Source organism: Cricetulus griseus, chromosome 5 (genome assembly GCF_003668045.3).
Source record: "Cricetulus griseus strain 17A/GY chromosome 5, alternate assembly CriGri-PICRH-1.0, whole genome shotgun sequence".
NCBI classification, from domain to species: domain Eukaryota; kingdom Metazoa; phylum Chordata; class Mammalia; order Rodentia; family Cricetidae; genus Cricetulus; species Cricetulus griseus.
In genome coordinates this window covers 63,172,912-63,245,000 of record NC_048598.1, presented here as the reverse complement: position 1 = coordinate 63,245,000, position 72,089 = coordinate 63,172,912, and the positions used below count along the sequence as shown (strand labels likewise).

At 41.5% G+C, this 72,089-nt stretch overlaps 1 protein-coding gene across 3 annotated transcripts; it reads left to right on the top strand.

Annotated features, from left to right (window-relative positions):
* Positions 1 to 28,843: 28,843 nt before the first annotated feature.
* Positions 28,844 to 63,136, top strand: Slc35f5 (solute carrier family 35 member F5). 3 transcript variants are annotated; one of them, XM_035445256.1, is made up of 16 exons: positions 28,845 to 29,017; positions 30,139 to 30,229; positions 30,358 to 30,499; positions 35,272 to 35,415; positions 36,779 to 36,841; positions 39,263 to 39,344; positions 40,576 to 40,766; positions 42,883 to 42,964; positions 44,202 to 44,289; positions 46,617 to 46,681; positions 49,617 to 49,721; positions 50,421 to 50,580; positions 52,760 to 52,850; positions 56,796 to 56,950; positions 57,977 to 58,073; positions 61,699 to 63,136. In XM_035445256.1, the coding sequence occupies exons 3-15, from the start codon at positions 30,365 to 30,367 to the stop codon at positions 58,050 to 58,052; spliced, it is 1,437 nt and encodes a 478-aa protein (XP_035301147.1). In that variant the 5' UTR covers positions 28,845 to 29,017; positions 30,139 to 30,229; positions 30,358 to 30,364; the 3' UTR covers positions 58,053 to 58,073; positions 61,699 to 63,136. The 3 variants fall into 3 exon arrangements, 2 of the variants coding, with proteins under 2 accessions (XP_035301147.1, XP_027273577.1); XM_027417776.2 differs by having other exon boundaries at positions 28,845 to 29,115; XR_003485754.2 differs by lacking the exon at positions 61,699 to 63,136 and having other exon boundaries at positions 28,844 to 29,115; positions 56,824 to 56,950.
* Positions 63,137 to 72,089: the final 8,953 nt, after the last annotated feature.

Here is a 72,089-nt window from a genome sequence, read left to right as displayed (position 1 = left end):
TATGTATGAGCCCACAAGTGCAGATGACTGTGGAGACCAGCAGAGGGAGTCAGATCCCTTGATTCTGAAAGTACAGGCAGTTGTAAGCCACCAAATATGGGTTCTGGGAACTGAACTCAGGTGCTCTTCAAGAGCAATAAGCCCACATAACCCTTGTAACCACTGAACATCTCTCCAACTCCAATATGCATAATTTTATAATGATTTATATTTAGTGCACATACACACCCAGGCTAGAAGATGGCTTCAGTGTCCACTATCACTCTTAGCCTCTTCTTCTGAAGCAGACCATTGTCTTAGATAGGCTGAAAGCCAGTAAGCCCCAACAGCCTTCTGTCTTTGCCTCCCTTGAATCTAGAGTTACAGAAATTGGCATAGATACCTGGCATGTTGTGTGGGTGCTGGGATCCAAATCCTTATCCACATGATTTTGCAGCAACTACTCTTAACTGCTGAGCCATCTCTCTAGCTCCATTGTATCACCTTTAACTATCCCATACCATCATCACATGGATGAAACAGTGTTTTTATGAGTTTTAAGACAGTTATGTCTTTTCTTTATATAACTAGATGGTTTCATGTTTTATTAATGCAAGAGAATTCTACAATGAACACACTTGTGGTTTCTCTGTGTGTACATGTGTGGCCAGGTGAATGTGGAGGCCAGAGAACAGCCCTCAAGTTCCATCTGCCTTACTATTATTATTTTTAGAAAGAATCTCTTAGTGACCTGGAATACCTCAAGTAGTTTAGGCTGGATGACCAGTTAATCTCAGGAATCCATCTCTCTGCCTCACCGGTGCTGGGAATACAAGAATACAGCTGTGTGCCATAGATCCTGGGTTTTCTCCTTCTTTCTATACTCCTTTGTTTTTCTCTTTCTCATGGGTTCTGTTGAGCAAACTCAGTACCTTATGCTTTCAAGGCAAGTGATTTCCCGACTGAGCCAGCCCAGTCCACTTGTGTCTTTACTATATATTTACACATAGAACTGAAACCACTGGCTATTTAGGGAGGTGGACATTACTAAGGCGTGTCAGCTTTCTGCTGCTGTGTCAAAATATCTAAGGCAAACAAAACTCAGAGCAGGAAAGGTTTATTTTGGCTCACAGTTTCAAAGTTTTCACTCCATGGTGGGCTGCCCTTGGCTTAAGACCATGAACTTGGCCATGAATGTTGACAAGACTTGAACCTTTAAGAAAGGCAATGTGGTCATTGTAGTGGCTCAGTGGCATCCTGGCTGTGGATTCACCAATATCCTGAGTGTAGAACCTGTGCTGTGTTGGCCCCTGGAGCCCTTCTCATCCTATCCATTAAGCCAGCAACACTTGTAATGTTCACTCTGGGCCACAGTGTGGTGCTGGTGGGCTGGGACCTCAGTAGGGTCAGGCTGTGTATCCCCAGGCCCTACCTTAGTCAAGAGTGACAGAGAAATCACAAGAGGGAGGTATCATCTGTGTGTACTTTGTTCATGTAGAAAGTGCTGACCACAGAGCTCTCAGCCCCAGCTAGGAACTGAGAGGCAGCTAGCAGCAGCAGGGATTTAGGGCATGGGGGTCCATGATTAGGGCATGGGGCCAAGGTTCCAGTGTAGATAACCTCTGGCCCTGGCTCTGACTTGCTTTCTCAACAACCTCAACCTCCCTGATTCTTCTTGTACACTGTGCTCTTCTGTTCCTGAGCTCTACTCAGCTGTCTGGGCAAACACTCCACTCGCCACCTCCCATTCTTCTGGCTACTGAAGCCAGCTCCAAGATTGTCATTACAGAGCCCACCCATGTATCAATCAGGTGTTTTAAACAGGCAAAGTAACACAACTTCACAGAGTGAAACATAAAACAATGCATCTTTTTCCCCTATTTTTATTTGAATTAGAAACAAGATTGTTTTACATGTCAATTCCAGTTCCTTCTCCCTCTCCTCCTCCCCTAACACTCCCCCTCTCTCCCAACTAAAATCCTACCTATCACGTATCCTTTCTGCTCCCCAGGGAGGGCGAGGCCTTCCATAGGGGTCTTCAGAGTCTGTCATATCCTTTGGGATACGGCCTAGCCTCCCCCCCCCCCCATGTGTCTTGGCTCAGGGAGTATCCCTCGATGAATGCGACACATCTTTACAGCATTAAACAAATGTTCCACAGCATAAACAAATGTAACACATCTTAAAATAATATTCCACCGCAATAATGCAACTGCCATACCCAAGGCTTGGGGAATCATGCAGACAATGTGGTGGAAAGACTATGTGGTCCATAGAAAGAGGGAGTTTGTTGTGGAATGTCTGAAGCTATAGCCATGAAGTCTCAGGAACATGAAGCCTAAACATGAGCTAAACAAGAACAACAGCAATCAGACATGCTAACATGGACAGGGAAAAGCCCCCAGGACCTCAAACACATACAAAAAAACCTTCAGCTTGATTTTCTGCACAACCCAGGATCACCTTCCCAGGAGTAACACCGCATACTGGGCATGTCAAGAGTGACGGAGAAATCACAAGAGGGAGGTATCATCTGTGTGTACTTTGTTCATGTAGAAAGTGCTGACCACAGAGCTCTCAGCCCCAGCTAGGAACTGAGAGGCAGCTAGCAACAGCAGGGATTTAGGGCATGGGGGTCCAAGATTAGGGCATGGGGCCAAGGTTACAGTGTAGATAAGTTGTGGTCTGGGCACTTCCATACCAACCATTAATCAAGAACATGCCCCACCAACTTGCTTAAATTTTTTATTTAAATTAGAAACAAGATTGTTTTACATGTCAATTCCCATTCCCTCCCCTCCTCCCCTGCCCCCCACTAACACCCTACCTATCCAATACCATTTCTGCTCCCCAGGGAGAGTGAGGTCTTCCATGGGGGGTCTTCAGAGTCTGTCATGTCCTTTGGGATAGGGCCTAGGCCCACCCCTGTGTGTCTAGGCTGAGGGAGTATCCCTCTATCTCACAAGCCTTTAATCCCAGCATTAGGGAAGTATATAAGACAGGAGCAAGGTCTCAGAACAGGGCACTGATTCTCTAGCCACGTTGAGAATAGGAATGCCCTAGCCCTTTTAGAGGCTGGTAGCTTGGTTGCTTTGCTTCCCTGATCTTCAGCTTGAACTCCAACATCAGTCTCTGGGTCTTTTATTTATTTGTGTTTACCCCCTCCCTCTTTCCCTCCTTCCCTTTCTCATCCCCTCCTTCCCTCCCTCCATCTCTTGTTCTCAGATATCCCAAGCTAACCTCAGATATCTTATGTAGCTGATCTTGAACTCATGATCCTCCTGCCTCCACCTCCTGAGTGCTTGGATTACAAGCTTTTGTACCATCTCACTCTTACAGTTACTGTGATGCTGAGGGTAGAAAAAGTAAAAAGGGCTTTGTTTCTTGCCTGTCAGGCAAGCTCTCTATCAACTCAGATGCTCCCCCAGTCCACTAATGCTGACTTCTTAATTTTAACCATTAATTGATACCACGTGATGCCAGCAACAGGGGATATTGGGAAAGGAAGTACAAGAAATTCCCTATTCTATCTTTGTAACTATCCCATAAATCTAAAACTATCCCCAAATGAAAGGAGCCAGAGTCCAGGGTGACCCCTGGAACAAGCCACTCATTCTGGTGACTGTTTTCATCCCATCAGTTACACTCAAGACCTCACTTGAATGCACTTCCCTTCAGGGTCTCATCATTCCTAACAAAACCACCTGGAACACTCACTATGCTTTTTGATGAGTTCAAACTATGTATGAACTGCAGTGTTAATTTTTTACCTCTCTAGCTAAGGAGCTAGGGATGGTACTCAGTCAGTAGAGTGCTTGCTCAGCCTGAATGCAGCCCTGGGACCATCCCTGCCGCTGCATAAACTGAGCATAGTGGTGCATGCCTGTAATCCCAGTGTTTGAGAGTAGGAGGTGGGGGAATCATAATTTCTAGGTCATCTCAGCTACCTAGTGACTTTGGTGCTAGGCCCAGCTATGGGAGACCCAGTCTCACAAACAAACCAACCAAAACTTCCCTAGGACCACATTTCAACAGGTGCCCTGGGAACTGCTGTAACAATGTTAGTGTGTATTCTGAGACTGTTGCTTACAATATCTTCACTCTTCTAAAGGAATAACTCAATAGAATTATTAGAATAAATTTGTCAAAACTTATTACACTGCCACTACAATTATACATGTATGCCCTGTTTATAAAGTTTTGTGTGTGTATGTGTATGAGAGAGAGAGAGAGAGAGAGAGAGAGAGAGAGAGAGAGAGAGAGAGAACATGCATTCCACAAATGCATATGGTAGTTGGAGGTCATCTTTGTGGAATCACTTTTCTCTTCCCACTTACACAGGTTCTGGGGTTCGGAACTCTCCCAGACTGTAAGCCCAGCTCTGAAGACAGAAGTAGGAATAACTAGAGATGTAAGCTATCCCTATTTCCAATAACTGGGCCCCCCAAACTCAGCACCCCTTCCAGGCTCCTGAGAGTGGAATTACAGCTGTAAAATCTTATTGCTCTGGGTGATCTTTGGACAGGTGATGAGGTTAGAGATGCACCTTTGTGTGTGGAGTCTGTAGTCAAGGCCACTACACAGGAATTGTTATCCACCTCTGTAAAACAGAGGCAGGAGGAGGTTGCTGCAGATCCTGCAGGCACACTCAGAAATCATCATTGGGCATTTGGCTTTTGCCCAGGCTCATTAGAATTTCCCAGCATACTTTTGCCTTATTGACCATCACAGTAGGTATCTTGGGAGACAAGGGGAAAGAAAGCTAGTTTTTCATCATTCTGCTTTCCCCTGTAGTTTTCTTTCTAGATACAATGTATCTTTTTCTGGCTTGTAAAAGAAACACTGACAATGTAAATTCTTCTGAGGGTACATTTTGAAATATATGCACCTTTCCATGTATCAAACTTCTTACAGTGGCTTCCTTCTCACGTTGAGTGGGGTTTGAATAAACAGAACAGATACATTCCATCCTAGTTTGATGTAGTAAATTTAAAACTCTAAGGGGTGAAAAGTGTTATTAAAGTCTGCCTTTGTGCACACACATTGAGGTAAGACAAATTATCCCATATCACAATTTATTTGGGCTGAAGATTTAGCTCAGTTTGTAGAGTGCTTACTTAGTATGACTAAAAGTCTGGGTTTGATCCCAGCACCACATAAAACAGGCATAGAGTGTACATACCTGTAATTCCAGCATTTGGGAGATGGAGGAAGGTAGATCACAAGTTCAAGGTCATCCCCAGATACTTACTGAGATGGAGGGCAGCTTGGGCTACATGAGACTCTGCCAAAATAAATAAATAAACTAATTAATTAATTAAATATTTTCCCCTTTTTAGGAAAGCTTGCTATTATTGGCTTCAAAATGAAAACAGAATGTAACAATATGGGTGGACTGTTGTGAGGTATTTGTTTGTTTTGCAAACCTCTTTCTTATTTGGAGTTTTAAAATATAGTAAATAAAATCACAAAGGTAACTGTGGCTCCAGAACATTTAAGAAATTCCTTGGTCTGTGATGTCATTTCCATCCTTAAGTCCTTCCACTCATGGAGTTGGACACACCCAGAGGAGGTGAGATACCAAGTCTTCTTAATGCTTTCTACTCTTGGGGTGTGCTTAGATACCTGAAGTGGAAGGGATGGTCTGGATGGATGGGAACTTTCATACTCTACCCACATACGTCATCTGCTTAGAGAGGTGAAATGCCACCCAACACTTCCTATTACCCCAACCCTGAAGTCCTGCTCCATTATGTACTGTCTTTGGAAGATCTTCAATTTACTGTCCATTAGTAATTCATTCTCTTGTTACCATCCCCTCCCCCAGACTAAAACAAATTTCATGAAAACAGGACTCTTTCACAGAAAATAACCTGAAAAATAGTAAGAATTCAATGGTTATTTTTAATTTGCTTCCCCTCCTTCCCTTCCCCTCTTGTTTCTTCTCCCCCTCTTCCCTATTTCTCTCAGTTGTCCCAGCTAGTCTCCAGCAGGCTATGTAGCCCAGGATAATACTTCAGATCCTCCTCACTCTGTCTCCTGAGTGCTGAGTGTACAAGTATATGCTGCCACATCCAGCTTGTGCAGTGCTAGAGATGGAACCCAGGTAAAATGCTAGAGTATGTATTTTACCCACTAAGCCTTGTCCCCAGCTCCACTGAGTGGGTTTTTGATGAATGCATTAAGAATGAATAACTGAGTCCTTACTAAAGTAGTGTACAGAAGAATCTAAGGGAAGAAGTGGAGAGGAATAAGAAAGGGGGCTGTTGGGTGAGAGATCGGGAGGCCACTGCTTTCAGCTTCACCCTGGGTTGATGAAATGGATAACTTTGGGCAAGTTATTGCTTACCTAAAATGCTATCTAGGTTCTATGCTGTGGTTAAAGGGCTTGAACAGTGTGGTTTGTCCTCCTTTCCAGTTAGTTTGGATTCCAAGTTCTTACAAACTCAGTTGATGGAATACTAAGACATGGCATCTAAACTACAATGAGTGATGCCACGGTTTCTTTGAATGGAAACAGTCCATCTCCACAGAAGTAAGCAGCACATACAAGGCTGAGGGAGTAAGCAACCTGCAAATCTCAGGATGTTCCTTAAACCTACAAGATTCTCAAGGTTCTTTCCCTGGGTTATAAAGCCATTTTAGAATTGCTAGGAAGATGACTCTTGCACTTGTGGAGCTACCTGTAGCAAGTTGGACTATAGGTTCAGAGATGCAGCTTTTATGAATCATCACCCATGCTGGGGTTGGATGTGGCTGCCTTTGAGTCATCCAACCTCTGGGAGTAACCCTTCACCTATACTCCTGTAAGTAACCCCAACAAACTCACTGCTTTGCTAGACTTGTGTGATCTGCTGTGGTCACACACCACGGGTTATACCTTAGCATATATTTTAACCTAAAATATAAAATATATTATATTAATAACTATTCCAATTTTGGTTTATGTTCTAAGAGAGACACTACTTGGCAAATGACTGTGTGTGTGTGTGTGTGTGTGTGTGTGTGTGTGTGTGTGTGTGTGTGTGCTGAATATTTCCTGGGGACTTTCTTAAGTATTCTTATGCCTATATGCATAGTTTGAATAACCTCACATTATTCATTTACTATAATTAACAGGCTGCTTTTCTAAGGGAGGGTTGTTGTTGTTGGAATGGTATGAGCTGACAAGATTCACCATGAAAATTAAAGATGCCAAGTCTGTGACTCAGATTGCATACCATATCTGAAATCAGAATTACATTAGCTGAGCAGCCAGGGGAGAGAAACAGGCCCTATTGGGTACCTGCATGTAAACTTCATTATCACCTAAAGATATTAGAGACGAAGGGCAAGTTGAATCCTGCTTGCAGACAGGCTCAAGAGTGTTTATTTTGTTATTAGTTACTTTTCTTATTGCCAAACCAAACTTGCAGATAAAAGCATATTGAGGAAGGAGTTTGTTTTATTTAGGCTCACTTCAAGGGTACAGTCCACTGTGACAGGGAAGGCCTGATTGCAGTAGCGTGAGGCAGCTGGTCTCACTGCATCAACTATCAGGGAGCAGAGAGAGATAAATGCTGGTATTCGGCCCACTTTCTCACTTTATTCAATCCACGACCTCAGCCCATGGATGGTCTTGCCTATAGTTACGGTGGGTTTTCCCACTTGAGTTAACCAAATCTAGAAACTCCCTCACAGACACATCTGGAGGCTTATCTCCATGTGATTCTAGATTTGTCAACTTGACAATTTGTACTAACCATCATGATTTTGCCCTTAACTTGAAAGTTTAGGTAAATGAGACACTTGGAATTTGGAACTCCAGTTTTATATGGCCAGTAAGTGTGTTTCTAGGATGGGAAATAGAAATCAGGCTTGGCTAGTTCATTTAACCCATGGAATAATCATTCATTTCAGGGAAGACACAACACTTCAGATCAATGTTTTTCCAAATTTATTTGTAAGTTTGAAAACTATAAAATGTCAGATGTATGATTTTCATGTTAATTCATTCCACACGTGCATACATGCATGGGTACATGTGGACACACATATTCACACACAACTGGAATCAATGTCTTAGCATAATGTCTATTCCAACTCTGGTTAAGCAATCAGATATTTGTTCATTCCATGTCATAATTTGTTAGCTGTGAGTCACTCTTCTGGCTTCATGATTGTCTCTAATGGTGTGAAGGCAAAGCAAAACAACCACTTGTACAGTCTCAGGAGATTCCACAGGATATTATAGTTCCAATGGAGAGAGCACACTGGCCACAGAATTCTCTTCTTTTCAATTTATTTTTTATTTTTATTTATATGTATGTATTCGTGCATGTCACGTGTGTACAGATGTCCATGGAGGTGAGTATAGGGTGCCAGACCTCCTGAAGCTGGAGTTACGAACAACAGTGGTGGAGTTCTTTCCTAGTATGAACAAGGCCCTGGGTTCAATTCCTAGCCCTTAGATAAAAAGAAAAAATAGACATACATTTTGTGTTCTTTGGTAGACAGAAGCTTCTGAGCTAAGGCATCTAAACCACAAACAAGAGAAAAACCAGAGTTGATTAATGATAGAAATGTAAAAGTTTTGTTCTTTGAAGAACTTCTTAAGGAAAAGAGTAAGGAATCCCTCTACCAGATGAGGGATATATATCTATAATACATAAAGAGCTCATGATTTAATAAAAGATGAAAAATAAAAAGTGGGTCAAAAAATCTAAACAGAAACCTCAAAATCCTTCGGTGTTTGGAGACAGAAAGAAAGAAGAATGAAGGAGGGAGGGGGTAGGGGGAAAGGAGGGAGGGAAAAGGAGGAAGGAGGACGAAAAAGGAAGGAAGGAGATTGGTTCTCTTTTTTGGAGACTTTCGAGAAGTTTGGAAGAACAACTTGGGCGAATTCCCAAGTTTCCTATGGTAATTCACTGTCACAGCATCTCTGATTCTTGGCGTAGGAGGGGACCTGGATTTGGGTCCTTCGATGAGGAAAGGAAATAGGGCCCCAGAAGCATACGGTTTTCTCAAGACCACAGATCCAATTTGAAAAGAGCTACTATTAGAAGAGGTCAGGTCTTTAAGGACTTAGGAGGGATGGTATTAAGAAGAGAAAATACAGAGGACGCTAAGACAAAGAAGCAGGAATTAGGGGAACACCAAAACACAACGCATGTTTGCCACGATGGTGACCTTTGTCTCTGGACACATGCACAGCTCCTTAGTGTTGTGAAATGGTGTTTGGAATGGGGACAGCTCCTGCAGGCATGAGGTCTGACAGCACAGCAGCTGGCCTGCTCACTTTAAAACTGCTCCTTCAAAAGACTCTATTCTCTTAGTGCCCCCTGCAGTTCTCCTCAGACACAAGCAAACGTGGCAATGGGTTCTTCCCTTCTCTTCATCTCCTCAGCAGACTGCTTCTTCCCTACATTTCTCCAGTACCACCAAGAACCTGTGTCTTTGTTTTGTATTCTGGGGGAAAGCCTGTTTTACACAAACATCATCTTTCTGTGTCAGTTACATATGTATTACTATCACTATGTAACAGTACATGTAATACTATTTTACATACTTTATATGTATATATACATACAAACTGTATATTATGTGACGGAAATACATACTCAACAAGAAACATTTGAAGATACTCCCAAAATTCAAAAAGACCTTTAATCATACTATCTAGATAGAAATGCTGACAAACTTTTTGGGGGGGGGCTTGTTTTGTTATTTATATTTTGATTTATTTATTTCTCTTTTTTTGCCAATTTTTGGTGTACTTACATCCCACCCTTTTTCTTTTAGAGGATGGCGGATATTAGATACCTATATACACACATAGATTCATATTTTTTTAAAAGATTCCCCACTCAAATATTCACAAACATAGCACAGGTTTTGTTTTGCTTAAGGAAGCTTTCCTATTCAACACCATATTGTAAGTTTTGAAGTATAGAGCATCTATCTGCCAATGAAGACACTAAACGCCTCTGTGGGATTAGTCATGCACAGAGCATAACCTCGTTGACCATTATCTCTATGACTATCTGCTGCACAGCTGAGACTAGTGCAAGTAAAATTGTCAGTTAGGAAGGATCTTTATAAATATGCCCTTTGTTTTGTTTTGGGCTGGGTCTCTCTATTTAGCCCATACTGTCCTGGCACTTGCTGGGTAGACTAGGCTGGTCTCAAACCTACAGAAATCTACCTGCCTCTACTTCCAAACTGCAGGGATTAAAGGCGTATGCCATCATGCTCTGCTACACACAACTTTTAATTTTAAGATTGTATTTATGGTTTTTTTTTTTTTTGGTTTTGGTTTTTTGAGACAGGGTTTCTCTGTGGCTTTGGAGGCTGTCCTGGAACTAGCTCTTGTAGACCAGGCTGGTCTCGAACTCACAGAGATCCACCTGCCTCAACCTCCCGAGTGCTGGGATTAAAGGCGTTGGCCACCAACGCCCAGCTTGTATTTATGTTTTTATGGGGATGTTAGATGTGTGGAGGTCAGAGGACAACTTGTGGGAGTCAGTTCTCTGCTGTCACTATGCAGGTCTTGGGGATTCAGCTCAGGTTGTCTGTCAGCCTTGGTGACAAGTGTCTTTACCGGCTGAGCTAACTCAATGGCCTGGGCCTTAGATTTAGTAGGTGTGTTTTCTTGTGCCCTCTGCTGAAAGACAACCACTGCCTAACAATGATATATTCAATGTCAACCTGTAGAATTTTTGAATGGCTTTATATATGTTTTTCTCCTTTTGTATAAAGTAAGAGTTAAGTTGGCTGCCAAGAATATCATCAAATGGTCTTAGAAATGTCTTCTCAGGAGATCAAGTACAATTTTTTTCATAGAACTTCTGACAGCATACTTTTTCAATGTTTGTATGGTTTGTTTGGAATTATATTTCATGTTTCATGATATTGAGAGATGTCTCTAGCTTCTCTGGCTTGTCATTGATAGCTTCCCTACATAAATTCAATCTCCTCTAGTTGTTCGGCCTCTTGAAAGCCTCTAATTCCATATGTTTTTCTGGTTCATTACCTAGACTGAGTTGGAACACACCACTCCAATCTGTTACCACCCTCAAGGCCAAGTTGACTCTGATATGCTTGGCATGACACCGTGACTTCATGATGCTCCTTCACAGAGGGGTGTGTGTGTGTGTGTGTGTGTGTGTGTGTGTGTGTGTGTGTGTGTGTGTGCATGACTCTGTATCTGTGTGCCTATGTGTGTTGTGCCTGTGCATGTGCGTGTGAGTGTGTGTGTGCTCGCGCTGTCTAAGCATATATGTGCATATATACATAGAGGCCGGAAGACAGCACAGCTGTTATTCCTCAGAACTGCCATTCACATTCTTTTTGAAGATGGGGTCTTTCACTGAACCCAGAGGTGGCTGATTGGGATATCCCTGACTGGCTCCCTACTGCTGGGATTCCAGACATGCTACCACCACTCTTGGCTTTTTTTTTTTTTTTCTCTGTGAGTTGTGGTGACTGAATACAGGCCTTTACCCTAACATGGCAAGCACTTTACCTACTGAGACCTCTTCCCTGCCCCTTTATTAGTTTTAATTTCCCTTTCCCCTCAACCAATATTTGTTGCTCTTATACTAGAGGACAGATATAATTACAAACATCAGAGATATACAATGTTCTCAGTGAGGCCTTGCTTGAGTGTGGGGATAATGGCAGCCAACAAATCAACAAATACTTAGTATGTCAAGTTGTTATTAAATGACAATATAAGAAAGTAAAACAAGGAGATGGGGACTGAGCATGACATAATGAGAGAAAGGAAGCTCTTGAGGTATCTAGGCATAGACAGCCATCTAAAATAGTATTAGGAAAGGTACCTAGAGTAAGTGTGGGATCATGAAGGAATTGTGAGAAAAGTTTTTACAGCCGAGGCATGGTAAGGCCTGTGATATTGTTTTAGGTGAACTGGCCTAAAACTTAGTGTTTAAATGATGGTCATACATGTTTATTATTGCATTATTTTTGTGGGCTGATAATTTGAAAGTGACTTGACATGGTGGCACTGGCTCAGGGACTCTTAAGCGCTAATAGCAATTTTGGCCCTGTAGTCTGCTTATTGCTTTGAGATGGTATCCTTATGGTACAGAAGCTGGCTGGCTTCCCCCAGACAAGAAGAAAGGCACACATGTGTCTTCATGGCACTTTCAGGACACCATTACTTCTGCAATACCCAACTGTTAGGTACCACAAGGCAGTGATCACATCTTAGAGACAGGACACCAAGAAGGAGAATGCTGACAAGTTCAAGAACCACGGAGGAGGGAATAGAAAGATGGCTCAGTGGTTAAGAGTACATACTGCTCTTCCAGAGGACCTGAGTTTGATTCCTAGCTCTGTTACCCAGAGGACCTATATGAGTCTCCATCACCAACATTGGGTGACTCACAATACCTGTAACTCCAGGTCTAGGGGATCTGATACCCTTTTTTTTTTGGATGTTGGGGTCACTTGTATTCATATGTACACATACACACACAAACACACACACACACACACACACACACACACACACACACACACACACACACACACACAATTTAGATTAAAATAACTATTTTAAAAAGAAGAATCATGAAGGAGCCTGATTGACTACAGTGGAGTTAGTTAGGAGATGCATAAGAAGACATAGGATCTTGGGGCTCAGCAGGTAAGGTGGTCACTTTTCCAGAAGACCTATGTTTGATTCCAGTACTCACATGGCGACTCACAACCATCTGTAACTCTAGTTCCAGGGGATATGATGCCCTCCTCTGACTTCCAAGGGCATTGCATGCTTCTGGTGCACAGATATACATGCAGGCAAAACACCTATACACAAAAACAAAACAAAAGAACTCTCCTTAGGCCAAAGGTGGAGAGAAGTTACCCTAAGGTGGCAGGATAATTCATTGAAGGACTGATGTGATGCATCCATGAAACATTTTCCTTCTTTCCTTATTCTCAGTTGTCTATACTAGTCTGTGCCTCAGAGTGTTGTGACAAGGACAAAGGCAGAGGCAGCATGAGATCAGGGCATCCCCCGGGGCAGTGGCACCCATGGAACTAAGAATTGTCTCGGATTGCACATTAAATCCATGGGTGTCTAATTTGTGGCCTGTGAATTGTAAGTGCACATGTGCATTTATTTTGCAGGACATTTTGACAACGAGTTGTTGTCTACATAGGTCCACACTTGAGAACCACATGGTTGAGTTGTAGACCCTCCCCCGCCCCCACACAACCTCTCACATTAAGTTTATGAATTTATGTTGGGCTAGATCCACAGCCATCATCTAACATGAGTGGCCAGCAGGCTGTGGCTTGGAAACTCCTGTTTTAAGTTCAGGAAGGACTTCACTGTTCATTTGTTTGTAAACAGGGTGTAACTGCCCTGGCTGTCCTGGAATTTGTTCTGTAGACCAGGCTGGCCTCAAATTCACAGAGATCCACCTGCCTCTGTCTCCCAAGCTCTGGGATTAAAGGCATGAGCTACTATGTCCCCACAGGATTTCACCATTTTAAAGAGCTTTTTTTTGGGGGGGGGCAGGATGGGAAAGTGCTTCTGTGGGAAACTGAATATTTATTTATTCAGCATAGAGGATGCTGGTTTTTTGTTTGTTTTCTGAGACAGGGTTTCTCTGTATTGCTTTGGAGACTGGAGGGATGCTGTTATATGCAACAAGATCTACCCCTCCCTCACAACTAGCCCTGATTATTTTTCTGAAAATCTAGATATCATTTCTATAGGTTCTGGAGGCTATTGAAGGTTGATACTTGCTTCACTCAAGATCATAGTCCTGAAGGCAGCTCTCATTTGAATGTGAGAGGTAGGAGACAAAGAGGAAGGGAAGCCCAGTAACTTGGGGACAACTCAACAGGTCCAAGTGTCTCCAGAGACCAGCTGAACCCTGGGACATTGCTGTGGTTTGTCCATTTATACAGCTTTTCTTGTGTGTGTCTCCTCTAGACACTAGGAATTTATGTTACAGTTTATAAGGGCTTCATGTTTTTTAATCTTTTTATTCTTTCAAATTGAAAAATTATATTAAGCCCATCTATCTTTGAAGAGTTTTGGTGTATGCTCCTAATCCAAGAACTGGGAAGGTGGAGCCAGGTGGATCTCTGGGCTCACTTGGCCAGCCAGCTAAATCTTCCAGCCCCAGGTCCCAATGCACATGCACCCCTATACACAAAATAAATTTTCAAAAGTGATAGCATATGGTAGTTGGAAATGGAGATGTAGTTCAGTTGGTAGAGAGCTTGCCTACCATGTACAAATGTTTTTGTTTTAACCACACCACCACATGAACCCAGTGCAGTTGTGGCTGCTTATAATCCCAGCACCAGGAAGAAGGAAGCAGGTAGATCAGAAGTTCAAGATCATCCTTGGCTATACAGTGAATTTGAGGTCAACTGGGGTTAAATAAGGCTGTGTTGCACAGAACAAAAATTTTAAAAAAATTCACAGCATCTGGTTATCTAAATAGAAACAGTGGAAAATACTAGAAACTGGTGGCCATTCTCCCTGCCCCCATATACCATTAGTGCTAATAATACCTTATCTTAGAGCTAGACTGTCTTCAATGCTATCCCAGGGAATACTGTATATAATTCATGGTCCTAAGAGCCCTGTGTCACAGGTAGGGCAGAAGTAACTATCTTTGTTCTGTGGAGGATGAAACTAAAACACAGAAGAGCATCTTCCTCCAGGTCTCTCATGTATAATCTCTCTCCAGTTTAGTTTCATATAGGAGCATTGTAGGATGGAAAGTGTTCCCTTCAGGGCCTCACTCACTCTGGAATGGGTGGAAAGTGGATATAAACACTGCCCAATGTCAAAACCAACAGCCTTCTCATCAAGCTGCTCTTCTCCGAATCACTGTGAGCTTGTCAGCAAGGGCTGGAATCAGCCCACCTATTTGGAATTCTGCCACTGCAGTGTAGCCACAAGCATTGGCTTCAGGTGCCATTGCACAGGTTACTGTATAGATTTAGGAACTTCCAAAAGGCACAGTTCCAGCTTGGGGGTTATGCAACCACTTATAAAGCTACTAAAGGAAGTGTTATCCACCTGGCCTTCATGTTTATTTATGAAAAGGGTAACAAGAATCAGGTTATTTACAATCGCAGATTGTTCAATAATAGACTGTGAACATGAACATAAGTGGCTGTACAGAATATGATAATCAGTGTAATTGTCAACTTGGACAGAGTCTGTAATTGCCTAGGAAACAGGCCTCTGGGCACACTGTGAAGGATTATGTAGAATTAAGATTAGCCTCTGAGAATGCCTGTCAGGGATTATATTGATCACACTAATTAATGCTGGAAATTCCATCCTAATTATGGGTAGGATCATTCCCTGGACTGGGATTCCAGACAGTATAGGAAGGAGAAAGTGGCCTGAGCAGCAGCATGCATTCACTGCCATCCACTGATGCAAAGTGGCTAGCTGCCTCAAACTCTTGCTATCTTGACTTCCCTGCTGTGATGACTGGCTTAGAAGCTGAGTCAAAATAAACCCTTCCTGTTGTCAGGATATTTTACCACAGCAACAGAAAAGAAGGTGGAACACATCATGTAGTTGGAGTAACTGAGAGAAGCTGAGACACAGTGTGCAGCTGGGATAGTGTAAAAATCATGGATTTTCATTTTGGTGTCATGCAATTGTTTTTTTCTATGTGCTTACTCATTTTTATTTTGTCTGGACTAGAGACATTGTAAGCAGTGAGTCCACTGGGAAGGAAAACAACCAGTCCTGGTGTTTTGCCTTCAGGGAAAGCCTTGCTTTTAAGGCAAGTTAATGTTTACCTGAAGAATAGGTGACAACTTCCAGAAAGGACTTGGCATGTAAGTGTAACAATGAGTCTTTCCAGCAAGCCGCCCAAGCCCTGCTGCTGCCCAAGCCCTGCTGCCATGTGGGTGCCTTCTGCCAGGCTGCCCAAGTTTTACCCGCTACCATGTTAAGGTCCCAAGCAAATTTTCTTTTGGGTTCATTGCAAGGGTGAGGGGCAGATATTGGGGGATTGGGAGATGAGAGGAATTGGGGTGTGTGATGGCTATTCTTGGTTGTCAACCTGACTATATTCAGAATGAACTATAATCCAGAAATAGAGGGCACACCCGTGATCCAGATTTTGAGGCCAGAAGACAACATTCCTTTGAACTGGATCTTCAGGCTGGAAGACACAACACCTTAAATCCCCACCTCGAGGCTGGAAGGCACACCTTTAATCTGGGCCACACCTTCTGCTGAAATCCTGTATAAGGACAGTGGAAGAAGGGTTTGTTCTTTTTTCCCTGCTTGCCTTTGCCTTGTCATTCAGAAGACCAGCTGGGACACCCAGCCTCGTGGGACCAAGCAGCTACTAGATTCTTGGACTTCCCTTCACAACTAGCCATTGTTGGACTGCAGCCTGTAAGTCATTCCAATAAACTCGCATATGTATGACACAGAAGCAGGGAGAGAGTGATGGAGACAGAGATTCATTCTATAAGATCTGCGACTCAAGAGAACCCTGACTAATACAGGGTGCATGATGTGAAATGCCCAAAGAATCAATAAAGAAATTATGTGGAAAAAAAAAGAAAAAAAAAGACATGGACTCAAACAAGGTGGAAGTTGAAAAACTAATACCTGAGGCTCTCCTGTATCCTCCATATTCCACTGTTCTGTGGGAACCTCCAGCTCAGACCTGCACAACCTAGAAAGCCCCATTCCTGTCTCCTCTTCAAGTCCCTCCCACTCAGAGAATTTCCAAAGAAAGGGAAGGCACCAAAAAGCCCAGTTCCGGCATTCTTGTCGGCTATGGCAGCTTCTTCCTTGAAGTTGCCAGCTACCCAAATCCCCTCCTAAAGTGTTCAGCTTTTGACAATACTTGGACACAAACCCAGCCTGTGGCAGACACATCATCACCCCCTGCCTACAACCTATATAATCTTCCTACATTAGGGCATGGGGGCTTCTCTGGGACTGGAGAACCTACCCAGGAGTTGCTCAAATCAACCCATTGTTATACTTGTCCAATTTGGCTTCTCTGGCTTACTGCATCAGTAGAAAAACGTATTATTGGGTGACAGAAAATTTATTACCCAGAATATACACACATACAATATAACACACATATACACATATACACAAAATACGGAAAGTAATAGCCACCGTGGTAGATTAGAGATGACCCCTTGTTTTTCTCTTCTGTCATTGAGGGCTGGAATCTAATGCTCCTCACTCTGGACCTCAGCTATAGAGACTTGTGTGAGGGGTGGAACAAAGCACAAATCTCATTCTGGCATTTCCAGAATTAGGTCTTACAAGGCTTGAATCTCCCTTGTAGTTTTTCAGGCCTGATCATAGGCTATGGCCAGACTGTCCCTGCCAGACATCTATAGAGAAACTGCCAGTGAGATGCAAGCTCTGCAGGGAACTCATGGAAGAATTCACACCTTCTAAGGCCAGTCACAGTGTCATGTCAAGTATAGACACCTCCATTCATAGATTCCTCCCTCCCTTTTTTCCTTCCCTTCTTTTTAAACATTTTTATTTGTGTGTTTATGCACATGGGGATCACAGGACAACTTATAGGAGTCAGTTCTCTCCTTCCATCATGTGGGGGTTCCTGCTATCAAACTCAGGTGGTCAGGCTTGGTAGCAAGTGCCATTCCAATACTTCAGTTTTTAATCACCTAGAATACTTAGTTATAATAATTATCTAGAAATTTATCCTTTAAAAAATAGCCAGATGATACTTATAACTTTAAAAAGATAATGCATGAATCATGTAGAACTTTAAAAAGATAAGACATAAATAAGTTCCACATAATTTATAACAACATATGACTTCAGACATATTTGATGTATTTTAATCTATTTTCTTTGCTCTTGCTAGCTAGGAATCATGTGAAGATGCCCCTAAATCTTTCTGTCATGCTTCCCTTTTTCTGGCATGACAGGTTGTTCCAGAGCTGAATTCAAACATTCAATATTTAATTTTTTAATATATAGAAAGAGCCTAATAATCAATTTAAGTTTTAATGCATCTGAAGAGATACAATTTTTAAACATTGAGAGGTTTAATTATTTTTTTTACTAGCAAAATGTATAGAACATGCTTTAAAAGTATAGATTATGAGGGGTTGGGAGATAGCTCTAGTTGGTATAGTGCATATTTTGAAAATACGAACACCCAAATTTGGATCCCTACAATCCACATTAAGCTGGACATGGTGGCATGTGCCTAAAAACCCAGTGTTGTGTATATAGGGACAGACAGATCCTCAGAGCTTGCTAGACAGTCTAGCCATATTGGCAAATTTTTGGTTCAGTAAGAGACCATACATCTATGTAAATTAATTAATTAAGAGAGTGACTTTGGACTCTTCAGGCATACACACCTGTAACGTGGGGTTTTTGCTCCCAGCAGGTACTACTGCCCTTCTTAGTCCCAAAGAAACACACACAGACTTTAATTATGAAACTGTTGGCCATTGGCTTGGGTTTCTTATTGACTAGCTCTGTCTTGTTTATTAACACATAACTACTAATCCATGTATTTCCACATGGTCTTATTTTACCAGGGTATGCTGGACCTGCAACTCCTTTGCCTGCTACATGATGACTGCTCAGTCTCCACAGAGAAGAGAGTGATTTCCTCTTTGTCCCTGCTTATATACTGATTATGCCCAGATATGCCACTTCCTGTTTATCAGTACAGACCTCCTGACTTCTATGATTAGCTAGTGGCAAGTTTCTGCCCAGCTATGTCACTTCCTATCTGGCTAATTAGCCAACCAGTGTTTTATTCATTAACCAATAAGAGAAACATATACAGAGAAGAATGTTACACATAACACACCCATGAGTACACATGACCTGGTACACAAACACATATACCACATACAGTACAAAATAAAGTAAAATAATAAAAGAAATAATATATATAAGGGGTTGTCTTTGATTTAAACTCCAAGGAATGGTCGGGCATTGGTGGTGCACACCTTTAATCCCAGCACTTGGGAGGCAGAGGCAGGCGGATTTCTGTGAGTTTGAGACCAGCCTGGTCTCCAGAGCGAGTGCCAGGATAGGCTCCAAAGCTACACAGAGAAACCCTGTCTCGAAAAAACATAAAAATAATAATAATAATAATAATAATAATAATAAAACTCCAAGAAATGTGTGTTGATTTCAAAGGCAGATTAAGGAACACAGGAACGGTTAAAATGAAGGGAACAAAAATGCCCTGAGATCTGGTGGGAAGGCCAGCCACCCTGGGATGAGAGGTTCTGGCTGGGAACACAGGGCTGGAGTCAGTTTCTTGGCAAGCCAACTCTGGGGCTGCAGAGATTAGATTTCAGAATAGCATCTGTGTCCTTCACCTCAGCTGCCAAAGCCTCAGCTGCTAACCAGTAGCTGGTGTACTTATTTCTGGAAAGACTCCAGGAGTGTGATTAATGCTGGAAAAGAATTATAAGAGTTTGGCTAAAGGCAAGATTCTGGGAGCAAGAATTTAAATGGTTGGACAGGGAAAGAAAGTAGTAAATAAAGAGACAGGATTCCATTTATTCACTGAGCAAGTATTTACTGAATACCTCTATGTGCCAATGTGGGCTAGGTACTGACTACAGAGAACAATGCTCTTCCTCAAGAGCTTGTTACTGGAGCCAAGGGTGGTGGCACATGCCTGTGATCTCATCGAAACAGAAGGTCAAGGTCATCCTTGGTGTCTAACTTTTTACAGAACTGGGAATGTGTCTCAGTTGGTAGAGTGCCTGTAGAGCATACACAAAGCCCTGGGTTCAGTCCCCAGCACCTCATAAATGAGGTGTGGCAGTATATGCCTTTAATCTCAGCATTCAGAAAGTGGAGTCAGGGAGATCAGTGGTTCAAGGCTATCCTCAGCTACATAGGAAGTTCAAGGCCACCCATTGTATGAATTCAACTATTTTATATGTCACACAGAAGTAGAATTATGTAGCACTTGTCAGTCTATGTCTAAGTTACCTAATATTTTTAGCTTCGTTTATGTCATAGAGGACAAAATTCTCTGTTAAAGGAATGCTGCTGTTTTTAAAGGCTACTATCCAACTCTATATAGATACCCAATTTCTTTATGTATTTGTTGATGGAAAATAAGTTGATTACACATCTTAGCTATTGTGAATAAAACTTGAATGAACACAAGAATACAAACAAAATGCTTCAATTATCTTTGGAGGTTTCATCCAACAATGGGACTGACGGATCATATAATTTTAATTTAAAATTTTGAGGAGCCTAAATTCTATCTTCCAGAAGGCTTTCACCTATTGACACTCTCAACAATGGTGTATAAGAAATTCTTGAGATGATCTTATTCCCAGGATAGCCCCAGACTCACTATCTAGTTCCAAAATTACCTTCTGTCTTTTTCAAAAGCTTCATTTCTAATGACTTATTTTTAAATGTTTGTTTATATTTTATGTATATGATGAGTTTTTCCTGCATGTATATAAGTGTACCACATACATACAGTGCCCATGAAGGCCAGGAGGATATCAGATCCCCTAGAACTGGAATTACAGATGGTTGTGAGCTGCCACGTGAGTGCTGGGAACCAAACCTGGGTCATCTAGAAGAGCATTACAGCTCTTAACTAGCTGAGCCATCTCTCCAGCCCCCATTTTGCTAAAGTGCTATCTTACCGTGCTCTTGCTTAAATTTTCAGGGTGGAAACCTGTCTGCTGGTGTTTGGACACCAGCAGACAACTTCTGGGAGTCAGTAGTTCCCATCTCCCACATTATTTTGAGACAGGGCCTCTTGTTTCTGCCATGGTAAGTACTCCAGGCTAGCAAGGTTCCTTGTGATTGTTGTCTCTGCCTCCTGTCTTACAGTAGGAATGCTGGGATTACAGACACTAGCCATCAAATCTGGCTTTTTACAGGGTTTCTTGTGATTAAACTCAGGTTGTCTGGCTTGTGTGGCAAGTGTTTTTACCTGCTGAGTCATCGCTCTGGCCCGCACCTGCCTTTAATTTCACTTCCCTAATGATTAGTGGTTTTGAGAATTTTTTCATATATCTGTTAGGCATTTACTTATGTGTCTTGAGAAATGTCTATATATCATCCTCTAGTTCAGCAAACACCACCCTGATTTGATAGTAAGTCTTGTTTATATGATTTCCTTGAGGCCAGGCCCACAGGTGCTCTCATAATATCACCATACTGCTCGAGTGGACACTTGGTAATGTCCGTTTTACTATTTCTTACCAGCTGGGCATGGAGCTTCACTGGTAGAAAGTTTGCCCAAAAGTGCACATCTCTTACTCCAAAGCCTGTAGGTTCTCATGGCATACAGATCTAATCTCTACACTCTGTTGTCGTGTTTCTAGATCACACTTTGGCCTCCCCAGAGATCACCTGACCAACCTGATTTTCATTTGCTTTCACTGCATACTCACTCTGCTCTGCTAAACCAGTTTTATGACTCTTTGGACACACCTTTTCCTCTTCCTTATACATCTTACACAGACTTAAAAAACACTTTCACCTTTACTAACATTGTACCTCCATTATTAAAAATCAAGCCCAAGGCTGGTGAGGTTGCTCAGTGGTTGTTGTATAAAGCCTTTTCCTGGGGAGACACAACATACACACAGTTCTACTCATGCCAGGTAAGGAATCAAAAATAGGTCAAAGTAATGAGTCTATAAAAGTCCAACTTGGTGAAACAAGAGTTTTTATTAGGGTTATTTATAGGATATAAGTAAGGCGTTACAGGACTAGAGAACACTCATATTCGTTACTAAGAAGCCTACCTCAACATGCTCACTGCTCACAAAAGTTGCAACCCTGACTTGCAGGCAGCTCAACAGGTCCCAAACTCTCCCTTCAGCCACATAGCCACTCAGTCTCCTCCTCCAGCAATTGTTCACTGCTTGTCTAACTTTGAGAAGGGGCATTCCTGAATCCTGTAAGTTTCATCTTTCCCAGACAGGAGAGGTGTGTTTACTGTCTGAGTATCATGAATCTCTCTCCACTTTTCCAGGGAATATATCAACTGGGAGGAAATTTCTATACAACAATGGTAGAGAACTTGGCCGGAATGTTTAAGGCCCTGGGTTCAATCCCCAGAAACACTCACAACCGAAGTTCATATATGGGAACATATCTTGCACTGCTTAGAGATACCTACTCTATGTACATGTACACTGTGTGTGTGTGTGTGTGTGTGTGTGTGTGTGTGTGTGTGTGTGTGTATGTGTGTGTGTACACTATATACTTGTACACACATACGTATACTTACAGTGGCATTTTTTTCATCCATAAATGATGAAATCATGTCATTTTTAGGGAAGCAGATGAGCAAGGGGATCTTCATTTTAAGTGAAGTGAGTCAGACTCATAAAGACAAGCATAACATGCTTTCTTTTATTGTGGGAGTTAGAATAAAATATTTAGATGCAAGATGTGAAAGTAAGAGAGGGATTATGTGGGGACAGGAAGAAGACCAGTGGGAAAGGGCGTGCAAGAAAGAGTAAAGACTGGTGAACATGAACAAAGTACAATGATACAGATACATTTTTAAAAACCCACAGGCTTGTTCCTTCAGCTTGCCCATAAACTTCCCAGAATTTAGGGTTTTATTGCATACAATTACACTTAATACTTTAGGTATCTAAGAACCTCCCAAGTTTATGGAGTCTGTCACAGTGTGCCATTTACCCATAAAATGCAATATACTTCATGTTTTAAAAGAAATATTGTGTAAACAATACGCATGGATTCAAAAGATTGGGGATCTTAACCCACTTAATCATTTCTCAGAAGCAAATCAAAGAAACTGGTACTTCTCTAGCTAGCCATGTGCCCACCATGCTGGTAGGTACTGCAGAAAGTATGATGTCATATAGTCAACACATAAGAGAGGTTGAATGTGCTGGCAGACCCCAGCTGGGGCCCATATAGAAACAAGACTCTGACTCACCACCTCTGCACCAAATACAAAGTAACAATCTGCAACAAATCAATGCCAGGTATTCAGGACCTGACAAATTAACTGCCAGCTTCCCTAGATGTTTCATGTCCACTTAGACTAGACCAGAGAAAGTCAATTACACACCCCTAGCCAACCTTTTTTATATGCTTACTTTTAATTAACTGGTGTCCAAATTGTATCTAACAGCTTCCCAGGTATAGAGAGCATACCTGTATCTTTTTCCACTCCCACCAAAGCTTTCCCACTGCCTTGCTTGCTTTGAGTCACTGCCAAATACAAGTGATACTGGCTGTCTGACTGGCTGGAGCAAGCCTAAATACAAGTGGACCTTTGGCATTCCTGGGGGTCTGGTTCCATTCATACACCAAACTCTGAGAGCATTCAAGTCCCAAATGTATGTATTATTTGCATAAAGTTCACATATATTGCCTTCACCTTCTTTCAATAATTTCTCTATTATTTATAGTACTTAATACAAAGTAAATGCTGTGTAGTTTTTCTGTGTTCATGTGTTCAGGTCATGAATGTACAAGCACTTGTGTTCATAGGCTTGTGTGTGTGTGTGTGTGTGTGTGTGTGTGTGTGTGTGTGTGTGTGTGTATGCGCATGCGCACGTGCGTGTCTACATGGAAGTTGGAGGACAACTTTGGGTCTCATTCCCCAGGTGCAATACTATTTTATTTTATTTTATGTTTATGGATTTTCTGTCTGATTGAAGGTATATGTACTAAGTGCATGCCTGGTATCTGTGGAAGCCAGAAGAGGGTGTTTGATCCCCTGAAACTGGAGCTACATGATGAAGCACAATCCTAATTGGTCTTATCAATAAAAACCCAGAGTCAGATATCAAGGTAAATGCTGAAAGATCAGAGAAGCCAAGGAGTAGCCACACTCATTTCTTACTTCTCCAAATCCTCAGATCCTGTCTATGCCCTACCTTAACACTTCCTGTCTCTGCCCCATGTTATCACTTCCTGTCTCTTCTCTGTACAGACCTCTAGACCTCTATGGTTAACCAGTAACTAGCTCTGTCCTCTGATCTCCAAGAAAGTTTTATTTGTCAGAACACAAACAAAATATCACAACAACAGACAGTTGCAAGCTGCCATGTGGGTGCTAGGAATTGAACCCAAGTCCTCTGTGAAAGCAATAATTTCCACTGAGCCATCTCTCCAACACCCCAGCACTAGGATTATAAGTGTACTACCACCCTTAGCCATTTCTTTTTTAAATGTGGGTTCTGGGGGATAGAACTTGAGTTCTCATGCTTACATGCATGCCAAGTATTTTTGCCCACTAATATATCTTTCTAGCAATATAAATAGCTTTTATATCACATTGCTTAGGGAATAATGACAAGAAGAGAAGTCTTCATATGTTCAATACAGGCATAATTTTTCTTTACCTGTGGCTAGTTAAATTCATGGCATGTATAACCTATAGATACAAGGATGGTTAATGTCTCTGGTTCTCTGCATATAGGTGTTCACTTATTTCCATACTTGGCATTCATGGATTTAAAAGTAGCATTCAACTAGCAACTTAGAGATTCAATATCTAAGAGCAGAATCATTTTAATTTCCTAGGCCTCAAACTTAAACTGTAGCCTTTGAGATTGATGTACTAGAGAGTCAGGGAGGGACTAGGCTGGACACACATGAATTTAAATTTTATGGCACAAATACTTTAAGGGAATTGTATTCACTAGACTGCATTATTGGGATGTTTTGAAAGGTGTCACACTCAAAACCTGATGGATCTTAACCAACTACAACAGATTTCACAGGGCCTTTTAGAGGGATCAACTTTGAAGAGTAAAAAGGAAACTAATAGAAAGATCAAGCCTGTGAAACTAGAAAAAGAGTTACAAGCAGATAGGAATGGAGACAAGAAAGGAATTCTTTATCTGAAATGATCAAGAGGTAGTAGAATGCTCAAATTTATTTAAGAAATATTGACTACCAGCTCTGTGTTTGGTGCTATTCTGTACATTGGGATTTTGGGGGAAGGGAAAGGCAATGACACATGATTCTAAGACTTCTCTTCCATATAAGAGATGGAGCTGGCCAGGAATGGTGTCATGTGCCTGGTGGTTCCAGTTACTCTATAGAAGGAAGGCCACTTGAGCCCAGGAGTTTGAGAACAGCCATAAGCAGACATTATAAATAGTAGTGAGCTTGCCTAGCATATGCAAGTTCTAAGTTTGATCCCTAACTCTTTGAGGGAAAACAAACAAGCAAACAAACAAACAACAAGGACTTGAAGCTACCAGACCAGATGACAGCTATTTTCCAAGAAAGACCTTCAAGTGACTGTGGATTTAACCAGAGTTAAGGAATATGGATATATACATTGGACAAGGATGGGAGGATTGCCTGAGTTGGTCTGTGTCTGAATTAGAATTACTATTGCTGTGATCAATGCCATGATGCTTATCACAGTTCACTATCAAAGGACCCATATTACAGTTCATCATCGAAGTCAGGACAGGAACTCAAGCAGGTCAGGAACCTGGAGACAGGAACTGATACAGGGTGTCAAAGAGGAGTGCTGCTTAATGGCTTGATCCTCATGGCTTGCTCAGACTGCTTTCTTATAGCAATCAGGACCACCAGTTCAAGGATGAACCACCCACTATAGGCTGGGCTATTCCACATGAGTCACTAATAGAAAAAATGCCCCACAGTTTTGCCCAGAGCTCAATCTCATGGAGACATTTTCTCTATTAAGGTTCCTATCTCTCAAGTAACTTGAGGTTGTGTCAAATTGACATAAAACTAACAGTCAGGATGGTACTGCAGCGCAAAAACCATAGCAGATGGGCTGTGCTCTCCCACGTTAGCCATTAATCAAGAAAACAGCCTATGGGCCAATCTGATAGAGGAATTTTCTCAGCTTCCTCTTCCCACACCCTGGCTTTTGTCAAATTGATCAAAATAAATAAATAAATAAGTCTAACCAGGACAGCCTGGTTTTATGGAGCAGTCTTGGGGAATTTCTTTCAGACAATGAGGGAGGAAAATATTACAGGAAGAGCTAAATTAGTTTTGAGACTACATGAAAATAATCTACCTAGAACGATTTTATCTCCCAAACAAACACTGCACCACTGCCATGTAGTAGGTGCTCTGGGAATACATGGTACAGTGGTTTGAAAGAAAATGGCCCACATAGGCTCATAGGGAGTGGCGTTATTAGGAGGTGTGGCCTTGTTGGAGAAAGTATATCAAGCAGGGTGGGCTTTGAAGTCTAAGAAGTTCCAGCCAGGCCTAGTGACTCAGTTTCTTCTTGCCATCTGTGGATCCAGATATAAAACTCTCAGTTCTTTCTTCAGCGTCATGTTTCCCTGCATGCTGACATGCTTCCCACCATGACAATAATGGAGTAAACCTCTGAAACTGTAAGCCAGCCCAGTTAAATGTTTTCCTTTATAAGAGTTGTCATGGTCACTGTGTCTCTTCACAGCAATAGAAATCCTAAGACATATGGTAATAATGGTAACTTGTATGTACATACTAGGATTTTAATAAACCCATATTCATAGATGAAAAAACTGAGGCACAGTGTTGGTAATATAACAGGTTTTCAGAACCCATGTGCTGGGAGTGATAGAGTTGCTTTTGATCCCAGCATTCAGGAGGCAGGGGCAGGCAAACCTCTGATTTCAAGGCCAGGCTGGTCCATAGTGGCTTCCAGCCCAGCCACGACTATCAAGTGAGATGTTATCTCAAAAAACAAGAAAACAAAAACCCCTAGAACCTACTTTTCTTGATTCTTACATCCTTGACAGGTTCTTACTATGTACCTCCAGCTGTCCTGTACCTCACTATGTAGACCAATTTGGTATCAAACTTAGAGATCTGCCTAAATTAGGCATGTTCCATCATGCCTGGCCACGACTTTTAGATCTTGAGAGATTGATTTACCATGGCCCCCACCCCAATACATCAGATATGTAGCATAAAACATTCTTAAGTATACTATGACGCCTAACAAATGTTAATGAAAGAGAAAAACTAGTGCTGGGGTAATATGATTTATGCCTATAACCAACCCCATGTAGTAATGGCTATAGTTTTTCCCCTTTCTTTTGAACAACTCCAAGAAGGAACACATTCCAGGTGTGGAGTTGATGGACCCAGCTCACTTCTACCTTTTTGCTCCCAAAGTCCACTTACTATATTGTTCTTGGAAAGAAGACAGATCAGATATTAGACAGGTAAGAACACACAGTATGCTTGATCCTTGATCTTAACCAAAAGGCCAAGCAAGTATGGGTTGGTTTGTGTGTAGGAGTATACCTACAAAGGCCATAGAGCATTAGGCATCCTGCTCTGTCATTCTCCATCTCATTTCTCTGAGAAAGTTTCTCTTACTGAACCGGAAGAGTCTGGCTCCCACAGTGCTGGGGTTACAAACATGCACGTGACCAAGCCCAGTTGTTTACATGGGTGCTAGGGATCTGCACTCAGGACTTCATGCTTGCACAGCAAGGGCTTTTTTACCCACTGAATTATCTCTTAACCTCCAGCAACGAGTTTCTCAATGGCTGAGAGTGTTTGCTGTCAATCATTTATTAGAATCTGAGCAGATAACACAAAATGCGCATCTTATTTTTAGTCCCTAGACTATGTAGACAAAAGATTTAAAGAGAAGGGGCGAACCACATTATGACATTTTTATTTCTTTGCCACATTTGATAAAAATGTTAACAATGCAGTTCTGGTTATGGGAGCCTTAAGTGCCGTGTTTGTTTTCTAAATACAAATCAAGATGCTGGTCAACTTTTCTTTCTTATGGGAGCTTCAAGGCACTTAAAAGTAAAAACAAAATCCCGTAATTTTAGTCATACTAGCATCCGTAGAGGTCTTCCTATGTGTCACAAGCTGACCTGATCCCTTTCTATTAGCTAATTTATTTAGTATAAACATACAGGCGCGCGCGCGCGCGCACACACACACACACACACACACACACACACACACAGAGGCACTGACATGATTCTATGCTCTTTTGGATGAGGAAAGTGAGGGCCAGGGAGATGAGTAACTTGGTCTAGACAACTTCTAGCTCCAAGAATGAAAGTCTAGTTTACGTACAAAACGATCCAGGAATCCAAAGCGTGCCAAGCCACTCGGCCGTCGTTTTTATAAAGGGTTACTGGCAGTATGCAGCTTAAACTTCGGAGGAAATGCTGCAGCCAACTTTAGCTTCAGGGTGGGGCTGTAGGGATAGATGTCTGGCCGCTTGGCCAGGGATGGACTCTCCCTTAGACACCTCCGCCCGCTTCCCTCCGCTCTTCTCACATCGCTTTTCCTTCGCGTCACCGTTATGTCTCCACGCCAGAAGCCTGCCCGGGGCTGGAGCTCCCATTTGGGAAACATCTATCTGGAGAAGAACCCTCTGCTAGTCTGAAGTCGCACCCAGCGTGACGTAACCCGAGCGCCTGCTTGGCGCAGGGGGGCGGGGCCACAGAAGCCGACTGGGTCGGGGCGGGGCCTGCTGGGCAGCCTGGGGGCGGAGCCCTGAGCTGACTACCCAGGCCTAGGGCAGGGATTGTCGGCTGGGGGAGGGGCCAGGATGGACGAACTGTGGGCGGGGCTTAGTCTGTGGACTCGCTGAGTGATAGGGAGGGCGTCACCTAGTTGGTGGACAAGCTGGGGGCCTAGAGTCTCCAGGATGGGGCCCAGAAGGGTGGGGTGGTGCCTGTCTGCCGGGGTGTTGGAGCCGGTTGATCTTCTCCCTGCTTAGCCTAGCTAATTGGTTGGGGGCGGGTCTACAGGTCGGGGTGGGGCCTGGCCGACTGACAGGCCGGGGGCTGGGCCTGTTGGTTGGCCAGCAGTGGGCAGGGCTTGTTTGGCCAGAAATGGGCGTGGCCTGGCTGGCTGACCGGTCCGGGGCGGGGCCTGGGCTTCGGCCGCAATCGGGGCCTCCAGGCCTGTCGCTGCCAGCGGAGTCCGGTGGCCTGGGTCACTCCCCTCTCTCCCGGCCGAGTGCTGGCCTGAGTGACAGCCGCCGCCCGGTGCCGAGGGGGCGGCGCGGCTTCTGAAGTTGGGTCTGCAGCGCGGCGCGATGTCGGGGTCTGTGCTTGCGGTGTGAGGCGGCGGCGCTGGGTGGCGGGCCGGGTCAGGGCCGCTCATGGTGCCGCCACGACTCCATCGAGGGGCAGGAAGGCCAGGTAGGCGGCGGGCGGGCGGGCGTCTGCGGCCATAGTGGACGGGTCAGAGTCCTCTCGCCCCTCACGAGGTGACACGGTTGGTCTTCCTTACGCCGTTTCCTCGTCAAGGGGAGGCTTCCCTGTACCAGCTGTTTTCCATCGTCCTCTGAGACTGCAGCCGGGGGTGTAGTGACCAGGCGGGTGGTGAGCGAGTAAGATCATTGTCCTCACGTGAGGACATCACTTCCTGTCAGCGAGCCTAATCCACTGGAGATGGGGCATAAGGACACTTTTTGATGCTTGCACGCGTGTCTAGACTGCCTGGGGGCGAATATCCTGAAGGGAGATTCGAGGGAGTTCTGTTTATGAGACTTCGAGGATCTGTTTATGATACTCTTAAATGTGCCATATGTTGAATGTTGCTTTTTTTTTTTTTTTTTTTTTTTTTTTTTTTTTTTAACTGCCTGGTATCCAGGACCTCTCTGAGAGTAATCATTTTCTTTCTTTTGGGTGTGTATGGGGGTGGGGCACGGGAGGTTTCATGTATCTGAGACTGGCTTCAAACTCACTGTTTGAAGGTGGCCTAGGGTAACCTTGGGCTTCTTATCTTTCTGTCTTACAGGCATGCTCCACCACACCTGATTTATGCAGTTCTGGGAATGAACTCAGGGCTTTTTGCATGTTAGGCAACTACATTACCAACTGATCTACAACCCCAGCCTGTTTTTTGTTTGTTTTGTTATTTTGTGATAAGGTCTCATATCCCCCATGTTGGCCTTCAACTTACTATGTATTCTGACTGACCTTGAACTTCTGATTCTACTGTCCCCCTATTTCCCAAGTGCCACTTTGTCCAGTTTGGGAAGGGCTTGGAATGGAACCCAGGACCTGATGCATGCTAGGGTAGCATTCCCCTACTGAGCTACATCCCCAGTGTGGTTTATGTTGAATACAGTTTGATCGTCTTTGAAGGTGAAGAGTAGAAAAAGATGTGATCTTACACTTGAAATTTTCCTAAGCATAGTTTCTGTGGTGCTGTTTTAGGTGGTCTAAGTTCTTCACCTCCATTTAGACTGAAATCTGCCAGGTTTGCCGTCGGTGCATTTGAGGATCTCAGAGACGCCCTGGCAACAAGGTAAATTCTACACTACATTGTGAGCAGTCACTAGCAAATGTCTCACATGTCCTTGTACCGGGTTTCTGATTTTTATGTGGTTCTATTAGAGGAGACTCTAATGAGATCTCTGCTTTCTCAATGAACAGACTGCAGATGGTTTGTGTATTTATCATGAACCGTGTGAACTCGCAGAACAGTGGCTTCAGTCAGCGCAGGCGGATGGCCCTGGGGATAGTGATTCTCCTGCTGGTTGATGTGATCTGGGTGGCATCTTCAGAACTCACCTCGGTATGTATCTCTCTACCAATGATGTTGCATTATGATAGTATTAATGCTGGCCAGTAGTATTTCACTGATGATACTGCGGTAGGACAACAGTCAGTGTCAACCCGTAGTATTCCTCTGTTCGTGCCTCATGCTTCTAAAAGTGGTATTTTAATATTGTTGAATTCTTTGTTTTTCTTTGATACTGTATTAGTGTCATTTCAAGTGAAGACTGAGATGATGCTATTTGTTGTTTCCTAAAGTTATAAAAGCTTTTTATATGTGCATGTTTGTGTCTGTGTATGCCCATAGGTGCCAGAAGGGGGCTTCTGAGTCCCTGGAACTAAAGTTACAGGCAATTGTGAGTCACGCAACATGGGTGCTGGGAGTTAAATTTGGAAGGAAAAGTAAACTCTTTGAACCATAGAGCCATTCCGACATCCCTTCTTGCAGTTTTCTTACATTTGTAGGGAGCGTTACTCAGAATATATTTTCTTACTATGTAAAGGTGTTTTTTTTTTAATCAAAATTGAGTTTATTTTTTTATAAATACTATTTTCTAGTGAACAAACATTCACCAACTAGTAGAAAGTAGGAACACTTTGGGTCTGGGTGCATAGCTTAGTAGATTGCTTACCACACATGAATAAATTTGAAAAAGAGTATTATTGGAAAAGTAAACATGAGTTATCCATCCAATTTTTCATGTACAAGTCACTGTTATTCTCATGCATACATTTGTGAGTCCACATTTATGTGTTTGCTGATTCACATATTTTTATGAAACTTCCAGTGTATGATTGGCTGAAGCTAAGCATGTGTTAAGTGATGTCTATCTCCTTTGTAGTTTTGTGGTACTTTGTGTTTTCGTACTTTGTATTTGCATACTTCTGTTTGGTTAGTGATTTTTGTAAGAAGACAACAATTTTTTGTATGTAATATTTATATTTATTTACTTATTTGGAGTATATGTATATTCATGTGACACCCATGTGAAAATCAAAGGACAGTTTGTGGAAGTCAGTTCTCTCCTTCTACTATGTGGGTTCAGGGGCTTAAATTAATGGTATCTGGCTTGGCAGCAGGTACCATCACCCATGGAGCCATCTCACTATCACAACTTTTATTTTCAGAATTCATCACATAGGACTCACATATTGCAGTCACAAGGAAATATCCAAGAGGGAATTTAACTTTATAAAAGGCATTTAAATGTCAGGGCAGGCCATTGATATCCTGGATTCCACATCACAGCTAAGCAAATAGTTGAGGTTATATCCTGTGAGTAAAAAAAAATTTTGCCCTTTTGGGAATAGACCCTGGTGGAACACCACAGGTCCTTTGTATTCCACTCCAAAACTCTTCTGTAATCTTTTCTTAGATTAACATTCCATAATTTTGCTTCAGAGAAATCTCCTTAATGTTGACAGGGTCCTAAACTTAACTTTAAAATTTGTAGCATTAAATAAATTGTTTTATCAAGTAATAAACTTTAGAACTAGGCTGGGCATTCTGGCATTATGCTTTTAAGTCATAGCACTCAGGAGGCAGAGGCAGGTAGATCTCTGTGAGTTCTCAGGCCAGCATGATCTACATAATGAGTTCCAGCCCACAGCAAGACTTTGATACACCCTTACTCTTGTTCCACCCCGTCCCACCCATGCCCTATCCCCAACAAAAGAAAGGATTTAGACAAGGAAGCTACATTAAATTATAATGTAGCAATTCATATCTAAAGTTTAAAAAAGTTCCACCAACTGACAATTATTTCACAATCTTAACATGTATTGAAGCATTATATTGTGCATGGTAAATATGTTTTAGGGTAGATTTTGTTTGTTCAGTTTTTAGTACTTTCTTTTGACAGGTTTTCCTGTGTATCCCAGGCTGGTCTGGAACTCACCATGTAGCCCAGCCAATTTCCTCTTAAGTGCTGGGGACTATATGTGTGTACCACTGTGCACAGATATAGTTTTCATTTGTCAGTTATACCTCAGTAAAGCTAGAAATCAGTTTTTAAGCACATAACAAGTTTTAGTGAAAAAAATGTTATAATTTTGTCATCTTAGAACATCTGCAACAGTTTAAATCTGCAAAGGTTTAAATCTTCAGCCAGGTAAACATATCAGACTTTTTATGACAGTGTTTGTCCATAAGCGGGAGGACCAGAGTTTGAATCCCTGGAACCTGTGTAAATCCCAGGCAGGTGTGGCAGCCTCCTGTGATCCCAGCACTCAGGAGATAGAGGCCAGGATCCCTGAGACCAGCTACAGGTTCAGGGAGAGGCTTTGCCTCAATAAATAAAGTAGACAGGAATACTGAGAAAGATACCCAATGTCAGCTTTAGACATCCAAACACACACCTGTACACACATGTGCACCCATATACATATTTGTACCATAGACAAATTAGAGACACATACACACGAAAAAAGGAGACTAATGTAGTATAATGAATCCTCATGAGTCATCAATTTAACAGTGATCAGTCTTTGTAATCTCATCAACCCTGTTCATAACATTTTTCCTGAAATACTTTATGCAAATTTTTGCCACATAATTTCTTTCCTACTTATCTTACACTGAAAATCACCTTGTTTTTATTTTAAAAACATAATCACTGCTATTAATATATCTAATAAAATTAACTATAATTCATTAAAATCATCTGATAACCAGTTCACTTTTCTTGATGTATCTAGGTCACACACACACACACACAACCGAGCTAGGATCTAAACAAGGATCCACTTTGCTTTTGTTGTACTTTTGAAGTATATGCCACTCCCCTTTTTCTTCTCCTTTGTGTATTGGAGAAACTGGGCCATTTGTCCTGTGAGGCATACCACTTCCTTGATCTTGCTGATTGTTTCCTTATCCTGTCAACTAACTTGTTCTTTTAGTTTGTATCTAATATAGTTAGGTATAAAGTCTTGATTTAGGTTCAGTTTTTAGTCAAGAATATCTTGGAAGTACTAGGTACTTTCTCTGACATCAGGGCAGGGGGCATGTGATGTCTGCACAGCTGTTTTGGGTAATGCCAGTTTAAGTAGTATAAAATTCATCACCTGGCCAAATGAGATGGCTAGTTAGGTGGTTCAGTGGGTAGAGGTGCTTGCCACCAAGCCCTGCCGCCTGAGTTTGACTCCAGAGACCCCTGTAAGAAATTAAGAGAATCAACTCCTACAAGCTGTTGACTGACCACTATACTCACACACATGCACACACATTTACCACCAACAAAATAAATAAATAATTTAAAAATTTCTCATCAAACTTTAGATAATAGTTGAATATCTGTGTGATGATTTCTCTGAGAGATTATTTCTTTAGAATTTGCAAAATGATGATTCTAATAAAAACCATTCCTCTGTGTTTTTAGCTGGAATTATTTTTAGTGATAATTTCTACATCCTGAAACATGGGTCATATATATAAAATATTGAGTAAATCTTGCTATTTCCCCTCCTTTTACTTTAGAGAACAATTATGAAGAACTTCTAGTGCTAACTGCCAACAAATCCCTTTCATGGGTTTTTGCGTTTTTTTGTTTGCTGTGTATCTCTAACCATTGTAATTACTGTGTTGTAAGGCTTACACTACCCTAACTTTATTAGTAGGAGCCCCTTTAGGTTGGCTCTGGGATCCTTCTCATATGATCTCAGATCTATCTCATTTGCTTTCTGGCTTAAGGTGCTTCAGGCTCATCTTGTACATATCTGTCCTCAACCCTGGATTTGGCCTTTGTCACTGAGAGCTATGGTTTCTTCAGTGGGAAGTAGGCCCAGCCTCCATCTGGGTCTTAAAGTTCCTTATTTCTCCTGACTTGTCATCTTTCTAGGTGCATGTAACTGGGTTTTGTTGCTGTTGTTTTTTCCTAGGAGACAAAATAAAAATATGGTGAGTTTTCACACAATTTAAAAGAAAATTACACATAAAAGTAGTTTCCTAATAGCATTAACATTCATATTTTTGTTATATGCTAGTCTGCTTTGTTTTCTTCATGCCATTTCTTCTGCATGGCCTGATTTTTCTTCAGTCATTCACACACATACCTTAAGAATAATGTTTGAAAGCCAGGTGTGGTGGTGTGGGCATGGTGGTTTGTACTTGTAATCCCAGTGCTGGGGAGGCCTAGACAGGCAGATCTCTGGGATCAGTGGCCATTCTAGTCTACTGAGTGAGCTTAGGGCAGTGAAAGGCCATGTTTCACACAATAGATAGCATTTGTCTTCTGGCTTTCATGTGCATGTGCACATGCTTGTCCATTCCCCACCACACACACACACACACACACACACACACACACACACACACACACACACACACACACACACACACGGGGAGGGGGGCGCACGAGAAAGAGAATATGGTATAGTCTCTTTGAAAACTTGCATACCCTACACCTGTCCTTTCTCCTTTTGGTACTTTCATGGCACCCTGAAGCTCCTGGATGGTACTCGGCAAATTTCTTCATATATGTGTCTCCTCAGAAGCAGGGAGGACTGCTTTATTTTTCTTTAGTCCCTAACACAGATGCTTTTGCATAGTAGGTTTTCAGTAGATGTGTTGAGAAACCTTTTTTTTTTTCTTTTGATGGTTGTTGCTGCTTCATTTGACAATATTACCTCCTGTGTGCAAGAAATATATAGTATTCAGAGATGAATTTAAAGTATTTTTTATCTCTTTGGTCTTCCCTACCCACATGGACTTCTGAAGAGATGACAAGAGGGAGATGTGCAGAAAGGTTTTAAATCTCTTAAGGTTGTTTGGGTAACTTACATTTTCCTCTACAGTATGTCTTCACCCAGTACAACAAGCCTTTCTTCAGCACCTTTGCGAAAACATCCATGTTTGTTCTGTACCTTTTGGGCTTCATTATTTGGAAACCTTGGAGGCAACAGTGTACAAGAGGATTTCGAGGAAAGCCTGCTGCTTTTGTAAGTTTTTAATTTTGTTAAGTGTTACTTTTCAAAGTTTAGTGGTGTATCAGTTTTCTTAAAGTCAGTTTTTTTGTTTTGTTTTGTTTTTTATTTTTGGTTTTTGGTTTTTAGAGACAGAATTTCTCTGTGTAACAGCCCTGGCTGTCCTGGAATTTGATTTGTAGACCAGGCTGGCTTCAAACTCATAGAAATCTACCTGCCTCTGCCTCCTGAGTGCTAAGATTAAAGGTGTGCCCTGCCACTGCCTGGCTCTTAAAGCCAGAATTTTAAATTGTTCATTTGAGCATGTAATGGTAAATGATAAAAACAAAAGTCAGACTGGTTTCACTGGCCTTTAATCTTAGCTCTTGGAAGTAGAAGCAAGCATATGTCTTGAGGCCAGTGTGGTCTACAACGTGGGCTACACAGAGAAACCCTGTCTCAAACAAACAAACAACCCAAACTATTTGTGTCCAAAATTTTATTTTGTTTATAAGATTTATTTGAATTATTTGTGTGTGTATGTGTGTGTGTACATGAGAGAGAGACAGAGACAGAGAGAGAGAGAGAGAGAGAGAGAGAGAGAGAGAGAGAGAGAGAGAGAGAAAGAAAGAGAAAGAGAGAATATGCACACATGTGTGCAGGTATGCATACACAGAGGCCAAAAGAGGGTGTCCAAGCCACAGAGCTAGAGTTAACAAGCATTTATGTGAAGCCTGGCTTTTTAATGGGTGCTTGGATCTGAACTCCCATCCTTGTGATTCTGGAGCAAGCAGTTTTAACCAATGACTCATCTCTTTAGCCCAAGTCTAAAAATTTAAAAGAATTCTTCCAACTTGGCAGCACAATATCTTGTGAGGAATCAAAATTGTATGTCACTTTCTGTCCCTTTTCTTATGACATCTTTGAGTTGCACTGATTACTAAATGGAATTACACTTGCACAGTATTAAGTGGCTCCCACAGTGTGGGCCAGTCCCTGAGTCTGTCAGAGACTTCATCAGGTCAGTCTAGTCTCATGACAATACCAAAGGGTTGCTGTCTTCTTTCACTAACTCACCTGTCTTTCTCTGCATGTCTGAAATATTATATTAATGCAAGGAAAAGGGCTCAAGCTTTACCTTAGATGACTCACTGTGGTTTTAATCCAGTGTCTTCTACTTTGATGAAACAGCCAGCCTCAAAATATTCATCAGGAAAGACAAGATGATAAAATCTACTCTGCATGGCTGCACCCTTGGCATTGGCTACTGTTGTTGAGAACAATAGTTTAATGCATAAATTTGTTCTGGATTTTTGTTTGTGTTCATTTGAGTTATCTGAGTAGTGCAGCATGATGACATGAATTTCCATGAATTTGATGTCCTGTTCTCTGTATTTAGTTTGCAGACGCTGAAGGTTACTTTGCTGCTTGCACAACAGATACCAGTATGAGTAGTTCTTTGGTAAGTGCTGCCTTTCTTGTTCGGCCATAGCTGGAATAACCAGACACCTGTGATGACACCAGTTAAATGAGAGATGTGGCTCAGTATTATGTGCCCTTGAAGAGAATTGCTTTGCACTTCCTTTCCTTAGGGAGACTGGGGGCCTCAGGGTAAGCAGGTCAGCTGCCTCTGAGGAGAGAGGGAAGGGGAAAGCTAGTTACGGAAGGAAAATAAGAAAGCACAGGCCAGGTCTGTGTCTCTACCAGCTTTCAGTTTAATGCTCATTATTATTTCTGTTTGGAAACAAGTATTGGTGCTTGACACTGAGAATAAGCAAATTGTTCCTTCACTTATTCTACATTGTTTTTAACATTTATTTAGTTATTTTGTATGTGTTTGTATGTGCCTGTGTGTGCCACAGTGTGCATGTGGAGGTCAGGGACAACTTTTGGGAATCGTTTATCTTTTCATAGAGTTCTGGAGACAGAACTCAAGTCATCAGGCTTGTATGGCAAATGTCTTTACTTGGGAAACCATCTCACTGACCCTTCACATACAAGTTTCTAAAATATTGCCCTGGTATTGTTGTTCTTCTGATTTTTAAACTACATTGTGTATCAGATGGGTTAGCAGATACTGTGAAGACTTTATTAAACTTGGAGAAAAAGTTTGTTCTGCTATCTTAAGTATCAAGGTGATGTAATGTCATTTGCCTTGCTCAGTGTACAAGGTGCTGACTAGTCTTCTATTAGTTTTTGCTTTTATCTCTAGGACTGATAAGTCAAATTGATCTAGGGCCAAATGCTATAATAAAAAATTGTATGTCGCAAAATGACCATGTCAGTTGTATTTGAACCTTACACATAGTAAGAACTAATCAGTGGTAGCATTTCCCCCCATCTTTTGATCATTTAAATGTTTTCAAGAATTGACCTCATTGACTTAGTTTGGTGAATATAATTTGTTTCCTGAATATGTTATGGTGTCATTGTTTTGTGTCAGGAGCTAAAAGAAAAATTCAAGAAAATTTTAGAAGTCTGATTTTCAAAAACAAAAGTTTAATTGGAAGAATTAAGCTTTGAATAAGAACATTTGTAAAAATGCTGTGGCATTTGGGTCTTGGAACCATATTTTGTCTCCTGCTTATCTGTTTTTGTATCTCTGCTTTGAGGACAGTTCCTCTAAGACACCTGCTCTCTAAAGTCATTTTGAGGACTAGTGAGAAATACATTTTAGCTGTTTTGTATTTGAACCTTATGAATAGTAAGAATTATTCAGTGGTGGCATTTCCACTCATCTTTTAATCATTTAAATGTTTTCAAGAATTGTTGGCTTGGGTTTCAGGTGGTAGCTCAGGTACAGTCCTTGCCACACACCTGAGCTCAGGCTTCAACACCTAAAAAGCTTAAAGGTGTGGTGGCAGGAATTTGCAGTCACAGCAATGAGGGGGCAGAGTCAGGGAGATTGCTGGGGCCCAGTGGCCAGCCAGCCTAAGGGTGAGCACCTGGTCCCAGTGAGACAGTTTCAAAAACCAGGTGGACAGCTCCTGAGATATAGCAACTGAGATTGATGGGCTTCACACCTGTAGTCATACTCCCCACACCACAAGATTTTTGTTGTTGTTGAATCTTGTATATAATAAAACAAATCCAACAAATGTAGTTCTACTCTGGATTGGAATCTGTCCCTTAGCTGTCTTCCCCACTGGACAGAATGATTAGGGGGTGGGAAACTTTGTTTACTCACCCTTATTCACAGGACTTAGGACAGGGTCTGTTTAGCTCAGGGTGCTTTTGTTCTCTTTTATTTGTGGGCAGAGACAAGGGTTCATGCTGTTGTGTGGGCTCCACACTAGTGGGCTCACACCATCCTTCCACCTCAGCTGCTCAGGTAGCAGGGAGTTCATGTAAGTACTTCTTCCAGCATGGCATGCTATTCAAAGAATGAACATTTTCTGTTGGCTGAGAGAATGAACATTTTCTGTTGGCCGAGAGAGGACTGGTTGAGGTATCGGTTCCCAGAATGTGCCAAAGATACCATGTGACATTTCTTCACTTGACATTTTAATTTAGTTATTGTTACTATTAGGTGAGGGAGTGGGGAAGCATATGTGTATTCATGGGGAGGTTAGAAGACCGGGCTGAGGAGCTGGCTCATTTCAGGGATTGAACCCAGGCTGTCAGGCTTACGCTCTGGCCTGTTGAGCCATCTCCTAGCTGACAGTTCTACTTTAAACTGATTCTTTGTGTTCTTGTGCTTGTGTGGACTGGATGAGATTCCTTCCCAATCTGTGGGGAAAGTGGGGCTGACTAGATGGATGTGGTGGGAAACAGTCGCGTTGTGATGGTTCCTGTATCTACGTGCCTTGTATTTAAATTCTGCCATGATAGATGAGCTTTGGGTTTTGCTGCTTATGTTTGCTTATGTTTGCATGTGTTCCAGAGTGAACCACTGTATGTTCCTGTGAAGTTTCATGATCTTCCAAGTGAGAAGCTCGAGAGTACAAACATTGGGACTGAAAAAAGTGAGTCAAACTTTAGGGTTCCATGCTTGAGAGTGAATGGAAATTTAGCTTCTTTTAAGCCACAGGGTTCATATAGTGTGTCTTGACTTTTATGGGGATTGACTTGGCCTTCACTCTTTTGGTAGTTTGAATGGATTGTGAATCTGTTAGAATATAATTTCTGTATTAATTCAACTGGAAATATTTTCCAGATACCAGGAAGCTCTATGGTTTCATCATCATCATATATAAAAGGACATATAAATTAATAATTAATTAACTAATATATAGATACATAAATAAGTTTTAATTCTTTCCCTTTGAGATAGTCTCTCATGTAGCCCAGGCAGGCCTCAACCTTACTATGTGCCAAGGATGACCTTGAATTTCTGGTCCCCCTATCTGTACATCCTAAATACTAGGATTATAGGCATATACTGTTGTGCTTAGTTTAGTCAGTGCTGGGGAACCCAGATAGTCAAGTACTCTTATCAATGGAGCCACAGTCCCATTTATCTATCTATGTGAACAATAGTCTCATAAACATGCCCTTCAAGACCCAAATACAAACATTGCTCGAATTTTGCTAGTTCTGTGCGTTTCCTTCAGAATGCTAGCTACAGTATAAAGCACAGTGTTCATCTGTAATTTCCTTTGCAAGACATGAGACTGTAGCGTAGAGGAGTGTTCTGAATGCTTGCCTAGACAGGTAATTCTCAATTAGGTAACCATGAAGAATAATCAAAATCATGTTTTCTTATAAATGCTGAAGTAATAAGCATAGTAAAATCCTGAACCAGGTAGTTGTGTATATATACAACTATAAGCCTTTTGTTGGAATTTTAATCATTTTAAACTCTTTAAATTTTTTAAAATTACATTTTTATTTATTTTATATGCCTGTGTGGAGATCAGAGTACAACTTATGAAAGTCAATTCTTTCTTTCCACCATGTGGGTCCCCGGGGATCAAACTTGAGTCATCAGGCTTGGTGGTAGGTGGTACCCACTGAACCATCTTGCCTGCCCTATTTTAAACTCTTTAAACCATTTCATAGATGAAATCATTTTTTTCCATTAGCCCTTTTGACTGGGCAAAGTTGCCCCAGGTATTAATAGAACTCTAGTGTTTTTATTGTCTTAATTTGATCATAAATGAGCTGAATAGTCTGCATTTATGATTAAATTAAACAATATTTAATTTTTGTTGGATATGAGAATATATTTAATGTTTATTATGTTTTCCATTTTAGTTCCCAAGAAGTCCCGTGTAAGGTTCAGCAATATCATGGAGATTCGCCAGCTTCCATCGAGCCATGCATTAGAGGCCAAGTTGTCCCGAATGTCTTATCCTACTGTGAAAGATCAAGAATCCATACTGAAGACTGTAGGGAAACTTACTGCAACCCAAGTAGCAAAAATCAGCTTTTTCTTTTGCTTTGTGGTAGGCACTTTTTTTTTTCAGATTTATTATTGTTGTGTATATGTATACTATGCCAGTGATGGTGAGAGGGTGCCACAGTGTGCATGTGGAGCTCAGAGGACAACTTGAGGAGGTCACTTATGTCCTTCCATATTTATATGTGTTCTGGGGATTGAACTCAGGTCATCAGGCCTACATGGCAGTACTTTACCTGCTGAGCCATTCTGCCCTGGTTTCTTCCTTACGTATTCAAAACGGTGCACATACTAACAATGCAGTATTGAAATATAAGTCTACTAGAGTTATTTTTTTTCTGGTAACTGCTGTCTGGTACACTGGGATATTAGAATATCAAACTGAGTAAATACTTATCATGCCTCAAAGCATTGAAAGTTAAGGTTGCGGAGAGAGCTCAGCTGGTAAAGTACTTGCCTTGTGAGCACAAGCAGTTGAGTTCCATTGCAGGACCCTGTAAAATAGCTGGGTGTGTGTGATGCTACACCCTTGTCATCCCAGGGTTAGGGAGGCAGGTACGTGGGTCTCTGGGTCTCAATGGCCAGCTAGCCTACTTTAGTTTACTGAGTGAGTTCTAGGCATCCAGTAAGATGCCCTATCTCAACAAATGAGGAATAGCACCTGAGAAATGACAGTCACAGTTCACCTCTGGCTTCCACATGTGTGTTTATACACGAAGCCCGCCCCACATAATAAAGATATGAAGCCAAATCCTAGAACACAACACCTTTATATATGCACTCCCATGCTTGAACACAATTTGACAAATTTTGACTCCATCATTGCAGGGATAGGCAGCTATCCTTAGCTTCTGTCCATGAGCGTGGGATCTGAACTCAGGTCCAAACAATTGCACAGCAAGTACTCTCACTTACTAAACCATCTTTTTAGGCCCTGTAGATTTTAATGTCTAGGTTTTCCCAAAATTTGAATTTGACTTAGATAAACTATGAAGTGCATGAAGAAACAAACATTAGAGATTTGATATTTAGTCTCTCTCCTTTACACACACACACAATCTCTGAATGCTGATTTTTCTGTCTTTGTGTGTGTATATGTGTGTGTGTGTGTGTGTGTGTGTGAGAGAGAGAGAGAGAGAGAGAGAGAGAGAGAGAGAGAGAGAGAGAGAGAGAGAGAGAGAGAGAGAGAAGAGAGGGAGAGAGGAGAGAGAGCAGTGTGTACATGTGCCTGTGGAGTGCAGAAGAGGGTGTCAGATCCCTTGGAGCTGAAGCAAGTCCTGAGGCATGCATTGTGGGTGATGGGAACCAAACTCGGGTCCTCTGCAAGAGTGGCAAGTGCTTTTAACTGCTGAGCCATCTCCTCAGCTTTTTTTTTTTTTTTTTTTTTTTTTTTTTTAATTTTGCAAGACAGGGTTTCTCTGTGTAGCTCTTTAGACCAGGCTGGCCTAGAACTCACTGCTTCTGCCTCTCAAGTGGTAGGACTAAAGGCATGTGCCACCTCCACCACCATAGCCTAACTTTTTTTGTTTTTTGAAATCAACTTTTGTTATTTATTTTTTGTTGTTGTTGGTGGTGGTGGTGCTAGATATTGAAACCAGCTTCTGTGCATGCTAGACAGGTTCTAGTTTATTTTTTTATTGTAACTTAATTTAAATTAATTGTCCCACTAGCACAGGCTAGACTTCAATTTCTGGAACTTGTAATCTTCTTGGCCTTGAGTGCTGGGGTCACAGGTTTGCGTCACTGTGTCTGACATGGTTAGTGTTTTTAGGAAATTGAGTAGCAACATCTTAGGTTTGATTATTAATGCTTGTCCTTATTTAAGGGGCTGTGCTTTTTTTCTCTCAAAGAGCTCTCTGAAACCACTTGATGAGACTGGAGAGATGACCCAGGGTTCAGAGCACATACTGTTCTTCCAGAGGACTAGAGTTTAGTTCCCAGCAAGGTCAAGGGATCTGACACCCTCTTCTGGCCTCTGCTGGCACTGTATGCATGTTCCCATGCCCCCACACAGATACACACATGTACATATGAGTTTTTGACTAAGAACGAATCTCATACAGTAATAGTGCTTGGAAGGGTGGTGGAGGGATGCACTGTGAACTGAACTGGCAGATATGGATTTTTTTTATGAGATTTCACTTGCTTTTCTTTTTGTTTAGTGGTTTTTGGCAAATTTGTCATATCAAGAAGCACTTTCAGACACACAGGTTGCCATAGTGAATATTTTGTCTTCAACTTCTGGTAAGAAATGTGTCTTCAAGATCTGCATTCTGAATTGATGCATGCATAGCTAGTGATATTTGTATGTACATAGACACAATTCTATCTTCTAAGTTTTTAGTTCTGTTGTATATTAGTATATTATAACTAGTTTGGGAAGGTTGTTACTGAGACCATTACTATTTAGCTCTGGCTATTTTACTGTATAGACCAGGCCAGGCTGGCTTTGAACTTGTGGTGCTCTGCCTGCCTATGTCTGTCTTCCAAGCAGTATTACAGACATGCACAATCTAGTTTACATGGTTACAGTTTAGTGCCTGAACTTTGTGCTATTGATGTCCCTTTGAGTAGTTTATAGTTCTTTGTCTGGCAGTTGTTATTTTTGTTAGTGCTGGGGATCAAACCTAGGTCTGAGCATGCTGGGCACTCACTCTTCCAGACGTATACCCTTGGCCTCTGTGGTTTTTATCCTGCACTGCATGAACATTTTCTAGGTCTGTGTATACTAGGCACATGTTCTCCCTTGGCCCCTGTGGGCTTGTATGCTTATTTGTTTGTATATTTTTGTTTTGTTTTTTTAACAGGGTTTCTCTGTGTAGCCATGGCTATTCTGGAACTTACTCAGTAGACCAGTCTGGCCTAGAACTCGGAGACCCTCCTGCTTCTGCCTCTCAAGTGCTGGGATTAAAGGCATGCACCACCACACCTGACCCTCTGTGGTTTCTATTCTGCAGTGTGTGAAGGTTTTCTGGGCCTATCCTCCCTTTATGGTAGTCTTACACTGCATATTTCCTTTTCAGAGATCTTTTTCTAGATCCTTTTGGCTAAATGCCACTGCTTATTTCATATCTAAAATTTGCACTCTAGTAGGTGTTTTATTTTTAACATTGACTCACCTTCCAAATCTGGAAGATAAGAAGTATTTTCGAAGCTGTGGAAATAACTTAGAACATGGGCATGACCGATGAGGTCACAGTGTTACTCTGAAGACTCAACTTAGTGCTTATTAGTTTAAAAATAAATAGGTCTACCCTTATCTGCACTGTTAGAATAACCGTGGCTTAGTTTAGAAGCTCTTCTTAATCTGACTTTTGAACATTTCCACTTAAGGAAATGCAGCATTGGTTGTTTGAAAAGAGCAAAGCAATTAGCTTAAAAGTTAGATATGTGATTTACTCATGTTGTCCTTGGTATTGGTGGTGAGGAATGTTGGTACAAGTAAACTTAACAGCTTCTCTCCTTTTCTTCCTCCATGTAGGACTTTTTACTTTAATCCTTGCAGCTGTGTTTCCGAGCAACAGTGGAGACAGATTTACCCTCTCTAAACTATTAGCTGTAATTTTAAGGTAAGAATATAACATATGCTAGTTTGTAGTGCTCAGACATATGATACTAGATCTGGAAATATGGCTCAAGAGTTAATAGAGCTCCCTTGGATAATCATGAAGACTATGGATCAGATTTAAATACCCATGCAACAAACTGGCTATTCCACAAAGCCTGTAATACTTTCTCTGACAGATCCAACACCCTTGCCTGGCCTCTCATTGCACACACAAGCATACATACTTTTATACACATGTACTCATACACCTATGTACACCCAAACAAATAATAAAGTCCTTAAAATATGATGTTGAAACAATTATTTTATGTTATAATACATAAGCAAAGAACGATGAGGCAAAAGAAGGCTTCATGTGGACAAGATGCTGTTTAGGGTAACTGGAGGGAAAGATTCCAGGACAGCCATGGTTCATATCCACAGGCTCTCATTGGCACCAAAATTACTAAGTGTTGAACTACCTTTCACATTTAACAGTAATGTGCCAATGTGATCATCAGTTGTCTTTCTCATTTTCCTGACCAAGTCCCCGTTTTATGTTAGCTTCAATTTGTTCCTTTCTTCTAGAAATCAAATACGATTTTCTCCAGTTATCTTAGCCTGCAATGATTTTTCATAACTTTCTGTTTAATTCATTTGGCAATTTTATCTCAGGGCACAGCAGCGACATTGTCAATAACCACCTTTCAGTTTTTCATATGTAATTGTGAGATTGTTTTTCTTGTCTTCTCTTCTGGGCTGTAAACCTTTAAAAGTTGAAACCTTGCTTCATGTTCTGTGTGTTGCCAAGAGCCTAGCACAGGCTTTCCCATAGACAGTACTCAAAGGAGATGCTTTAGTTTGACAAAGCAGCTATTTTTGGAAAAAGAGAGCAAAGAAGGTAACAAACGCTTAATGATGAGACTGTTCCTCAGCAGTAGCTGAGACTGAATCAGAGTTCTATTGCTTCCCCTAAGCCCTGCTTAAAAAAAAAAAAAAAGAAAGAAAAAAAAGAAATCACTGTAATTGAGGATAATTGATTTTACTTTTTTGTGTAATTTTACTCTTAAGAATATTCTAATGAACACTACTTAATTCTTACTTTATTTTGAATTGGCCTTAAACAATGAGACTGTATTTTTGTGACATGAGTAGTATTCGATATAGCTACAGCCTTGAAAGAAATCTAACGAGTTCGGATATCACATTCTGCTGTCTGTGATCCAGTCCCGCCTCGATGACTAGTCTTGAGACTTTGCATGCTATTTTGAAATCGCTTTGCCTGGTTCCTCTTCTGTAAACTGAAGATCACAGTAGAATTTGTTTCACAGGACAGTCATGTGGATGGATAAGGTCAAACTTCTAAACTGTTTCAAAGAACAACGTGTGCTCAGTATATTTAGGCACAGTCATGGCATCATCCTCTGAATGGAAATGAAATGGTTTCTATTATATTGTGGGAACTCGGTAAACAACAGCTGACTCTAATCCAAACAATGATCATTGCAGGAAACCCGAAGCTGTCACTAGAGAGTAGGAGGATCCAGTGTAAGGAGTATTCTGTTTAGCTTCTAATCTCATTGTTACGAAAGGGAAAAAATATTCTTTCTCTATACTACTCCCCAAATGTGCCTGAGTCTCTTTGATCAGTAGGCAAGAGAATTGGACCATCTTTTAAATTTGTAGCACTTCTGTTTGTTTGGGAAAAAAAAATAGACACAATAAGCTACCCAGAAGTAAAAAGGCTCTTTGACGACCAAAACCATGTCTATTTGTTTCCCACTGGAACACACTGCTTTGCTGGTTCAAGATGCTCAACAAGTGACAGTCAAATGAATCAATATCCTTCTCAACAGCCTTCAGTTGTCTTCTTTTTGCTCATTAAAATCCTGGCGTTAATGGGACTCATCAAATGTGAAAGAAAAGCCTTTCTGTTTATTTAGGTTTCACTTGCAAGAAAAGCGCCACTGCTAGCTTTATGTGGGTTTGGCTTATTTCTCTCTTTGAAAGAAGGGATGACAAGTTGTCTTTTCCATAATGAAGACATGTAAACATCTTGGGCTTTGGGGATAGGCTGCCTGTGTTCCAGCCCTGTCATTTGGTCTTGGTCAAGTTGCTTTACCTCTTCATGAATTCCTTCCCTATAAGTCATCAGTGTGCATTTGTGAGGATTAACTGTCAGTGCAGCACTATACAGTACTGTGCTGATGAGCTCATGAGCACTCATCAGTAAAATCACTGGATTCACAGACAGTTTTACCCAAAGTTGAGTTCTTAGTTTTTATCTAGACGATTAGTCTTTTAGGAGCCTCTTATTTTGCTCATCAGTAATGGGTGTTACTCTCACAGCATTGGAGGTGTGGTCCTGGTGAACCTGTCGGGGTCTGAAAAATCTGCTGGAAGAGACACAATAGGTAAGTACGTGACTGCTTTTCTAGGGCATTCGTGCAAGCTATGTGCATACTGCAATACATTCACATACAGCATGCCACTAACAGGCAGTTTTATTACATTTATTTATGTGTGTATGCATATGCATGAGTGTGGGTGTGCACATGACATATTTTATGTGTGGAAGTCAGAGGATAGATAACCTGTAAGAATCAAATCTTTCCTTTCCATGTGGGTCACAGGAATTGAACTCAGGTTTCCAGGCTTGGAAATAAGCAAGCACCTCTTAACTGACTAGGATCTTGCTGACCCAGTCACAGGGTCTTAAAAAATTTGTCTATTAATTTAACTTTTCCTTTGTTTTTCTTTGGAAGTAATAAAAAAAGGCTATTATATAACCTTCGCCCAAATTCTTCAGATATTAACTTGCATAACTACAAAGCAATTACAAAATTAATTAATAGGAATTAATATTACCTACTAATTTTCTCATCCACATTTGTATCTTTCATGAGCAGTTACTATTACAGTGAACACTTAATTTTGATAGTGTGTTCTATAGACCCATCTTTAATGTAGCCATCTTCCCACAGTGTTCTTTTAGTGGCCTGAGATCTTTTATTGATTTGCATTTAGTTGTCTTGTTCCTCTAATGTCCTCTCAACAGGAGTCCTAATGCAGTCTTACTTGTCTTCTACGAGTCTGACACTTACAAAGGGTACAGCTTAACCTACCTTATACAGTGCTTCTGCATTCGAGTTGGGGTTTGTCTAGAATTCTTTCTAGTTAAATTGATGTTGTACAGATAGTAATACCATGACAGTAATATTTCCTTATCTGATTGGTGTTGGTGCATTTTCTCGGAAGACCCAATGGCATTGCTTTAACCTTTTGCTAGTGATGTAGGTTTTCAAGTAGTGTCTGTCAGGGTGCTCCGGGTAAGGTGACTAGTTGTTAAAGTAGCAAGCATCTTGTGGGGAGACACTTTGAGGTTTTAGAAATATTGTTGTCATACTCTCACCCACTAATTTTCTTATCTAGTCTGTTTCTTTGCCTTGGCAGTTACTATTAGAGTAAACTTTTAATTTGATTACTGCCTTTATTTAGCAAAAACAAAGGTAACTAGAGCCCAGTTAATTTCTCTATATATGTGAAGTACGTAGGACAGAGCAGTGCTCTCCAGACTCTCCCTGGTACTACCCAGTCAGCTGCGCTTTGACCTACATCTCCCCCTTCTGACCCAGAGCCACTCTGTATACATGAAACAAAATGTAGCAGGGCATGGTGGTGCACGCCTTTAATCCCAGCACTTGAGAGGCAGAGGCAGGAGGATCTATGAGTTCAAGGCCAGCCTCGTCTACAGAGAGAGAAGACAACCAGGACTATACAGAGAAACCCTGTCTTGAAAAACCAAAAATCAATCAATCAATCAATCAATCAAACAAACAAAAAACTACAATATATACTTGTTTTGTGAGTGTAAGATTTTGTTGATAGGCTTTAAATTTTTTTTTGGATAATAATAAAAAGGTAGACTTAGTAAATATTGTTCTTTTGAATAGATTAAAGTATTGAGTGGTCACTTGGCACATTGGTAATTGTTTTTGAAGGCTTAATTAAGGGTTGTTGAGCATGAGTTAATGAAGGCAGTAATTATCCGAGCACTGTGAGCTTCACACTATATTGCATATTTCAACCAATTATAAGCAAACATTTTGTATTTGTAGCTTTCAGTTCTTCGTTTAAAATAAGATATGGGAATTACAAAACAAAGCCAGCAGAGAATAAATTAATGACATTTTTTTATCTTTGTGTGAATATATGGTGTGTGCATGTGTACAAGTGAGTGTGTTAGTATAGGTACACGTGTGACACAATGCTTGTGTGGCGGTTAGAGGGCAACCTCAGGTGCTGGTCCTTGGTTTCCACCTTGCTTGAGATGGGGTCTTTTGTTATTTGTCACTGTGTATGCCTGGCTGCTGGCTTGTAAACTTGCTGGGATTCTCTTGTCTCTGCCTCCCATCTCATTGTAGGAGTTCTAGGATTACATTTGCATGCACTTCTGTGTCTGACTTGATGTGGGCCATGGGGATTCAAACTCATGTCCTCATCCTTGTGTGGCAAGTGCTTTGCCCACTGGGCTATCTCCCCAACCCATAATACCGTATTTAATGTTAGTAAATGCTCCATTGTGTAAAACAGAAGACAAATCAAATGGAAATTCAGCAGAGTAGACAGGATGCTGTGTGGAAGAGGTGTGACCTTACGGATGTGGTGGTAGAGTATCTGGAAATCCAGATAGAGGGATGGGAAGAACAAGATCAAGCAATGGCTTAGAGATGGAAGGGAAGCATTTGTTACATTGTACAATAGCCTGTGTCAAAATGGTTCATGTAAAGCAGTGGTTCTCAACCTGTAGGTTGCAACTCCTTTGGGAGTCGAATGACCCTGTCACAGGGGTTACCTAAGATCATCAGAAAACACAGATATTTACATTATGGTTATAACAGTAACAAAATTATAGTTGTAAAGTAGGAACAAAATAATTTTATGGTGGGGGACACCACAATATGAGGAACTGTATTAATGGACAGCATTAGGAAGGTTGAGAACTACTGATGTAAAGAAAAATAAGAAGTGCGTGTTTCAAAATTAAAGCCAAATGTTATTTATCGAACTTTCACTGTTAGAATTTGTGTGGGTGTATGGTTAGTTCACCAAGGCATATATTTATTTATTTATTTATTTATTATTTATCCATCCATCCATTCATTTCCTTCCTGTCCTACAGGAGGATCTGGGTGGAATGAGTTAGCTTTTTTTTTTTTCATTTTTGCATTCTCATTTCTTCACTTAGTATTCAGTGTATTATTAGACTTTCTAAGTATATATAGTAATATATGTTGAATGAGTTCATGAATGGATACTGGAGTTTAAATCATGTGTTGGTTTTTACAGGTTCCATTTGGTCACTTGCTGGAGCAATGCTCTATGCTGTCTACATTGTGATGATCAAGAGAAAAGTAGACAGAGAAGATAAATTGGATATTCCAATGTTCTTTGGCAAGTATATGCTTAGCCCTTTAGGCTACTTACTTGAAATTATAAATTCATAGGTTTTTTTTATGGTTTTTTGAGACAGGGTTTCTCTGTGTAACAGTCCTGACTGTCCTGGAACTAGATCTGTAGACCAGGCTGGCCTCAGTTCACTGAGATCCACCTGCCTCTGCCTCCCAGTGCTGGGATTAAAGGCATGCATTACCATCACCCAGCATAGGTTATTTTTTAAAGAGACTATGGAGGCCTTTTTCCTCTTCTGTATGATTTTTATTTATTTTTTATTTTCTTGGAAATATTGTGGATTCCAAGGTCTCTTGCTGAACTGTCTGAGCCTCACAATTCAGCCAGACTAACTGGCCAGTGGGTTCTAGAGAGCCATGTCTGCATGTCCCCAGAGGTGAGAGAGTACAAGTGAGCACCACCTGTGTGCTGAGGAATGCACTCATATTTGAGTAGTAAGCACTTTACTGACTGACTAGGCCATCCACCCAGTCAAACCAAAGTCAGCAGTCACTGGTACGTACTGATGCTGTTTTTTTTCCTGGAAATGAGCTGTTTTGTAGAACTAACAACCAACCAACACAAGTTCTAATTAATCAACCCACTAAAACACTTTGTGAGATCTCATTTTTCTAATAATGTTATCAGGTTTGGAAAATTGAAGTCAGCCATGATTGTAACCTGTGTCTCTTTTATATTCAGGTTTTGTAGGTCTGTTTAATCTGCTGCTCTTATGGCCGGGGTTCTTTTTACTTCATTATACTGGCTTTGAGGACTTCGAGTTTCCGAATAAAGTGGTACTTTTGTGTATCCTTATCAACGGCCTCATTGGAACAGTTCTTTCTGAGTTTCTGTGGTTGTGGTAGGTTCTGTTACTTCTCCGGCAGTTCATTTGTTGTCAGTTTGTTGACTTAGGAGTAGTTTGAACATTTCCATGTCTTCTGAGTTCTGAAGGTACCTTCTGTGTGCTCCCCTTCCACATAGGTACTTATAATTGAATATACTTATTCTGATAGAGCAGAGCAGAGACCATGATTTGAACTTTTGTGGGCCCCTCACAAAGAAAATACATAGAAAGAAGCTCAAAAGTGTGTGTTTAATAAATGAGTAACTATAACTAGGAATTAATACTCTTCCGGCTGCTGTGATAAACACTCTTACCAAAAGTGACTTAGGGTAGGGGAGGCTCCCACTTCCAGGTCACAGTCCATCACTGAGGGAAGTCAGGCAGCCCCGCCTACATTAATCATCAATTAAGACAATCTCTTAACAGACATGTCACAGGCCAACCAATCCCTCAGGTGAGACTTCCTCAGATGACTCTAAGTCAGTGGTTCTCAATCTGTGCATTGCAATCCCTTTGGGGGTCTGAATGACCCTCTCACAAGGGTCACATATCAGATATCCTAAATATCAGATATTTACATCATAATTCATAACAGGAGCAAAATTACAGTTATGAAGTAGAAACAGAATAATTTTACAGTTGGGGGTCACCACAACATGAGTAACTGTATTAAAGGGTTACAACCTTAGGAAGCCTGAGAACCACTGCTATAGGCTGTGCTAAGGATAATGCAACTTGTTTAAGTCTGTAAAAATGCTTTCAAGGTGTTGGTTTACATGTATGAAATTATCAATAAATAAAATACATTTTATTAAAAGTATAGTGTTGGGTCTGGGCTGATGGCTTAGTAGATAAAGTTCTTGCTACACAAACATGAGGATCTGAGTTTGAATATCTAGGTTGGGTGGAATGCATCTCTGACACTGATATGGGAGCAGAGAGATGGGAAGAGCCGTGGAACTCACTTGCCAGCTAATCTAGCTGAATCAGTGACCTAGGTTCAGTGAGGGAACTAGTCTCAAAAATAAGGTGAAGAGTGAAACAGACCTATACATGTACATGTGTACCTACTCCTGAGTGCACATGCACACACATGATCATGTACATATGAACATACACAAATGAAAGTAGCCATGGACATGTGGACATCTTATGTTTGTGTGAAATGTGACAATTCATGGATCCTTAGTGTGACTCCAGGGGTGCTGCTTACTTAGGGAACTTGGGAATATTTGGTCGCTCACAGGCTTTCTTGTTGTTATTTATATTCAGAACTTTACAGATGGATGGATCAGATGTGGGAATCATGAATAGATTAACTTGGGATGTTAGCATACTATATGCTAGACTTTTTCTCGTTTAATGACAGTAAGTTTCAAATAAGTTGAACACAATCTACCATGTAGAATTTATGAGACTTCCATTATAATCCTAGTACTATTTCTATCAGATTGAAAATTTCAAAGAGCTGGGCCTTGTGGCACAAACTTATCAGTTTCTTAAAGTTTGTGTGTGATTTCAATTTTAATAATGGTATTGTGGGGGTTAGGTAGAGAGATGGCTCTTTGTTTAAGAGTGCATGCTGGTCTTACAGAGGACCTGAATTCAGTTCCTAGTACCCATGTTGGGAAGTTTCTACTGTAACTCCAGCTCCAGAGGGATCGCAATCCACTTCCAGTCCCTAAACACACTGCATTCACATGTATAGACCCACTCATCTACACATAATTTAAAAATTAGCTTTTCAAATCTAAAGAAAGGTAATAATGTGGTTTTGTTAGGTGTCAAAAACTAAAAATTCTGTTCAGTAAATTTTAAATTAATGAAATATATGTCTCTCTCTCTCTCTCTCTCTCTCTCTCTCTCTCTGTGTGTGTGTGTGTGTGTGTGTGTGTGTGTGTGTGTATGTGTGTGTATCTCCAAAGTTGAATAATATATGTAAGCAGGTCTCAAAAATAGCATAAAGCATCCAGAACACAGTATAATTCCATGTTTGTATTTTTAATAATTGAGGACAAATTTTGAAGTCATTTTAGTAACTGTTATTTTTTGCATCTCTGTCCATACTCAGCTTTCACCTTTGCTTGGGATCTCTCAGGCACGTATTATAGGACAGGAAATCTTGGTTCAATTTGTTTAGTGGCATTTTTAAATGTTTTAAATATAGAAATTATGTTTCCTTTCTTCTTTTTAGGGGCTGCTTTCTTACCTCATCGTTGATAGGCACACTTGCACTAAGCCTTACAATACCTCTCTCCATCATAGCCGACATGTGCATGCAAAAGGTAAGCCAAGTTCTTTATGAGATACTCTAGCAACATCACTAAAGCAGACCTAGTGACAGTTAAGGGGTGTGTTTAAATAATAAGGGAGGCAGATATGGATAATACTTGATGCTTCTCCCTCTAAAAGGGACTCCACTACATAGAATCATAAATGGTGGGGGCTAAGGCTCAACCAGTAGAGTGTCTTTACAAACTTGAAGACTAGAGCTTGATCCTCAGAATCCATGTTTAAAAGTAGTATTGCATGCTTGTAACTCCAGTGCTGGGGAGGTGGAGACAGGAGGAATCCTGGGGCTCACTGACCAATCAGCCTAGTTAGTCCACAGGGAGAGTACTAGGTCAGTAAGTGATTCTGTTTCAAAAAACTTCACCTAAGGAAAGATAGCTGTCTTATAGGGTTTCTATTGCTGTGAAGGCATATCATGACCACAACAACTCTTATCAAGGAAAACAGTTAATTGGGGTTTGAGAGGTTTAGTCCATTATCTTCTGGAGAAAGAGCTGAGAGTTCTACATCTTGATATGCAGGCAGCAGAAGCAACTGTGTCCCACACTGGGCATAGCTTGAGCATCCATGACCTCAAAGCCCACCCCTTCAGTGACACATTTCCTCCAACAAGGCCACACCTCCGAATAGTGCCATTCCCCATGAGCTAAGCGTTCAAACGTTCAAACACATGAGTCTGTGGAGAGTATACCCATTCAAACCACCACAACAGCCAAGGTTGACCTCTGTCCACAGTCATAGGCATACCAGATGAACATACATACACCCACACCCTCATGCTCATGCATACACACTAAATAAACAAGTAAATTAGTAAGTAAATAACATAAAATACAAAAGAAATAGATAATCTTAACTTTGGTCTTTCAATATTTTCCCATTAGTTTGCAGGTAAAGGAAGTGGATTTATATGGGGCTTGTAGTTTATGAGTAGTTGCTTTGTTCCTCGTGTCTTTGGTATAGGTCCCTTGTATGCAATAGGAGATTGCTCTAGCACCTAGTGGGGGTAACTTGGCTTCTCAGGTCAGCTCCAGTGGCTGCTTAACACTGCTGACAGTGCTGGAGAAGTGAACTCCAGGAGAATGATGTGGTGTCCTGGAGGATGCTTATCTCTGTCACACTTAGTCAAGGTGTCCCTGCCCTCTCATATGATGTCCTGGTCTGGACATGGGGATGCTGGTGATAAATTATGGTGCAGAAGTAGCACTCTGGCCATCTCTGGCTACAGCCTAGAGAAATGATTTAGAAGTTTCCTTTTTTCTTGAGATAGGGTCTCACTGTATTACCCTAGCTGGTCTGAAACACACTACATTGATCAAGCTGGCCTTGAACTCACAGGGATCTGCCTGCCTCTGCCTCCCAAGTGCTGGATTAAAGGCATGGTTGCCTCACCCTGTGGGGAAAGTTCCTTTAGTGCTTCTAAGGGTGGCAACGGATAGGGGTGTGCCTTTGCCTAAGGCTGCTGAAGGGAGACAGCCATTTACTCTGCATTTGGAATTTGAATATTTTAAGACATAAGTAATCATAGTGTGTTGACGTAATACAATTTGAAAATGAAAATATTTGAAAGCTGCAGGTTTCTAGTGTGTTCTAGTAGCCTTATTTTTAGTGCTGTTTTTATTTAGGTCTGTATGTGCCTTGTGGATAAAAGCAAAATGCTCTCAGTGATGTATGTATTTTTCACTTAAAATGATTCTGTAGGGATAGGAGTTGGCTCAGTGGTTCAAAGCACTTACTGCTCTTACAGAGCTCTTGGGTTGAGTTCCTATCAGGCTGCCTGTAACTCCAGTTGCAGTCAATCTAACACCCTCTTATAGCCTCTGCTGGCACCTGTACATGTGTGATACACATACATACACTCAGGCACACGCATATACACATAAATAAATGAATCTTTACAAAATAATTCTGTGCTGACATTTATAGATTATTAGATATTCTGGTAGTCATTCTAAACAATTTTGTCAATACTTTGATAACTGTGAGCTTCTCAGTGTCTCTTAATGAGGACCCATTCCTGGGTGTTCTGTGGGTCACTGAGTGGGCAAATCAGGTTGTATGTTGGAGGATCTTTTGTTTTCTCAGAAAGTCCTCACCAAATACATCTTCAAATGAAACTTTTCTGTTTTCATGGTGTTAAATGGGATAGCATGTGATTTCCAGCAGAGGGAGTTTTGCCTGTGAAAACTCTTTTTTTCCTTTTGGTTTTGTGTGTTTGAATGGGTGCATATGTGCACATGTGTGAATGTGCATGCAGAGGCCAGAGAACAAGCACTGGGTGTTGTTCCTAAGGTGCTAGCTAACTCATTTTGAGACAGAGTTTCTCCCTGAACCCTGAGTCTTTCTATGTAGGCTAGCTGGCCAGTGGGCTCAGAGATCCTTCCGTCTCCACCTTATGTACATGTGCTAGGATTCAAATGTGTGCCACCTTGCCCAAGTTTTGTTTTTGTTTTTTTAATTAGGATTCTGGAGGTCTAATTTTTCATGCTTATGAAGTCAAGCACTTTATTGAGCCTTTTGTCTATTTTTCTCAGAAGAGGACAAATGCTTTTTCTGTATTTAGCAAACAGGAGTGGCTATTTCCTTTTGTAAAACAGATCACCACTGTGTCTCTCATCAGCCTCAGTAGTCAGAGCAGGCTGCTTGAAAAATTGTTTTGGATACTTTAGTCCGATCTAGACACTAAAGGTAACTTCTAAACACAAAGGATGGCCTTTTAAGCTTTATGGAATTTCATTATCTTCAGTTTCTTGAGGACCTTGATCAATGATGGATGAGAAAATCATAGTGGTTGCATCAGAAGGCTCTTTAGTGCTGAAGCCTGGCTTCTTGTGGGCTGTTGTTCACTCGGTCCGAAGTTAATTCTGGTATATGTGTGGAGGTCAGAGAACAACCCCCAGGAGTCAGTTTTCTCCTTCTACTGCATGGATACCAGGGATTAACTCATGCTACCAGGCTTGGCTGCAAATGCCTTTACCTGCTGAGTTATCTCTCTGGCCTTGATCCTGAACATGTTCTCATCTGTTGATGGAGAAAGAATCAGTTTTGGGTGTTATAATTTGAATTTATGGGGCTGGAGGTGAAGAGCACTTGGTGCTCTTCCAGAGGATTTGAGTTCAAATTCCAGAATCCATGTCAGGTAACTCAATAGTTCCCTGTAACTCCATCTGCAGAGCAGCAAATGCTCTTTTCCAGCCCCTGCTGACACTAGCAGAGATACACATACACATGACTAAAATAAGTAAATCTTTAAAATTGTAAGTAATGGCCAGGTGGTGGTGCCTCATGCCTTTAATCCCAGCACTTGGTAGGTAGAGGCAGGTGGATCTCTGTGAGTTTGAGGCCAGCCTCATCTACAAAGCAAGTTCCAGGACAGCCAGGGCTATGACACAGAGAAACCCTGTCTAAAAACCAAAAAAGGGTGGGTGGGGGACTAAAATTATCAATAATTAGAATTTGTTATGAATTATTGATAAAAGGCTTGCAAAAGTTGTAAGGGTTTCACTTGGCTTTAACACTAAGAACTGTGATGTAGCTGTTAATATAGCTAAACATCACATTTATTTTAAAATCTGAAATTTTGAAGATAGTGTTGGAAATTGAGGAAGAAAAATCCACTTGTGAGCAGGGAGTGGCCATCACAGAGGAAATAGGCACCATGGTGCTGGAGACAGAAGCCCCATTTGTAGACATTCTCACTCTGGCCACTGTACCTAGTAAACATTGGCATACCTTTGTTGCTTTTGCCCGTTCTTTTAGAGCAGTAAGTATTGCAACTAGTCATTTAGGCAAGTAGAATTGTAAATTGAAGTCCCAGATCCTTTTATATAATAATATTATCAGTGTTTAGTCTGTCTTCTTGATATTTTAATGTATATTAAAGTTAAAAATTGCCTTAATGATAATTTTGAGGTTTTTATTTTAATCTTTTGTTTTAGGTGCAGTTTTCTTGGTTATTTTTTGCAGGCGCTATCCCTGTGTTTTTTTCATTTTTTATTGTTACTCTCCTATGCCATTATAATAATTGGGATCCTGTGATGGTAGGAGTCAGAAGAATTTTTGCCTTTATATGTAGAAAACATCGAATCCAGAGGTATGTTTTATCCCAAAGATATTTTCAAGTTTGTGTGTGTGCATTCATTCATTCATTCATTCATTCATTCATCTGCATGTGCCTACATGTGTGTACACATGCATGAGGAGAGACCAGAGGTTGATGTCAAGCTCCACCTTAGTTTTTAAGTGCTTCACTGGTGGGCTTGTTGGGGTAGCCTGGACAAGCTTGATTAGGCTGGCCAGCAGTGAGCCCCAGGAACCCTCCTGGCTCCACCACTGGGATTACATACAGATGCTTCTGTCTTGCCTGGCTATCTTACAAAGGTTTGGGCGATTGAATTTACATCTTATTTTTGTGAGGCAAGCACTGTACTAATCAAGCCATCTCCCAGCCCTTGTTTTTGTTTTTGAGATGTAGTCTTACTATGTAACCCTGGATGGCTCTGAACTCCCCATCCTCTCGCCTCTGTCTTCTGAGCACTGGGACCACAACATAGATTTTCAGCTGGGTGTGGCTGTGTTTTCTTGTAATCTCAGCAACTCAGGATGACCAGGAGCATTCTGAGATTGGGGCCATCTTGGGCTAATAAAGGGAGGCCCTATTTCAACAGACAAAACAACAGTGAACTGAGAATCACCACAGTGGCCTGGACTTTTAGGAATTTTGATAGGAATTGTTGAAAGAATGGATTCTGTAATTTGTGTTGTATAAGGAAAAGGAGATGTGTTTGGATCCTTTGGATAATGAGATAATTTCTTCACTGCTAATTTTCAGGAAGCAAATGTTTTGGTTCCCAGGTGGTCTGTAATTGATTTAAATATAGAAAGCTTTGGTTTGGGTGCAGCTGATAATAGACTGTGTCAGCACTGTCTAACATTTGCCTTTCTAAGTTTCTTTTTAAGAGAGAGAAAGCTTTTTGTAGTGCACTTCAAAAACACGAGGGAAATTGCTGCTTTTGTCACTAACTGTATCTTGACCTTCCAGCTTCAGACAGGGCAGCAGACCATTTCTAAGGTTTCTTTTTCAGTTCTAAAGCTTTTTTAACTGTTGCCTTTTCTTCAGAGTTCCAGAAGACAGTGAACAGTGTGAGAGCCTCATTCCTATGCACAGTGTTTCGCAGGAGGATGGAGCTACTTAGCTGCTGTTGTCTGTAGTCCAGGTGTGTATTGAGCCAGCACTAGTGTTTCATGGTGTTCTTATTATTGAGAGTACTTAAATGTGGCAGGCTGGCTTTCCTTCCTTCCTTCCTTCCTTCCTTCCTTCCTTCCTTCCTTCCTTCCTTCCTTCCCTCTATCCCACCCTCCTGCTTCCCTCCCTTTCTCCCTCCCCTCCATCCCTTCCTTCCTCCCTCTCTCTTCCCCCCTCCCTCTCTCATTCCTTACTTCCTTCTTCCTTCCACCCATCTTTCTTTTTTGAGACAAGATCCTCTATGTAGTCCTGGCTGGGCTGGAGCTTGCTATGTGGACCAGACTAACCCAAACTCACATAGATTCCCCTGCCTCTTACTTTCAGAGTATTGGGATTAAAGGTGTGCATATCCTTCCCCTGCAGGAGATTTTCTAGAATGAGTTGTTTGAGGTGGCCCAAAGTGCTACAGTCTCTGGAGCCAGACCACTTGGGTTCCAAGTCTCCAGGTTCTTCCACAGGTGACTGTGTGACACTTTGGGAGCTTCCTGGCCTCTTTGAGCCTGTTTCCTTGTTTAGGAAGTAGCATTATGCTAGAATGATCTTACAGGTATTGAATTCAAAGTGTCATAATAGTTCCTCCTCAAATTAGGTGGCCAGTGAGTTTTAACTCTCTCTCTCTCTCTCTCTCTCTCTCTCTCTCTCTCTCTCTGTGTGTGTGTGTGTGTGTGTGTGTGTGTGTGTGTGTCCATGTGCATGCATGCATGTGTTCATGTATGGCCTCTGGGCAGAGGTTGATATCCATTTTCTTCCTTTATTACTCTCTGAAGTCTCTCACTGAACCTGGAGCTCACTGGTTCAGCTAGATTGTCTGGCCAGCAAATCCTAGGAATCCTCTCTTCTCCAACTCCCAGCACTCGGATCACAGGCATGTGCTGCTGTGCCTGACTGTTTATGTGGTGTCTCACATCTCTTCCTCCTCCTCACTGTGTGTTCATGCGTGCGTGCGTGCGTGCGTGCGTGCGTGCGTGTGCGTGCGTGCGTGCGTGCGTGCGTGTGTGTGTGTGTATGTGTGTAAGAGAGAGAGAGAGAGAGAGAGAGAGAGAGAGAGAGAGAGAGAGAGAGAGAGAACTTCTGTTTCCTTGCAAGAACATGTGTGAGGGATTATTTTTATAAGAACATGGGCAATCTGAAGAAAACATCTGTCCTTTTCTCAGGAGCCATTAATTTCCCATAGTTCCTTAGGAAGGGGTGGAGCCAAATGTTAACTGCCTATAACCCCCAGTCATAGCTGATTTTCTTGGACTTGCCCATCTCTTTCCAGATCATGCTCGTGTCTCTGTTGCTTTGCTGTCTAGCTTTAGGCATCTACACTTGACAACATTTCCACCAAGGTAGATGAGTATCTCCACTCCCACACCACACACTCGCCTCCTGATTCCATATCATTCTGGCCTCTCCATCATCTGGTGGGACATGATGACACATGATGTAAACCCAGCATTTGGGAAGTAGAGATCAAGGTCATTCTCCACCAAATAGTGAGTTTGAGGCCAGCCTGGGCTACATGAGACTATGTCTTAAAAACAAAACAAACAGAAAACAACAGAACAAATTTCCCACTACTTCTGTGTAGTTGCTGCATAACTTTGGATAGCTCTGTATTCTGTATTTATATTTTTATGACTAAGTAAGAGATGGCTACCTCATTAACATTTTTCCTGATATTTTCTATAGCATTTCTCTTGCTACAGCGTTTAGAGAACAAACTTTGAAGATTTTTTTTTCATATAAAACACAGGAAAGCTATCTGACTGCATAACTGACCTTCTATTTGATATATACCAGATTCCTACTTTCCATTCCTTCCTCACCCTTTCTGACTGAAGCACTTAGTTGTATTTCTTCAGGCCACCCAAAAGTTGATTGGTTGTTCTCTTTGTTCACATAGTTTATTCCTTCTAAGGAAAAATAGCCTTCATGGTCTGTTGTCTTTTAGGTGAGGATTGTTTTAACTCTCTCTCTCTCTCTCTCTCTCTCTCTCTCTCTCTGTGTGTGTGTGTGTGTGTGTGTGTGTGTGTGTGTGTGTGTCCATGTGCATGCATGCATGTGTTCATGTATGGCCTCTGAGCAGAGGTTGATATCCATTTTCTTCCTTTATTACTCTCTGAAGTCTCTCACTGAACCTGGAGCTCACTGGTTCAGCTAGATTGTCTGGCCAGCAAATCCTAGGAATCCTCTCTTCTCCAACTCCCAGCACAATAGGTATGCCATCTTCAAATTAAAGATAGGTATGCCATCTTCAAATTAAAAATAATGGGGCTGGAGAGATGGCTCAGTGCTAAGAGAGCTTGGGCTCTTACATAGGAGCTGAACTTGGTTCCTAACATACATACCAGGTAGCTCACTACTGCCTCTAACTCCAACTGCAGGGGATCCCATGACCTTTCTATTCTCCTCAGGCACTACATTCATGTGTTTACAGCCACAGATAGACATACAAATAGAAATAAAATCTTTAACATATAAACAACTGTGAAGGTGGTGTCTATCACATTTTTATGGGTTATCTTTCCATGGACTGTTCCTTACATCCAACCCCACCCCACTCCCACCAGGCTATGTTTCATTGGTTGGAAAAGCCAGAGCTAGAGGGCTCAGTTGGGAGAGTTTGGGACTCTTAATCCCAGGATCATGGGTTCAAGCCTCACTGTGGGTGCCATTTGAAGATGGAGGTTTTTGTCCCGCCCGGTCCCACAGCCACTTTGCCCCAATAAACACACAAAGACTTATATTAAGTATAAAATGTTTGGCTTATGGCTCAGGCATTTTATTGGCAAGCTCTGTCTTAATTATTAACCCATTTCTATTAATCTGTATTGTCACAAGGCTGTGGCTTACCCATAATCTGGCATGTTACTCCTTCAGCAGCATGGCATCTCTTTGAGGCCTCTCTCTACCTTCCTCTCCCCAGTCTTCTCCTTGTCTGATAGCCCCACCTACCGGCTAATCCATGTTTTATTCATCAACTGATAAGTGTGTGTGTATACACACACACACACACACACACACACACACACACAAAAGGACATCTCCCATCATAGAAAGTTGAGATAGTGAAGACTAGAGAAGGTGGGGCACCATCAAGGAGCATAAACTAGAACAGGCTGAGTGGAAGCTTTGTCACTATAGGGGTAACAGTAGACTATGCCAAGAATAAAACTAAATGCTGGCATAAAGTACTTAAGTAGTGTTGATGTTAGACCTGCTGATGCCATGAAACTTGTCCTGAGTTCCTTATTTTGTAATGTTTATTTACTTGATGCATGTTTGTGTGTATACATATACACATATAAGACATGTTCACTGTCACAGCATGTATGTGGAGGTTAGAGCCTAACTTGAGGGACTTGGGTCTCCTTCCACATGTGGGTTCCAGTATTTGAACTCAAGTCATCAGACTCAGTGGTAAGCAACTATCTTGCTATCCTGTCCTAAATTCTTCTCAACTCAAGATCAAGTATCTAGTTACTAAATATATGTATCATGTATGATGGGTATTTCAACATTAAGATAATTTGTTTCTCAGACTTTTTGCTGTAGAAAAGTAAAATGATGTAAATGATAAATAACCATTTTCTGTATCCTTTTGTTTTTAGTGTAATGGAACATTCTACAGTGAAGAGACAATCTGGCAAGCTCCTTGTAGAAGTGTTTCAGTGCCTAGTCTGAACAATACCAGTTTCAGTTCTTTGAAACTCTAAATACATTTTCCTCATGTCTGCTTTCTTCATTTTCAAAATGAAGGATGTTCCATGTAGGTTTTGTGCAGTCCAGTTGCTCCAAAGGACCAAACCGCCTTACGTATCAGTTCTGTTGATGAAATCACTGGAACTAATCAAGGAACAAAATCTTTCTGGGACTCTTAAACATGCTTGTTCAGACTGAGTAATACTCTCTCCGAGAAATCACCTGAGTGAGTAGATGAGCATTCTCAGGCGTTGCCTGCTGTGGGTGCAGATTCTATTTTCGAGTTTTGTAGATTGCAAAATAACCACACAGAAGAAATGTTAGTTAATGGAACAAGTATGTTCATGCAGAGATGGTGGGGCTTTAGAGGACAAATATTTGAGCAAAGATCTGGTCTGAGTGCACTCACTGTGTGATCTCTTCCTGGTGTTTGGTGCCTTGTATCTTAAAAAATGTGACAAGCTGTAACAGTTGTACAGGGAAAGAATTATAAACTGGAAAATCATATATTTCTAAAGGCTGTGTGGCTATAAATTAGTTAAGAAAGCTCTGTTTAATTTAGAGTTTTAAAGAAATATTCTGTCTTCAATTAAATTTTCATAATGGAATGGTTTAAATTGAAGTGATAAAGAATATTATTAGGATAAAATGTTTGTATATGTATTTGTGTATTAAAGATGTATCAAGAAATTTTGTATTTTTTCCACATATAAATTACTCTAAACCTGGGTGCTGCTTCCTTAAACAATCTTACTTTCCTAAGTAAATATGAATGGTTAAAATAAAAAAGAAAGGCAAGGAGATACTCCAGTGAAAAGATGACATTTGATTCTTTTGTCTATCATTATTAAATCATGGGACTGGGGGTTCATCTCAGTTGGTAGAGTGCTTGCCTGGCACATATGAAGCCCTGGGTTCCATTCCTAGCCTACATACAACAAATGAAGTGGTGCACACCAGTAATCCCAGCACTCGGGGCGGAGGCAGGAGGATCAGGAGTTCAAAGTCATGTATGGTGAATTTAAGGCCAGCCTTGGATAGTGAGACCTATCTCAAAATACATATAAAATATTCCTAACTGTGACTCCTAAATTGAGGTCTAGGCATACACCCAGCATGTGTGCTTCTGGAGTTTCTTCCTGTTGGTGAGCTCAGGTCTGAGGACTCTGACTTCTAGGTAGTCAGAATCCAATCCTGTTTCAAGTTAAGTAAGAACCATTCTCCAAATCGCTTAATGAATCTTATTTTTAAAAATTCCCTTTACAGAGTTCCACTTTATTCTTTTCCTGTTCTTAAAATTGGTCTGGTGTTAACCTGAATCTAAAATAAAGGCTAGCTGTCTGCTTAGTCTGGAGTCCTCTGCATTATGTTAATTTAAATTAACATTAAGTGATTCTTATGCTAAAACCAGTACTGGTTGGCAGGGTAAAAGACAAAGGATAGGACAATTTTGCAGTAAAGTGCTTGTCTTGCTAAGCATGTGGATCTGAGTGAGATCTCCAGAACTGATATAAAATAGTGGGTGGGGGTGGAGGGATGGGGGGGTGGGGAGGTGATGGAGAAAGGAGGACCCCTGGAGCTTGCTGGCCCACTCGGTAAGGTCCCGATCATTGGAAGACCCTGCCTCAAAAAAAGCAAGTCATGGAGCCAGGGAGATAACATCAGCTACACAAGCCTGATGACCTGACTTGGATCAAGAACCCACATAAGGCAGGGTGGTGGTGGCACATGCCTTTAATCCCAGCACTCAGGAGGCAGAGGCAGGTGGATCTCTGTGAGTTCAAGACCATCGTGGTCTACAAGAGCTAGTTTCAGGGCAGCCTCCAAAAGCCGCAGAGAAACCCTGTCTCGAACCCCCCCCCTCCATTCCCCCCAAAAAACCACATAAAACAGCCAGTAGTGGTGATATGCCTCTGTAATCCCTGCACTCCTGTGTTTTTGTGGGAGGTGGAAACATAGGAGTTACTAGAAAACTGGCAAAATTAGAAACAGAAACTAGTAACAAGGTGGGAAATAACAAGCAACTTCTGAGGGTTGTTCCCTGGTCACCACACACACACACACACACACACACACACACGAACACACTAACACACTAACATTTTTAAGAACAAGGTGGGCAGTATCTGAGGAATGGCAATTGATAATGACCTACAGACATTCTTCACATGTACACACACACCCTTACTGCAGGCATGAATACATCCATCATGCACACACACACAAACATGATATGGATTCCTGAAGAACTCTTAGAAATAACTTTCTAAGTAGCATGTTGTCTTAGGTTTGGAGAAATAGCTAAGTCCTATGTCTGGCAGGCAAAAGGAAGTTGACTGTCACACCAGGTGGTATCCTGAGCATGGAAAACCTCAAAGCCTGCCCTCACAGTGATACACTTCCAACAACGCCACACCTAGTACCACTCCCTATGAGATTATAGGGGCAATTATATTCAAACTAATGCCCATGTCAATTGCGCAAAGACTAATTCTGGTTGTTTATTTCTTCATATCTGTAGTTTTCTGGTTTACTGTCAGAGTTTACAAAGATCTTCCACAGTTTCCAGGGTGAAATAATTGAGACTGTGGAAGTAAAACTCAACTTCAGATGATTATCTAAATGCAGTGGGTGGAGCTGGAAGGTTCAATGTACTTTGGTTGCTTTGCCCTCATGTCTCCCAGATGATCATTGCCACTTGGGATTAGAGACTGATGAGTGAACCTGAGTGATGGATCTGCAGCAGGCCCCTGGGAGAAAACACCATTGAACTAGTGGACATTGGGGTGAATTACCACCACTTTCTCTCCTACCTGCTATTTTTCCCCTCGTTTTATTTTTCTGGATGATTTATTATTTTTAAAATTAATTTATTCTTTGATCATTTAATATATGTATATAATCTCTTTTGGCCCCCTCATCCTTCACCCTCTTTTATCCTCCCCCCCAAACCCACCTTCCCACCCCATCCTTCCACTAAGTCCCCATCTCACTATCATGTTTTGTCTTTGCTTTGTGAGCCACTATGACGATGTCTACTGATTCATAAGTAACTTATCAGTGGTTATATCCCTAATGACAATTACTTTCTTTCTTCCAGCATCTGTTCCCCGCTATTATCTCCTCTGCTGGAGTAGGGCCCCAGGAGCCCCTTCCTCATCTAAGACAACAGTAGAATCTTCTCAGTAGGGTCTAGGTCCCCAGCCAAAGGCTACTGAACAGCTTTACAAACATGTGGATTCCTTCTAGGGGAGACAGCCTCAAATGCAACTAGAGTAGTTGGTTTTCCCCTTTGTGGTCATGCCATTATTACAATAGTGGGAATAGTGTTTTGCAGGTTTGTTTGTAGCATGTAGGGTCTACAATTCAGTAAGCCTGTTGATGGCTTTTCTCCCTCAGGTTGCATAGCCACATTTAGTACTAAGAAAGTGTAATGATTAAAGTCTCTTTATTCAAGAAGACACCAAGGCAAAACACAGGCCAGAGCTAGGTTATAGAACCCAGCAAGCTCGGCCAGAACAAAAGGGGCCCGGGTCCCCATGTGCAGCCCCTTAAGAAGCTCCCTTACGTCACCCCGGCTTTCCTTCACCAACGCCCTTATGGGCGAGTCCCGGGTCCACCTGATACCTGTCCCAGGACTATTGGGCGGGGCTAGGGTGTCTCCCCACAAGAAAGGTAGCCACCAGGGAGGAAATTTTCAACTTAGTCCCAACAGGATTTCTCCCAAAGTATGTGGAGTTTTCAGCAGTAGGATCGTCACATCTACTTCAGGTGGTAGGCACATTGTCCATGATGAACTTTTCAGCATACATCTTTCTGAGGTTTAACATTAGACAGTGGCCAAAGCAACCTCCCCAGCTCAGCTTCAGCCCACCAGGGTCAACTGGCAGCCACTTCTACTTCCTATTGTATTGGTGGCAATACCTCCTTCCACCCTGGGCTCCTGTAAAGACCCTTAGGTTCCAGGGATGCCAGTGCAGCAGTGTATGACAGAACCCACACCTTCCTGGGCTCTAGTTCTGCTTTGGCTTGTCCAAAAGTTGACAAGTGTTCATGGTTCTAGCCCTGGCAGTCCATTACCTCTGGACTAATATGTAACACCTGCAGTCTCAACAGCGGTCAGGATGTCTGAAGACCCTGCTCTTTACTGCTTGCTGCTTTTTTAAAATTTATTTTATTATGTGGATATGTGTATATCTGTGTGTGGATATATGCACATGAGTGCAGTGCCCTTAGTCAAAATGAGAGTGTTGAATCCCCTGGAGCTGGAGTTATGGGTAGTTGTGCACCCAATGTGGGTGCTGAGAAATGAACTTGGGTTCTCTGTAGGAGCAGTATATGGTCTTCTACACTGAGCTGACATCTCCCCAGCCCCTATCTGGGTAATTCTTATATTTAAATGCTTAAGCCATTGGAGAATGAACAACTGAAAGTGCCTATGCTACAGCCTCCTCTAATCCTTTTTCCTTCTCCCCACCTCCTTCTTCAGAGCCTCCTTCCTCTTCTTTCTCCTCTTTCTTCCCCTCCTCCTTCATCTTCTTGTTCTTTTCATTGTCTTGAGATGGTCTTATTCCCAGGATAGCCCCAGGCTCACTATCTAGTTAATTCTGTCCTTAGAATTCCTAATCCTCCTGATTCAACTTCTGAAGTGCTGGAATTACAGATGTATGCCTGGGTATGTATTTTAGGGTTTGTCTCAAAACGTAAAGTGCTGAAAGTTGGGTATCATAGTCTGTACCACCTACTGAGGAGACAGAAGAAGGAGGAACATTTGAACCCTAGAGTTTGGAGCTAGTAGAACATACAAGATTCCATCTCAAAATTAATGATAAATAAACAAACAAATATCCTAGTTTGCTAATATGTTGCTGTGATAAAGCATTATTACCAAAAGCAACTTTGGGGGACAGGGAGTTTATTTCAGTTACAGATTACAGTCCATCATGGAGGTTAGTCAGGGCAGGAGCTCAAGGCAGGAACCTGGAGGCAAGAACTGAAGCCAGGCTCACACAGCACAGGCCCACCTACAGCAGATTGGTACCACCCACAGTGGGCTGGGCCCTCGGATGTCAATTAACAGTCAAGAAAATGCCCCACAGGCCAGGCTGATGGAGGTAGGTTTTAGGCTGAGGGTCCCTCTTCCCACTTCCCAGGTGCATAAAATTGACAAGATAGGCTATCACAATGAATGAAAGAGGGAGGAAGAGTGGGAGGAAGGCAGGCAGGCTGGCTAGCCTTGTGATCAGAGACTGCATTGTAGACTTAGAAATGGTAGGGAAGTCAACAAGGTAGCTTGGTAGGTAAAGGCACTTGCTGCCAGGTCAGTGAAGGAAGAGACCTGACTCTTACAAGTTGTCTTCTGAGCTCCATAGGTGCACCATGGCACAGGCAAATAAGTAAATGCAAAGAAAAATGTCATAAATTAATGATAAGGACAAGTCCCATTCAAGTAGCAGCTAATGGCCTTTCCCCCAACATTGGCCTGTGGTTAGTTTTCTGAATCTCAATACGTGTAAGAAGCCCTGAACCCTGTTTTTAGTCTTCTCCTTTTATTGCCATTCATAATTTAAATCTCATTATTACACTGTCTCAAATGGTAGCCCCAATGGAGGTAGTGTGTTTGTTTTGGTTTTGGTTTGTTTGTTTTGGTATAGGTATGTACATGTTTATGCAGCTGCACATGTGTGCAGATGTAAGCTAGAATTCACAGTAGATACCATTGTCTACCTTTTTGAATTTTATTTTTTTATTTTTCAAGACAGGGTTTCTCTGTGTAGCTTTAATAGACCAGGCTGGCCTCGAACTCACAGAGCTTCGCCTGCCTCCACCTTCCGAGTGCTGGAATTAAAGGTGTGCGCCACCAACATCCAGCTAGCTTTTGAAATTTTTATTTCTTCATATATCTTTCTGTATATGTGCATGACACAGCACTCCTGTAGAGGTCAGAGGACATGTGGGTGTCTGTGCTCTCCTATCTGAGATCCCAGAAATTATACTCCAGTCATCAGCCTCATTGTCAAGTGCCTCTATGGGCTGAGCCATTTCTCCAGCCTCCACCATAGTTTTTGAAACAAAGTCTTTCACTGACACTAAAGCTCACAGATTGCTAAACTGGTTGGCTTTAGAGCCCCAGGGTTCTTCCAGTCTCTGCCTCCCCAGCACTAAGCTTGCAGACATAAACCATTATGGCCAGGTTTTTTGGGTAGAGGGGATCTGAACTTGGGTCCTCATGCTTACACAGCACTTTATTGATTGAGCCATCGCCTCACCCAGAAACTGTTTTGTCTGGAAAAGTTCCTGGTTGATGATAATCAGAACCTCAAGGTCAACAAAACAGAAATGAGGCAGGAGAGTGTGGATGGTTGTGTCCAGGAGCTTGGAGGGCATTCAGTATGTGCTGGGCATCTATGCTTTTCCTTAAGTAAATGTAAAAGTTTTTATTGAGATACTGGCTTCTGTCAGCCTGGTGTAATTAATTCCTCACATTGAACTGTTTTTTTGCCTGGCAGCTGATGGATAGGACTCATTGTCTCAGTAGAAGTGAGCTCACAAGGTTAAGTGTGAATGTTCTCAGAGGTGTCTGGCCTTGTCTCAGGAAGAATGCTAATGTCCACTTTGATATCAATCATGTAGGACCAACTTGGGGTTGGAACTTTCTAGAAGCCACTTTTCTCATCAGATCTATTGCACTCATGCTTGGCATGCCTGCTGAACAAATAAAACCTTCCTAAAGGACACAGGGGCTAATTAGGAAACAATATTCTCTATAATCTTATTAACAAAAGAATCGAATGCCATCACCACTCTAAGCTTTATTGGTTGCTGTCATTTCTTCCTACTGTCCTTTTGAAATAGGCTTTGTTAGTGGGTAATAATTCCAGAATTTGAAGATGTGAGATAAATACTATCTGACATTTGTGGACTTTACTTATACCATGAAATACTGTACCATATTGCGTGCTGGGTTTTTAATGGTGATATGGCATATGTGACCTGGTCAGTTTGTAGGATTTGATATTAGAGTTCATATATTCAACTGTATTCATAGTTATCTTGGTACCCTCAAAATTCCATCTGTGTAATTAAGATCCCTCTCTCTCTCTTTCTCATTTTTCTCTCTCACTCTCCCCCTCTCCTTACCCCCATCTCATTCGTGTTGTGTTTGTGTATGTGAGTGCAGGTTTGCACATGCCATAGTGTGTACATGGAAGTGAGAGGAAAACCTTGGGTGGCAGTCTGTCCCTTATACCTTCTTTGAGATAGGGTATCCATTGCTCACCACTTTGTGTATACCATGAAAGCTAGCCAGGTCCCAGGTCCATTTATAAACAGACTTGAAAGTCTTTGATTCCACATTCCTTTTTAATGGTATCAGTTTTATTTTCCTTGGTAAGAATTAATAATATGCTTCACAAGGCTACTGTATAGACTTGAGGAAATGTCCTTTAAATCTCAAGAGTGTTTAAAAGTTCATTAAAAATTCAAAGTCAACAATGACATGGGATCTCTTCTGTTATTTTATTGGAAGCTCCTCTTTTGCTGGTGGAGACAAAGACTGACTAAATGATTGGAGCAATTTTACCAAAATTCCTAGTTGCTCACCTTGTTTCTATTTTGATTTTTTTTAATCATCTAAAAAATTGTCGTTTGCTTACCTTCAAGGTTAAGCATCACTTTAACACTACTCCATTTAAAAGCAATGCTTAAAATATTCCTATGTTCAGTAGATGTATGTTATTAGACTACCAAGTGCTGACACCATTGTCCTGTGTGTGAGTGTGTGTGTGTGTGTGTGTGTGTGTGTGTGTATGTGTGTGTGTGTGTGTGTGTGTCTGTGTCCTCACATGTGCCAGCACATGCCAGCACACATGTGCATAGGTCAACTTTACAGCATCTGTTCTTGCCTTGCACTATGTTGAGACACTGCTGTCCTGCATACTGCAGACTAGCTGGCCCGGAAGCTTCTCGGCTATTCTAGCTCTCCTCCCATCTTGCCAATAGGGGTGCTGAGATGATAGATGTGTGCCACCACATCCAGATTTGAATGTGCATTCCAGGGACGGAGCTCAGGTCAACAGGTTTGCAGAGCTATCACTTCTACCCAGTGAGCCAAGTCCCCAGATCCCTTGGTATATATCTACAACAGAAAGACTGCATTTAAAAATTAACTAGTACTCTCTGGGTGGACGTATTTACCAGAAGGTCAGCATGAGATCGTGTCTGCAATGAAAGCACTTAATTTATGTGACTATAGTTTTGAGTCAGGAATTTAGGGCAGAGAAGGCATTTTCTTCTTCTTCTTCTTCTATTTTTTTTTTTGCATTTCCTTCTTGCTTTAAAAAAATTACATTTATTTATTTACTTATTAATTGGGGAGTAGCATAGACATGTCAGAGCATACAATGTCAGAGTATACACGAGGGTGCCAGAGGACAACTTGCAGAACTTGGTTGTCTCTTTCTACCATATGGATCAAGGGATGGATTCTGGTTACCAGGCTTGGGGTAAGCACCTTTAGGGCCAGCCTCCCTCAGGAGCATTCATGCCCAGCAAAGGAAAACTTCCACACTGAATTCTTCACCAGTTCTTAAATTGTGAGCATTACTTTTTAATTTCATTTCATGTGTGCTTTCTTTCTGACAGTCAGCTACTTTTATGAACTTGTGCTTAGATCCTTGTATCCTGAATGCTAAGTGTCTGATATTTCCCTATTGGCTTTTCCTGTAACTAGTACCCACCCATCCAAAGTCAGAGTTTCTCTGTGTAGCCCTGGCTGTCCTGGACTTACTCTGTAAATCAGGCTGACCTCTAACTCCGATATCTGCCTGTCTCTGCCTCTTGAGTGCTGGGACTAAAGGCATATGCCATCATTGACCCACTCTTGTAACAAGTTTTAATGGTGAGAAGTAACAAGTTAGTTTTGAGTAGATTCAGTGGTTTTGGTTGGTCCTTAGTAGGCAGACTGAAAAATTTGTATTCTAAAATAATGAATTCTGGCCAGCTGTTGGCAGTGCACTCCTTTAATCCCAGCACTCGGGAGGCAGAGGTAGGCAGATCTCTGTGAGTTTGAGGCCAGCCTGTTTTACAGAGCTAGTTCTGGGATAGGCTCCAAAGCAATATAAAGAAACCCTGTCTGGAAAAACCAAAAATAAATAAATAAATAAATAAATAAATAAAAGAAAAAGATAATGAATTTTCTCTCTCTCTCTCTCTCTCTCTCTCTCTCTGTGTGTGTGTGTGTGTGTGTGTGTGAGAGAGAGAGAGAGAGAGAGAGAGAGAGAGAGAGAGAGAAAGAGAGAGAGAGAGGTATGAAGTGTATATGTAGGTGGGTGTCTTGTATATACATATATTTATATACATATGGAGGATAGAGGAGGATATTGGATGCCTTTTAAAATAAATTTTACTTTTCTTTAATAATTTTATGCATGTATATAATATATTTTATTATATCCATCCCCTATTCACCTCTGCCTCCTTCTGGAACATTCTCTTTCCCAACACATCCTTGTAACGATAAATCTTTCCTCTAGCCACCTGAGCCCTGCTGCTATGTGGGCACCCAAAATAACACACAGAGATTAATATTAGGTACAATGCTGTTGGCCAATGACTAGGATTTCTTATCTGCTAGATCAGTCTTAATTATCAACCATAAGCATTAATCTACATATTTTACAAAGACTTATCTGATCGAGGACGCTGGCGGCATGCATCCTCTCTTGTCAGGCTCACATGGCAGCTCCAGAGAAGAGAGCAGGAGGAAGAGGAAGAGAGTGATTTCCTGCTTGTCCCTGCTTATATTCTGAGTCTGCTATATCACTTCCTGCCTGGATCATAAGACTTCTTTTTACTACATTTCCCAGAATTCTCCTCGACTCCTAGTCCCACCTATCTTACTCCCTTATTGGCCAACAGTGCTTTGTTTATTCAACAACCAATAAGATAAACATACACAGAAGGACTTTCCCCATCACATCCTTGTCCTATTTTCATGTCTTTTCTTTATTTCTTTCCTTTTTTAAAAATAACCCACTAAGTTTAATTAGAGTTGTTTGCATGAGCATGGGTGGGGGTTCTAACTTAACAGTGGCTACACCACTGAAGAGAGTGACACCCCTCCCCCATTAGTTGCTAGTAGCTCCTCAGCTAGAGGAAGATCCCAGGAGGCCTCCTCAGTTCACACTAGAACACTGATTGGCTGGATCTTGTGCAGGTAAACAAAGTTGCTGAGAGTTATTGAGTGCAATGGTTCTGTCATATTCAGATCCTGTTATTTTTTTTTTAACTGTCACTATTT

Excerpts from the sequence above, each read along its gene's own strand:
- Slc35f5 (XM_027417776.2), top strand. The coding sequence starts at position 29,076 with ATGGTGCCGCCACGACTCCATCGAGGGGCAGGAAGGCCAG. Across the intron at positions 36,842-39,262 it reads CCAGTATGAGTAGTTCTTTG|AGTGAACCACTGTATGTTCC; the intron begins GTAAGTGCTGCC and ends CATGTGTTCCAG. Across the intron at positions 50,581-52,759 it reads TCTGAGTTTCTGTGGTTGTG|GGGCTGCTTTCTTACCTCAT; the intron begins GTAGGTTCTGTT and ends TCTTCTTTTTAG.